Source organism: Nicotiana sylvestris, chromosome 4 (assembly GCF_000393655.2).
Source record: "Nicotiana sylvestris chromosome 4, ASM39365v2, whole genome shotgun sequence".
Taxonomy (NCBI): domain Eukaryota; kingdom Viridiplantae; phylum Streptophyta; class Magnoliopsida; order Solanales; family Solanaceae; genus Nicotiana; species Nicotiana sylvestris.
The window spans coordinates 62,819,684-62,891,772 of NC_091060.1; the positions used below are offsets into that span (position 1 = coordinate 62,819,684).

Here is a 72,089-nt window from a genome sequence, read left to right on the forward strand (position 1 = left end):
AAAGTTCAGTTTAGGGTTTAAAACCTTAATGCTGACTAAAAGGAAAATTCAGTTTAGGGTTTAAAACCCTAATGCTGATTGCACGAAAAAGCTCAGTTTAGAGTTTAAAACTCTAATGCTGGCTGGAAGGAAAAGTTCAGTTTAGGGTTTAAAACCCTAATGCTGACTAAAAAGGAAAATTCAGTTTAGGGTTTAAAACCCTAATGTTGATTGCATGAAAAGCTCAGTTTAGAGTTTAAAACTCTAATGCTGGCTGAAAGCAAAAAGTTCAGTTTAGGGTTTAAACCCCTAATGCTGACTAAAAGAAAAATTCAGTTTAGGGTTTAAAACCCTAATGCTGATTGCATGAAAAGCTCAGTTTAGAGTTTAAAACTCTAATGCTGGCTGAAAGGAAAAAGTTCAGTTTAGAGTTTAAAACCTTAATGCTGACTAAAAGGAAAATTCAGTTTAGGGTTTAAAACCCTAATGCTGATTGCACGAAAAAGCTCAGTTTAGAGTTTAAAACTCTAATGCTGGCTGGAAGGAAAAGTTCAGTTTAGGGTTTAAAACCCTAATGCTGACTAAAAAGGAAAATTCAGTTTAGGGTTTTAAACCCTAATGCTGATTGCATGAAAAGCTCAGTTTAGAGTTTAAAACTCTAATGCTGGCTGGAAGGAAAATTCAGTTTAGGGTTTAAAACCCTATTGCTGACTAAAAAGAAAATTCAGTTTAGGGTTTAAAACCCTAATGCTGATTGCATGGAAAAAAGCTCAGTTTAGGGTTTAAAACACTAATGCTGGCTGAAAGGAAAAGTTCAGTTTAGGGTTTAAAACCCTAATGCTGACTAAAAAGGAAAATTCAGTTTAGGGTTTAAAACCCTAATGCTGATTGCATGAAAAAGCTCAGTTTAGAGTTTAAAACTCTAATGCTGGCTGGAAGGAAAATTCAGTTTAGGGTTTAAAACCCTAATGCTGACTAAAAGAAAATTCAGTTTAGGGTTTAAAACCCTAATGCTGATTGCATGGAAAAAGCTCAGTTTAGGGTTTAAAACCCTAATGCTGGCTGAAAGGAAAATTCAGTTTAGGGTTTAAAACCCTAATGCTGACTAAAAAGAAAATTCTGTTTAGGGTTTAAACCCTAATGCTGATTGCATGGAAAAAGCTCAGTTTAGGGTTTAAAACTCTAATGCTGGCTGAAAGGAAAATTCAGTTTAGGGTTTAAAACCCTAATGCTGACTAAAAAGGAAAATTCAGTTTAGGGTTTAAAACCCTAATGCTGATTGCATGAAAAAGCTCAGTTTAGAGTTTAAAACTCTAATGCTGGCTGGAAGGAAAATTCAGTTTAGGGTTTAAAACCCTAATGCTGACTAAAAAGAAAATTCAGTTTAGGGTTTAAAACCCTAATGCTGATTGCATGGAAAAAGCTCAGTTTAGGGTTTAAAACCCTAATGCTGGCTGAAAGGAAAATTCAGTTTAGGGTTTAAAACCCTAATGCTGACTAAAAAGAAAATTCAGTTTAGGGTTTAAACCCTAATGCTGATTGCATGGAAAAAGCTCAGTTTAGAGTTTAAAACCCTAATGCTGGCTGAAAGGAAAAGTTCAGTTTAGGGTTTAAAACCCTAATGCTGACTAAAAAGGAAAATTCAGTTTAGGGTTTAAAACCCTAATGCTGATTGCATGAAAAAGCTCAGTTTAGAGTTTAAAACTCTAATGCTGGCTGGAAGGAAAAAGTTCAATTTAGGGTTTAAAACCCTAATGCTAACTAAAAAGGAAAATTCAGTTTAGGGTTTAAAACCCTAATGCTGATTGGCTGGGGATAAAGCTCGAGAATACTACACGATCTATTTTTGAGTTTTCTTGTTTTAATAGAGGATAAAAGGGAGTTTTGCGGGAACTTACCTTTTGAGTGAATTCCTTATTGCCAAAATGTTTCTTGTACCCGTGTACCTTCTTCTTTGGGCGACACCCGCTTCTTGCATGGTCGTCTTGGATTATTCCTGTTTCAACTTTTCTGACAAAGAACAATTGTTAGTTCGGAAACGACGGTCGGTTTGGTGACCTTGATCGTTCCCAATTGCTTTGTTGCGTCTTTATTTCTGTTGTGAAGTTCCGCCATTGATTTGATTCGAATGGCGAAACCTTTCCAGACTGTTCAGGCTTGTGTTTCCAGATTCTGCGATGATTTGCCTCGTAAGGCCTCTTTTTTTCTTTTTGTCCCGTTTTGATTGGAGGTTCTCAACGGGGATTTTATTGGGGGTGTTCTGTGGGGATTTGTACAAAAGGAAGCTCTGTGGGGGAATATTTACAAAGTGGATTCTTTGTGCGGATTCTGTACAATGGGGTATGCTGGGTTTTTTGTTTCAAAACGAGTTTCCCAGGGTTTGTTGGGGTAAGCTTGTTGGGGAATATTTACAAAAGGACTCGCTGGGGATGTGCTGATGAAATTCCAACGGGGATTTTTTCTTCTTCTTTTTTTTCTTTTTTTTTCCTTTTTTTTTTTTTGATTGTACTGGGGAGACTTTGTGGGAGATTGTACAAAAGGAGAAACTCTGCGGGGATTTGTACAGGGGGAGACTCTGTGGGGATTTGTCCGAAGGCGGACTTGCTGGGGAAGATTTCAAGATTACTCTCTTTCCTCTGTACTCTGAAACAACATCAAACGTCATGATTCATCAGGCTTGGGCAATCGTACCAACGAGATGAGGCGCTTTCCTTCATGAGACGGGATTCCGTGCAAACAAACCTGCCACCTGTCCTTTCCGGTGTATCCTGGACTTGGGATTAAAACACAAACGGGATTGAAGGAAACAAAGAAAGGAGAAAACAAATCAGAAATAGAGTGTCCTTTTCAGGACGAGAAAGACTCATCTGAGGAAGATAATGCTGGCTTTAAATGACATGACATGCTCTTTGGACTGGACGTCTGACCTCGAAGAGCTTGCGTTTTCCTGAACCAGAACGGATCTTTGTGATTCCAAACCGGTGGCACTCTGCCGAAACTTTCTTGGGGTGGCGTCATTCTTTTCGGCCAACAGCGCCCTTTGCGGGTTTTCGCTGGCTGACCTCTCTCATTTCTCTTCCTGTCATCGCTTGATAGCACTCTTTGCGAGTTTTTACTAAACAAGCTCTCTCATTTTGGTTTCTCTACTCCCGTCGCCTCGTGGTGCCCGAAGGTTTTCACCGCCGAGACTCTCTCATTTTATCTCTCTCAATTCAGAGTGTGCTGGTCTCCATTTGTGACGCTTATTGGTTCCCCACCATATTTGGTAATTGATTTGAAGGCTTGTGCTTGGTAAAGAGAGGTAGTGATACTAACTTCTCAACTGCTCGACGTGCCCCGGTTTTCAATTTCAGGGTGAATGGGATTTTATTGTTGGTGTGACTGAACCTCAGGGAGAGGCTGCCTACGTATCCTTTCGGAATCAAGTCAAACGTAGTTCAGGCCTCAATCAATGTTTTGTTTTGTTTTCTTTTCTCTTTTTTTTTTTGTTTTTTTTTTGTTTTTTGTTTTTTTTTTTTGTTTTGTAAACGGCTTGAAAGTTGGCAGAGAGAATTGGGTAGTGTTTGGGAAGTAGTGGGGAATAAAACCTTCGCCATTTTCAAACGTGTCAGGACCACTGGAGTATGATTTAGACGTAGTACCTCTTGACTGCATCTGCATTTACTGCTGTGTCGGGGTCATTTCCTTCGATATCACCTAGATACAATGCTCCTCTTGGCAATATCTTCCTTACGATGTATGGGCCTTTCCAATTTGGGGCAAACTTTCCTTTTGCTTCTTCATGATGCGGTAGAATACGCCTCAGTACCAGCTGACCTACTTCGAAATTCCGGGGTCGGACTTTCTTGTTGTAAGCACGGGCCATCCTTCATTGGTATAACTGTCCGTGACAAACTGCAGCCATCCGCTTTTCATCAATCAACGTCAATTGCTCTAACCGAGTCTTAACCCACTCGCTGTCCTCGATTTCTGCTTCGACAATGATTCGAAGCGAAGGAATTTCTACCTCTGCCGGTATTACAGCCTCGGTCCCATAAACCAAAAGATAAGGAGTCGCTCCCACCGATGTGCGTACCGTAGTGCGGTACCCCAATAATGCAAAAGGTAACTGCTCATGCCACTGTCGGGAACTTTGGATCGTTTTCCTCAAAATCTTCTTGATGTTTTTGTTTGCCGCTTCCACGGCACCATTGGCCTTTGGCCGATAAGGCGTGGAATTCCTATGTGTTATCTTGAATTGCTCGCATACATCTCCTATCAAGTGACTGTTCAAGTTTGCTACGTTATCTGTAATGATAGTCGCAGGAACACCGAAGCGACAGATAAGATTTGAGTGTACGAAATCCACCACAGCTTTCTTAGTGACCGACTTGAGAGTGACAGCCTCTACCCATTTCGTGAAGTAGTCTATGGCAACCAGTATAAACCTGTGTCCGTTCGAGGCCTTTGGTTCAATTGGTCCAATGACGTCCATGCCCCAGGCGACAAATGGCCAAGGGGCAGACATGGGATGCAGTTCCGTGGGAGGTGCATGAATCAAATCACCGTGTACCTGACACTGATGACACTTCCGGACAAAGCTAAAGCAATCCTTTTCCATGGTCATCCAATAATAACCTGCTCGGAGGATTTTCTTCGCTAAGACATACCCGTTCATGTGAGGTCCGCACACACCTGCGTGTACTTCGTGCATGATCTTTCTCGATTCCTCGATATCGACACATCTTAGGAGATTGAGGTCCGGGGTCCTCTTATATAACAATTCACCGCTTAGAAAGAAACCACTTGCATGTCGCCTAATGGTCCTCTTCTGATCTCCAGTAGCATGCTCTGGGTATTCTTGCATCTTCAGGAATTTCTTGATGTCATGGTACCAAGGCTGCGTACTTGATCCTGCCTCGATTACACTGCAGTAACCGTGTCTTTCCTTGATTTGGATTTCCAAAGGATCGACGTGGGCGTTGCCCGGGTAGGGCAGCATTGAAGCCAAAGTAGCAAGTGCATCTGCCAGTTCATTGTGACACCTCGGAATGTACCTGAATTCTATTGATGTGAAGCGCTTGCTGAGGTCCTCCACATGTTGTCGGTACGGGATAAGTTTGACATCCCGAGTTTCCCACTCGCCTTGAGCTTGCCAGATGATCAGGTCAGAATCTCCCTTAATCAGTAAGTTTTCGACATCCTGATCGATTGCCATATGCATGCCCATGATGCAGGCTTCATACTCAGCTGTATTGTTTGTGCAAAAGAAACGAAGTCTAGCTGTGGCGGGATAATGCTGACCGGAAGGCGAGATCAAAATTGCCCCAATCCCTACACCCTTGGCGTTCACGGCTCCGTCAAAGAACATCTTCCAAACATGTGCTTCCTCCGAGATCACTTCTGCGGTGTTTACCTCTTCATCTGGAAAGTAGGTATCCAATGGCTGGTATTCCTCATCGACCGGATTTTCGGCCAAATGATCTGCTAACGCCTGGGCTTTCATGGCCGTGCGAGTGACATAAACTATGTCGAATTCCGTAAGCAAGATTTGCCATTTAGCTAGTCTCTCAGTAGGCATTGGTTTCTGAAATATATACTTCAAAGGATCCAACCTGCTTATGAGGAACGTAGTGTGGGCTTGGAGATAATGTCTCAGCTTTTGAGCAACCCATGTGAGAGCGCAGCATGTCCTTTCCAGCAGAGTGTATTTGGCCTCGTAGCCGGTGAATTTCTTGCTCAAGTAGTAGATTGCTTGCTCCTTCTTTCCGGTTACGTCGTGTTGCCCGAGGACGCAACCGAAAGAGTTCTCCAAGACTGTCAGATACAAGAAAAGTGGCCTCCCTGGTTCTGGAGGGACCAAGACTGGGGGATTCGAAAGGTATTCTTTGACTTTATCAAAGGCTTCTTGACACTCAGTTGTCCATTTGATCGCCGCATCTTTCCTTAACAGCTTGAATATGGGCTCACACGTGCTTGTCAGCTGGGCAATAAACCGACTGATGTAGTTCAACCTGCCCAACAGACTCATCACGTCTTTCTTTGTTCTTGGGGGAGGTAGATCTCTGATGGATTTTATCTTAGTTGGATCTAGCTCAATTCCTCTCCTGCTTACGATGAAGCCCAAAAGTTTGCCCGACGGAACTCCGAAAGCGCATTTGGCTGGGTTTAGCTTCAAGTCATACTTCCTTAGCCTCTCGAAGAATTTCCTCAAGTCTTGGATGTGATTATCCTGCGTCCTGGACTTGACTATCACATCGTCCACGTACACCTCTATTTCCTGGTGCATCATGTCATGGAAAATGGCAGTCATGGCCCTCATGTAAGTAGCCCCAGCATTCTTCAGACCAAATGGCATGACCCGGTAACAGTAGGTGCCCCAAGGCGTGGTGAAGGCAGTTTTCTCGGCGTCCTCTTCATCCATCAGTACCTGATGATACCCAGCATAACAATCTACAAAAGACTGTATCTCGTGTTTGGCACAATTATCAACGAGGATGTGGATGTTGGGCAGCGGGAAATTATCTTTAGGACTTGCTCTGTTCAGATCTCGGTAATCTACACATACCCGAGTTTTCCCGTCCTTTTTCGGTATTGGAACCACATTCGCCAACCATGTTGTATATTGGACTACCCGGATCACTCCCGTTTTCAGTTGTTTGGTGATCTCCTCCTTAATCTTGTCACTGACCTCCGTTTTGAACTTTCGTTGCTTTTGTTGAACTGGAGGACAATCAGGATGAATCGGCAATTTATGAACCACTAGATCAACACCTAATCCCGGCATGTCATCATATGACCAAGCAAACACGTCTTTGAATTCAAAAAGAAGTTGAATTATCGCCTCTCGCGTTTTCTTGTCCGTGTGAATGCTTATCTTGGTCTCCCGGATTTCTTCCGGGGTTCCTAAATTTACCGGTTCAGTGTCATTCAGATTTGGCTTAGGTTTATTCTCGAAATATTCCAACTCTCAGTTTATCTCCCTAAAAGCCTCTTCCGCATCATATTCTGGTTCTGGGTTCATTAATTCGCAGTTAAATAACTCATTGTGATCTGGGCGTGAAGTCCGCAAGCATGTCATATTTAAAGCCGCATTATTAGGACTGAAAAGAAAGATAAAAGGAAAAATAACAAAAAATTAGAACAAAAGAAAGAATGGGAAAGCAATGACGATTTTTTTTTATTTTCTTTGGAAAGTTGGAAGACAACAATGTTTACAACTAGGGATTCAAAACAACAACAAAGAAAAGAAGAAAACGTTCAAGTTATGTCCCGGAGATAACTTGTGACACAGGAAAGGTGGCAGGACAGGTCTACCCGGACTTCCGTCTAGTCGGGAATGGCGTAGCCTCCCAGTTTTGGAGTTGGGCGCTCGGCCCCATGTACAGCATCTCAGCAGTGCTCGTTCCTTCACCTGGCTGAACCATGTGGATCTCGTAGAGCATCTCTCTCATTGCCCCACATATCTCCTCGATTTCCTCAGCTGCGAAGACCTCATCATCTTCTTCAACGTACCTTGGCCTGACGAAAGTCGCATATAAATCCGGCAGTGGTTGAGGTAACTTCCAACCCTCATTTCTCCTTTTCTTTGCCCATTCTTCGTCTGCTGGAGTAGGTTTGAAACCTAGTCCAAAAGGTTTCTTGATGACTGGCAAAGTAATGGGTTCTGTTATTCCCTGAAGGGTTCGTCCAAGTCCCTTCCCTGGCCTAAATCCGTGCCGAATCATCTCTTTGGCCACCATAACCGAGGCGTTAGACAAGAAAGGCTGGGGCAGGGTATTCCCTCTTCGCGCTGCTCTGCCAGTACAACCTCGAAAGCTTGATAGACCGTATGTTCGCTTCCTTCTCTTGGTTCAAGGTACGGGATGGATGGATCCCGATAAATGGCATGCTCATCTTCCCCGTGGACCACGATCTCTCGGTCTTCGTACTCGAACTTCACCATCTGGTGAAGAGTGGAAGGAACGGCTCCTGCCGCATGGATCCAAGGTCTGCCAAGGAGAAAATTGTAGGATGTGTCCATGTCGATCACCTGGAAGGTTACTCGAAATTCGACTGGTCCTATGACCAACAACAGGTCTATTTCTCCCATGGTATCTCTCTTGATGCCGTCGAAAGCTCTTACGCAGACATTGTTGGGTCGGATTCTTCCGGTCCCAATTTCCATTCTTTGTAGCGTGGAGAGCGGGCAAATGTCAACGCCTGAGCCTCCATCCAACATTACCCGCTTGACATAATAGTCTTCGCATTTAACTGTTAGATGCAAAGCCTTGTTGTGTGCTGCTCCTTCCGGGGGTAAATCATTCTTGCTGAAAGAGATTTGGTTGACGGCGAAGAATCTTTCTGTCATCCGCTCTAGTTGCTCCACCGAGGTTTCAACTGGTACATATGCTTCATTCAGGGTTTTCAGCAGGATCTTTTGATGCTCGGTTGACCTCATTAATAATGACAGCATGGATACTTGCTCAGGGTGCTTGCGCAGCTGATCTATCACTTCGTAATCCGGCATCTTCATTTGTTGGAAGAACACTTCCGCTTCTTCAACACTCACGGGCTTCTTTGGAGGGAAGCGCCTTTGCGTGGCGTTGTTCAGTTCTTGGGTATTTGAGTACCCTCTAACGAAAGTATTTTCTGGAAGTTCTTCCATGACCTCCTTACCTTTGTACATTACCAAAGTCTTTTGATAATTCCACGGCACTGTGGACGGGTTGGTCATTGGCTTTTGTGGCACGCGTCCGATAACCACTGGCTCATTCAGCCGAGGTGGTTGAATCGTCCCCCGGACCACATAGGCCCCTTTTGGCACGTACATAGGTTTTGTCTTTTTGATCCCGGATTTCTGCGTCTTCTCAGCTTGACCTCGTGGTATGTAAAGAACTCCCCCTTTTGCTGGGACCACTTTCTTCTCCACCTTCTTCTCAAGCAACGTCTTTATAGCTTTGGCCTCTTCCCCCTTTTCTGGTTTCTGGTCCATTTCGGGCCTCTTCCCTGTGTCGACAATGGCAATTATGGCTTTCAAGGCAGGGTCGAACTCTTTGTCTTCACAAATCATGCCGATCAGCGGCCCATTATTGTGAGCGGGCAATGGATTGTTAGTTACATTTGGGATCTCTTCGTCCCTTAGCACTATCTTCCCCTGCTCTATCAAATTTTCGACCACTCTTTTCAATGACCAGCAGTCGTTTGTATCATGTCCTTCGGCCCCTGAATGATAGGCGCATCTGACTCCGGCTTTGTAAGAAGGAGATGTCGGGTTTTGCCTCGTTTGGGGAATTGGTTGCAAGAAACCCAACTGGACTAGCTTAGGGAACAATGTAGAGTATTGTTCACCGATGGGCGTGAAAGTCCGCCGTCGAGGTGGCTCCTGGGGGCGGTAGTTATTCTGCGGGGGTTGTGGGTTATAGTGGTTGCGGTAAGGAGGCTGATTTCTGGGAGGTGGAGCTGGGCCTCGGTTGGCTTGTTGTGGTGGGTGGTTATAAGGTTGGGCATTCATGACCATATAAGGTTGATGAGCATATGCCAAATTTGAGTGGGGGTAGTAGTGATGTGGGGCTCTTTCCGGAAAATGGGGCCTGGGATAACGATAATCCCTTGCTTCGGAGGCTGCCATAGTCGTTTCTTCCTTCTTCTTCCCCCTTGTCGTTCCTCCAGATCCGCTTTGAACGGCCTGGGAAGTTGCCCTTATGGCTGCTTGACTCAGAATCCTACCTGTTTTCAAACCGTTTTCCACCATCTCTCCAATCTTGATTGCTTCCGCGAATGGCTTACCCATGGCTGACATCATGTTTTGGAAATAGTCAGACTCTTGAGCCTGGAGAAAGGTAGTGACCATTTCCACTTCATCCATGGGAGGCTTCACTCTCGACGCCTGTTCACGCCACTTAATAGCATACTCTCTAAAGCTTTCCGAAGGCTTCTTCTTCAAATTCGACAGAGAGTTTCGGTCTGGCGCAATGTCGATGTTATACTGGAATTGTTTTACAAAATCTCTGGCGAGATCATCCCATATATGCCATCGGGACATTTCCTGATCCATATACCATTCCGAAGCTATCCCTACTAGGCTTTCCCCAAAATATGCCATTAGCAGTTCTTCTTTTCCGCCGGCTCCCCGCAATTGGTTGCAGTATTTCTTAAGATGTGCAATGGGGTCACCGTGCCCATCGTATTTCTCAAACTTGGGGGTCTTGAAACCCGTTGGCAGGTGCACGTGAGGGAACATGCACAGGTCGGCGTAAGAGACGCTCTTTTGTCCGCTCAATCCTTGCATATTCTTCAAACTTTGTTCAAGGCTTCTCATTCTCTTGGCAATCTCATTTTGTTCTGCAATTCTGGGGTTCTGATCCTGCCCGGGTGCAAGCTCGCACTGAGGCGGTAGAGGATTAGTACTGGTAGCGAACCTAGTTGGTTCCATTGAGAATGATGGGGCTTGGAATGTAAAAGAGGATGAGTCAAAGCTTGGCTTGTACGTGGTAGGCTGTGCCGTAACCGGACAAGGCGATGCAGTAAAGATGTTCATGCTTGCATCAGTGGATGACATTCGGGGATGAGGCTCAGAAGGCGATCCAGCGGAGAAGGCTGAGGTGGTTGGGTACCCAAATGGGGTAGCAGGATAATTTATGGGGACATTAGACGTTCCACTTGACCTGGAGAATAATTCCGGGAATCCGGGGACGACACTTGGCGGCTCTTTCCCATTGTTCCAGTCGTCCAGCATTTCCAACATGCGGAGCCGTAGGATTCTATTTTCCTCTGCAGTTGCGGATTCGGGTGTGAGGATGGCTGAGATTGAGCTTTCCTCCGAAACAGGGGTCGTTTGCAATGGAATTTCTGAAGACATTTCCACACTTTCTTTTGACCTGGTGAAGTAAGTGTGAGTACTGCTTCTGGCCCTAACAACAGGTAGTTGAACACTTCTCCTTGACCTCGTGAAATATGAGTGTGAGGCCAGACTTTCACCAAACCAACCGTCCTTTCAAAAACCCTGGAGAAATGCTCAATGACAAACGCACGGTTAATTTGTAGCAAATAACAGATAGTTAATCTCACGTTGGGCATGATGCACCTATACAGTTAAGTGGATTACTATATGTTTGCTACGAGAGCATGCGTCATTCCGGCATTCTTATTAGTTTCTTCCCTTTTTTTTTCTTTTTCTCTTTTGTTTTTCTTTTATTTATTTTATTTATTTTGCAGTAAAAGAAATGCGACCGGATCCGATGAGGATTGCCTACGTATCACGATGCCTACGTGAATCAAATCATTACGTAGTTCGAATAACACAAATGAGCGTAAAAGAAACAACTTCTTTATTGTTGAAATGTTCTATTACAAGCTACATTTGCAAAAGAAAAAGCGAACTTTGAAAACAAAACTAGATTCGAAATAGACTAAAAATCACCCTGATGGGAAAACAAACAGAAGATGCAAAAATACAGATTTGACTTATGAACGCATTATGGTTTTGAAAATTGGTGTCCGCGGGGCATCGTTCGGCCTCACCGCGGTCCTAGGCGTGAGATCCCTCTCAAGTTGCTCCAGCTCGTGCATAGTCTGCTTGACATAACCCATTACTACCGAGAGGACGGTAACGCTGGACATGTTCTCACATCGTAGGCATCGTCTGGTGATGGCATGGGCAATGGCCTTGATCCTATCTCTGGTTCGCTTCTTCTCTATGAGCAGGCGTTTTATCTGATCGCTGCATATCTTGAAAACTTGAACATCTTGTACATGCTGATGCTTCAGTCGCCGTACTTCCAACTTCATCTGGGCTATTGAGTCATACCAGTATCTGCTCTCAATTTGGAAATCCTTGGCCTGATTAGCTGCTTTGATCTCAAGTGCAGCCATCTCTCTCTTTGTTTTAGCAACAGTTTTCTCGTGGTCGTCTTCCAATTGATTCAGGTATCGACGATGCTTATCTGCTTTTGTATCCCACTGTGCTTTGAGCTCTGCTATGACGTTTTCAGCCTTTTTATCAGGTGCTCGTCTGATCGACGCCTTGGCTGTTTATCTGCATCCAACCTTATCTGTTTGATCTGGGCTCTGAGCATTTCATTTTCTTGAATTAACCTGTTCCGCTCTCCCAGATCGGTAGCAATTTGCACGTTGTGCTCGTATTTCATGCCTTCTACTTGTTGCTTTAACCTGCTGATTTCGGCACAATAGCCTCTTTCCTTTGCTAACCAATCCCAATGCCTTTGCGATGACTCGGTGAAATTCCGGATGTGGGGTCTCTTAGCTGGCCTTTCATGCTCAAGTTCCCTTCTGTACCATGCAAGGTAACCTGGCGCCGTTTCTCCTTTGGCTCGATCCCGCACGCAAGTATCTGATTTCAAATATTGACCCTCATTCCAGATTTGGCGAATCTTTGCTTCTGGGAACTGTCCGTTAGGACTTATCTCAACTGCTTGAGTGCTTAGATCTTCCTCATGAGGTACTGTCTGGCATCTTCCGAACTGTCTTAAAACTCGGCAGGGTGCGTAAGGTTGAATGCTCTTAAGCCCCATCAGCAAGAAATGAGTTTTAGCCGCTGACATATATAAGACCTCATCAACGGGCAACCATCCCAACTTCCATTGTATTTGGCTGGCAGTAAGAGCTTGAAAGAACGAGGTCCAAGCCAGGACTCCTTCGGGCAAACTGATCTCTTTGGCTCTCGCGTAAGATTCTTCTATGCGGGTCTTTTCCGGGGAACCATGGCTCAAAATCTCGGAATGATGGCAAAGGTGCTCGGTCATCCATATCTGCAGGAGCAAGTTACAACCTTCGAAGAAATTTCCCCCAGCTTTACAAGCTGTGAGAGCTCGAAAGATGTCGGATACCACCATAGGCGCGAGAGTACTGACATTTTGCGTGAGTAAAGTGCTGACGACCCCAGATATCTTCAAATCAATGTTTCCATCTTTCTTTGGAAATACCAGAAGGCCCAGGAACATCATCATGAATGCTACCCGTCTGTGCTTGTCCCACTTCTGACGAAACCCTTTGCTGCACAGTTTGTTGATTGGATTATTGAATCCCCCCTCATGACCGTACCTATCATATATGAAGCATGGAGTACAGAATCCGGCTACTAGATCCGGGTTGTGGACTGTTCTAGGTATTTTCAATGAATCTAGGAACCGATGTACCGTGACGACTCTTGGGGCGACCAAGTATTTTTCCCTCAAGGGAAGCTCAGTATTCCCGATGTATCCGGCCATTTCTTCCAAAGTCGGGGTGAGTTCAAAATCAGAGAAATGGAAAACATTGTGCGTCGGGTCCCAATAGGTAACCAAAGCTCTTATGATATCTCCCCGAGGCTGGATTTCCAACAAACCCACAAGACCTTTCAGATATTTCTTAACCTCATTTTGTCCTTCAACGCCTAGATCATTCCACCATAGCCGTAACTTGACAGGGATTTTGGTCATTATTGAAAATGTTCATTTTGCATTGTGCTCATCCTGCACATTTATTAAGGTGATTTCAACAAAAATGACTTTGACTCAAAATATTTTACAGAGGGGATCAAGTTTTGAACACGGCCTTTAAACACTTCGGGGATGAAGATTTTAAGGCTGTATGGGTCTACTGGACAAAATGCTAAACAAGACCCAAAAGTGGCTATTTATGCAAAGTCAGCCTTCCGGCGTCCCTTGCGGGAACATTCGGCTATTTATGACAAAACAGCGTCACCCGATTTATTTACGACTCTTTTTTTTAAAATTTTGACACATTTTTATTTATTTATTGATTTTGGCTATTTTAGCAAAAATGGGGGTTGAGCCCGACGAGGGTTGCCTACGTATCTCACATCCGGTGAGAATCAAACCGGCGTAGTTCGGGCCTATCGTAAAAATAGGAAAAATCGAATAAACCTAGAAATCAGGAATACGTATTTTTATATTTTTTGAAAAGAGATAAAGATTAAAGAAACTATTTATTTTTTATTATTTTTTTTTAGGAAAAATTTGGACTATTAGTCTGAATTCATAAAAGGGGTACTACGAAAGAAACAACACATTTTTTGAATCATGAATTTTCGAATTTTTTTTTTTTTTTTTACTTTTAAAATAAATACCTTTTCTCTTTTTTTTTGATTTTGAAAGTGATAAAAGAAAATTTTTATATTTACTCTTAATAAAAAAGACAGTTTTTTTTTAGAAAAATTCCGGCGAGGTTTTGACACTACTTGGACATTGGTTTTATTTTCCAAAGATAAGTAATTGTCTCCCCTACGCTGCTATTTTCCCCCTTTTTTTTTAGGAACCGGTCGACATGCGGAACCGAAGCAAATAAATGCACAACACAGATAGGAATGCAGCATGATGGTCTTTTCCATTTCAGGTTGCCTGTCCTAGACGGACCCAACCCCTGTGTTGAGTCCCCTAAGTCAAATGCAATATGATGCAAATAAGCGTTCCTACTAGGGATCCGGCATGAAGTTTCGTTATACTAGGTTTAAACCTTGGTATTTGTTCTAGACTGTGTGCCCGAGCGGACAACTCGAGTCGAGGAGGGGGCTACGTACCGGGGACCCGCGAGATCGTCCGGCTTTGTAACTTGTCCGACCTCTTTCTTATTTCAGGTATTGACACTAACAGAATAGGGAGTCTCGACCAGCGAGCTTCTCCCCGGAGGTAAGAAAAGAAGGGTTTCGGCACAGTTTATATACAGTTCAGATAATATCAAAAGCGGTAAAAGACAACATTTAGCACTTTTATGCAAAACATGTAATAAAGATCAGATAATAAAGCCAAATATAACAATTATTCTAAGCTCGAATTCTTGGACCCTGAACCAGTGGTTCTGGGTCACAACATCCCCAGCAGAGTCGCCAGAGCTGTCACACCTCCTTTTTGCGCGCCCGCCCCGAGGGGTTAAATGCGCGGGTGGAGTTTTTCCAATTTAAGTGACAATATTCGAAATGGGATTATTTATTTAATTCAGAGTCGCCACTTGGGAAAGGTTTGGTTTTTGGTGTCCCAAGTCACCGGTTTATCTTGAATCCCAAATCGAGGAAATTTTCGACTTTTCCAAATGAAGTCTGCGAACCAGAAATTCTAAGTAAGGAATTCTGTTGACCCGAGGGAAGGTGTTAGGCACCCTCGAATCCCGTGGTTCTAGCACGGTCGCTTAAATTGTTATAATGGCTAAATATCTGATTTAAATACATGTTGTGACTTATGTGCTTCTTATTAGATTTAAACCGTTTTTATTATTATCATTTATTTTTTATAGAATTGCAACGTCGTGAAAATGCGTCTCAAACCACGTCACAATCAATGCACCCGTAGTTGTTAACACATTTTGACTCCGTTGAGATTTGGATTTGGGTCACATCAATGTGCACCCGAATTTAAGAACATAATTTACTTAAACCGTGCCTGAAGAGTCTAGCGCGTTATTATTTTTGAGAAGGCCATGAGATTCACTAAATGGCCTAACCCGAATTCTTAATATTATGATAAGTTGTTGAGGGCCCCGCAATTTGTATTTTTTATTTGGCGAGGCTCGTCTCATTATTTTTAGAAGGGTATCCTACAGTGACTACATTTCTATTATTTTTATTTCCAGAGATAGAAGAAAGAAAATGTATGCTAATTGAAGTATATACTTCGGCCTAAACCAAACTCCTATCAATTTCTGATTAATTACTTTTAAAGTAAAAAGACGTCATGCCTTACGAAAATGCTTTGGTCGAACAAAAAGATTACATATGAGATAGATGAAATGCAATACTTAATCCGAACATTTCTTAATTTGAACTTAACTGAACTTATTTGGACTAGATTAAAGGATAACTGGCGAAGTAAAATGCTTTAATTTGACAAGGAATCATATACGAGCTAACGAAATACAATGCTTAATCTGAGCATTTCTTGTGTTGAACTTAACTAAACTTATGTGGACTAGTCTTACTAAAAAAAAGACTAAATGAAACAGAAAATAGTGTTGTGTAAAGTTGAAATACACATGCTTATACTAACAGACAAACTACCGAGCTCAAATACAAAAGGGGTAAACTCAGTCGACTATCAATACATTCTTTCGAACTGTTGAACCATAAACTAATCAGTTTCCACAGGCCTGTTAATGTACTATGAATATCACAACAAATACTTGAACATCTTCTCCCTTTTTCATTTCATGCTTTCAAACTGTTTCAATTACATCAATATGGGACTTGAAATGTGTACCTGGAAATGCTGAAAATGCAAAGGAGAAGAAGAAGAAGAAGATGTGGAAATCAGCAGCCAAAAGAAACAAGACTAGCAGTAGCAGCAGGACAGAAATGCAGCAGCAATAGTGAGCAAAATAGCAGCAGCAATCAGAACAGCACAACAGAAAGGATTCTGTTGCGAGGTGGAACTAGAGTTGAAGATGAAACAGCCAAATGAAACAGCACACAGTGTGATGGCAACAATACTCCAGACAATCCAATTCCGGAATATACCAAATGCAACAAAACACTAACAATAATCTCGATTGAAATTTAGAAGAAGGAACACTGCCTAACGTATTGACAATAGATGAACTTCAGACAAACAAGACCAAGTTCCTGATTTCTTAATCTGTTTTATCTCTTTCTTGCTCTCTTTCTATTCCTGCCAACTCCTTCTTTTTCTTTTCTATCCTCACGATGTATGTATTTCAAGCTTTCTCTTTCAAAATTCCTCACAGTGTATTTTCCCCTCTCCCTGTATTTTTAACCCCTCTGATTCTGTCTATCTCCCTATTTCTCAGATGTCCTCTCCTCTTTGTAAGACTCAACACCACCCCTTTTAACAGCCTGTTTTAGAATATCACAGTACCCTCCCATGTGCCTTCCATTTTCAATTCCAACTTTAGCTAGTATTAAACTCCATCAACATTCCCTGGCAGATTTAACTTTTAAAAGGTTTAATACTTCTTTAAACTAAAGCAAAGTATGGGCAGTAGAATGTATTGCTGTCAAACCATTTTAAAATTACAAGCCCTTTTATGCAGGAAAACAGGCTGTGCACATGCCACCAACTCAGATTTCAGTTACAGACCAAGCCTTAGGTTTCTGAAATCATATTAACGACTATAAGTAACAGGACTTGGTTCTTAATTGATTCAGGCAAATGTTCAACAGAAGCAAGTTGATTTATTGTTCGGACAGTTGAAACTAATTGACGACACATGTCGACTCGACTATATTAGCATTAACATACACAATCGTAGCCAAAAATCAGACATTTAAACAGTATCAATACATGGTTTGAATTATACTGACTAAACAGAAATGCACTCGAGGAGTCAACTAGTCAGTCCAAACTCGAAATACAACCAATACACATGCCTTATCAGAATAGGAGGGGGGATTCAGACAAACACAGAGGTTCAAGTAAAGTGGACAAACAAAAATTGATAAAATTAAAACAAATATGAACAGACTTTTAAAACAAATCACACGGACTAAAGCAAATAAAGGAAAGAAAGCAGACTCACCTTAAAACTTGAAAAGTTAAAAGTTTGAACTCGGATTTGGACAGACCTTTCTTAAGGCTGAACGGACTTTAATCGAAGTGTTTCTCAAATGAGAAACACTTCGATTAAGGTCCATTAGACCTTAATCTCTTTGGCTGGGATTCATGCTTCCCCGATCAGATTCGGACCAAACCAAGTATGGTTTGGTCACGAGGAGGGTCTGGGGAGTGTCTGGTGTGAAGCTGGGGTTGGTTGGTGTAAACCGAGTTTTGACTCGAATCTTCAAATGAAGATTCGAGGACCTAGGGGGTGATTCGAACTAAGCGGTCAACAGGTCTATGTTCAGGGTGGTGAGGGGGTTCTATGGTGTTAAGGGGAAGGTCACCGACGTCCATGCCGCCGGCTTTCATGGCGAAAGTATACAGGGGCGGCTAGGGTTTAGGGTTGTTTGTTTGGGGAGACGAAGGCTGGGGTTCGGATAGGGGGGCAGGGTAGGATTATGGGCTTATATAGTTAGTGGGTGGACGGATCTCGACCGTTAGATCAATTTAGATCTACGGTCTGGATCTGATGGTTAAGTGGAACGGTGTCGTTTCAAGTGTTGAGGGTTTGGGTTCGGTCCGGGTGTAAACGGGTCGGGTTCCTCAGTGGGTTGTGGGGAAGTGATCTTGGCCGTTGATCAATCTGAGATCAACGGCCCAGATCACACTGGATTGAAACGACGTCGTTTGGACTCTCTAGGCATCAGCTGGACTTGGACCGGGCAGGCCTGGTTTGGACGTTGTTTGTTTTGGGCCAATTTTAACAAATTGGCCCAATCCGGAAGATGATTATTTCTTTTTCTTTTTCTTCTTTTTTCTTCTTTTTTTTTTTTATTTTAAAAACAAAACTAAGCAAAAAAAATCAAATTAAATACACGCTCAATACAATTATTCACACACACTACAATATTTCAAAACAGGTAAAATCAAACAAATCAAAATCACGGACAAAGATGCCTAATTATGATTTTCTTTTTTTTTAACGACCGGATTACGGTTCGAATTGCGCCTGACACACACATTTTGTATTTTAAATAAATAAATAAGAAAAAATAAAAATGGGCAAAAGTCACAAATAAATCAACAAAGTGCCGCACAGAAATCCGAAAATTGTACAGCAGGGCCAATTATTATTTTTTTTATTTCTTTTTGGAGCGATTGTCGTGCGAAACAAAAATCACGTGCTCACAATTATAACTGTTAATCCTCCATCGACTACCCTCGGCGGATATCGAACTCGGCCCCGAATAAGTAAGCTCGAGGCCGCGATTGACAGCTATTCGGTTTGGTTAACATCTTGTTTTTAGGCTCTTATCTTGATTCCAAGTACCTCACCTAGCATTTATTGCTTAACAACTAGCATAAAAATAGATCACGTATTTTTAGAACCTCATAATCAAATTTAGTTGTTATTACCATTTTATGGTAAACAGTTTGGCGCCCACCGTGGGGCTAAAAATAATAGTGATTATTTTCTTGCTGGTTTAACTACATAACGCAGGTTACATTTCACACTTTTTCTTGTCCAAGATCTTTGATTTCAGGTCAAAATGCCTAAACCAGTAAATGTACTTAAAAATAACAGCCTCAAAAACTATGGAAAGGGCGGTATGGTTATTCCAGGTATGGGTGTGCCACCGCAGAGCACTGGGAGTACACCGGAACTGATTCCCAAGGGTACGACCTCGTGTGATGCACAATACGTTAACGTCGGTCCTCACAGTAACAAGGGAGCACGCCGAGAGATTTAGCGAGAAATTCGAAAAAATCCAACCTGGGCAAGAAGAGAGATTCCTCGGCATGTCGTTCATATGATTATCGAGGGGACCGACATTCCCCAAGGACCCGTGATCAAACGGATAAAAGTATCCGCTGCAACAGAAGGGTTGATTCGAGACCGCATGACCGAAGACACCCTTGCATTTAGCGAGGATGATCTCGAGACCTTGACAGAACCAAACAACGACGCACTAGTAATTTCATTTTTTTAAAGTAATATTCGGATTAAACGTGTGCTCGTGGATCCAGGCAGCTCGGTCAACGTAATCAAGTCAAGGGTAGTAGAATAGCTTGGGTTGCTCGATCAGATAATCAGCTCGCCCCGCACCCGCACCGCCCGCACCGTTTGCCATTCCTAACAATAATATTCTTTTTAACAGTTTATTACAAGTTTACAACCAACAGTTTATTACAACCAACCAAGCAATAATATTCTTCATAAAGCAAGAAAAAAAATTTCATAACTCAACGTATGATCATAAACTCCATCGTCATGGTATTGTAGAAGCAATCTGGAAAATGATACTAATATTGAAGCAAATTAAATACACTCCACAAATTTTTGGAGCCACTATCACATAAGAAGCAAAGAAGAAAGCATGTTCCTGTGGAAATAATAATAAACTATACTACTCAATTTAGAGTTGAGACTTTCATTACACATTTAGATTATTACTACTCAATACACAGTTAGTTCCTAAAGTAGCTTATATATATATTGTGGAACAAACGTGCACATCACTAAGTAAAGGATATGCACGCCAAGATTGAAATATATTCTTAATAGTATTTTCACCCCCACATTCTAATGCAAATTCTAATGCAACTGAAGAAAAACTAATGGAATAGAGAGTTGCATGGTAAGAAGGCTCTCTAAATCTTGACTTTTGGTGTATTCCATGAGTTTTTTTCATCCCAAAAAAACTTATATATAAATAACAATAACAACCAACCAAGCTTAATCCCATACGTGGGGTCTGGGAGGTAGTGTGTATGCAGCATTACCCTTGCCCTATAAAGGCAGAGATGACTCTCGGCAACCATCTATTTTATGTATCCTTGTTTTATCCTTCATTAGATTTTGGAAGTCTATCATATCATACTTGCCGTGGACCGTAACGTAATTCCAACCTGAAGTATAAGGTGTTAATTTTAAATTATAGTCAAAGTAGACGTATAATTTTGGACATTTACCGAAAGTATTTCGAAGCGTGCTATCCACACAGTTCAAGATGGAGCTAGTTAAAGTCAAGGGACAGTCTGCTAACGCAGGTATGAATGCCTCCAAAATAAAAGGGATGGCAAAGATTAAAATTATTTTTCTACAGAAGAGGTATAAATTTGTACCTTTATCCTACTTAAAATAAATAAATTTCAAATGCACTATCTCGATCAATTTAAGCTTTTCAGTTGAGTCGATTCATACATAACAACATGATATTAGAGCTAAACAAGAATTAGTACGTGAATTAGGACATGTTAGAATCAGTGAATAAAATGCCAAATATTTGAGTAACTCTTTATATATAAATAACTCAAACAATTAGTTTAGGCAGATAATTCAAAATAAAAATAAGAGGGCTTACGATCTAGCGATGAGGGAAAGAAGGGAGTCATCATTGGGATGGCCATCAAGTGAAGTGAGAAAAGGGAAGAAATAGAGGTCACAGCAGCTCCACCATCAGCTTTAGCGATGAGAGATTGAAGGCCAGGAACACCACATTGAGGATCGCTGCTGCATCTACCATCAAAAGGGTCCAAAAAAACTGATATTTCCAAAATAAGATTATCAAAGGATTCTGCACAATCCTTTAACTAAACAAATCGCAAAACTATCAACTAAATAAGCAATGAATTTCAGAAAAACTTCGAAGAAGCCATTAAAGAAAAAAAAAGGAATTGTAGAAATTTCAGACAAGCCAAATCGCAAAGTAATTAAACTGAAACCAAAAATTTCAGGGAAATCTTACACAAGCTTTTGAAAAATGGAGATCAACAATGACTGTAAGCCCAAAAATCAAAATCCCCAATTGCAACTGATGGCCGAAGAAGCCAGACGAAAAGAGTGCTTTGATTTTTTAGAAGAGAATCTAGAAGAGATGTAGCGCCTCCATCAGAGATTTCCATAAAACCCACACTGGTTTGCTTCCTAGTTAGAAGAAGAGCCAAATTTTAGAGAAGATGAAGAATGGGATTCTATTGTAGAGTGGGTAAAACTTGAAAAGAGCGGGATATTTTAGGGCATAATAATTCGGCCAAATTTTAGGGGGAAATCTGAGCGGGAATTTTCAGGGGACTTTAGACGTTGCTTTTATTAATATAAACAAGCACGCCCAAAAGTGTTGCATTACATGTGAATAAGTGTTGTTAATTATTTTATGATTTGACATTAGTTGAAAAGCGTAATCTATACAATTAAAAGGAACACTTTTTAAGCGTTGCCTAAAACCCGTGGCCAAAAGTGTTAGACAATGGCCACTTCTTAAAAAGTGTTGCCAAAGATATTTTCAGCAATATTTTTCAAGTGTTGTCTATAATTGGTGTGGCCTTAGGCCAAATTTGTTGTAGTGGGAACTCTTAAGGCAATGTCATGGTTCTCGCTCCCTAACATATTGCTTACCTACTTCGTTCAAGAGTGCTTGTTTTCACTTGCTTCAGTTGTTGGTAAACCATTGTCATACCCTTTTTTACCTGTAACGACCCGACTAGTCGTTTTGCTTTCTAGAACCATGTTTCCCTAAATAAGACTTCCCGTACTTGCTTTTGAGGATTTACGACTTGCAGGAATGGGTGGTTCGGGATTTGGAAGAGTTTGGGTTGAAATCGGAACACTTGGTTCCTTTAGGTTAGCTTAAAAGGCCAATTTTGACTTCGGTCAACATTTTGAGTAAACGACCTCAGAATCGAGATTTGAAGGTTCTAACATGTCTGTATGATGATTTCGGACTTGGGCGTATGTTCGGATCGGATTTTGAATGACCCGGGAGCGTTTTGGCACCTAATAGTGAAAGTTGATACCTTAAGGATTTTTGAAGTTCTTTAAATTTGGTTTGGAGAGGGTTTTTGTGATATCGAGGTCCGAACGGAATTTTGAGATTGCGAATAGTCCCATCATGTTATTTAAGACTTGCATGCAAAATTTGGTATTATTCCGAGTAGTATAAGTACGTTTTGGTACATTGGAAGTAAATTAAAGAACATGAAGTTCATAAGTTTGAATCAATTGGTTTTAGGGTGTGATTCCTAGTTTTAATATTTTTTCCAGCAATCCGAGGGTTTGAGCGAGTCCGTTTTATCATTTCAAACTTGTCGGTATGTTCGGGCGGGGCCCCGGGGGGCCCGAGTGTCAATCGGACGAGGCTCAAGTTAAGTTGAAAATGTGAGAAGGAGTTGAAGCTCCAGATTTCTGTCATAACCGCAACTACGGTTGGCCAGCCACAGATGCGAGCCCGCAGAAGTGGCTAAGCCATCGCAGATGCGGCCATGGGTGGCCAGCCCAGTTACCGCAGAAGCGGCCCCCTCTCCGCAGAAGCGGAACCGTAGATACGGTGGGCCTTCCATAGAAGCGGCCCCAGTTGGCCCATCCCATTTCTGCAGAAGCGGTCACTTGCCACATAAGCGAGACCACAGATGCGGTCCCCTCACCGCAGATGTGGAAATCACTGAAGGCAGTGGCCTTCATTTAATACGGGAGTTTGTCATTTTTGACACATTTTACTCCATTCTTGGGCGATTTGGGAGCTTCAAAAGGGGAGATTCCAACCTAACTTTGTGAGGTAAGTTATTTCTACTTAATATAAGTTTAATACCTAGATTATGGGTAGATTACAACATGTAAATTAGTGAAAATTATGGGTTTAGAGTAAAACATAGGATTTTGATAAAAACAAGATTTAACCACGAAATTTGTTATGGAATGTAGTAGAAATTATATATTCTTGATCCATAGGTTATGGGTAACAACTTTCTTCGAAAATTTTCGGAATCCGGGCACGTGGGCCCGGGGGTAAATTTTTGGAACCTTGCATTTAGGGTTGGAAAATTACTTTAATAGTAAGAATATGAACTCTTGCATATATTGACTAGTGAGGGAATTATCTCCATAGGAAAAATAATTGAATATGTGCCACTAATTGCGGGGGCTATGTACGCACGAGGTGACGAGAGTCCATGCGTAGCTACTATTATGCTTAAGTCCGGGTAGTCTAGGACCTAAAAGAATGCTTTACTTGCCGTTGTAACTTTATTGTCAATTTAAATTGCGTAAATCATATCGAACTTGGTAAATGAATTTCTAAAAAGTTAAACATTATTTTCTCGACCGTTAAAGAGAAGTTAACATTACTTTGGGCAATTGTTTTCCTGATGAATTTTGATTGACTGTTTGATGTGCTTATTTGTATTTGACCGCGTCACATGTATGATTCGCGAGCGGGGTAATAGATGCATCTATGGTTCGCGTCGTTCGACCCTCCGGCAGTGCACATTTTATTATTTTGTTGGATTGGTTCATATGACCTCGGCATGATTTGTGCATGCTATTTGCTTGGTACCTTCTGTGATTTGAACTACTTTAAATGCCTTGAAATATAGACTGTTAATTGAAATGTCGAAAACTGAAATATTATTTATGAAAGAGCCTGTAACTTTCTGTTATTAACTGTTAATAATTCATGACATTCATGCTTAGCGTAACACCTAAATTATATTATTATTGACCCTAGTAAGTGTCAAGTCGACCCCTCGTCACTACTTCTTCGAGGTTAGACTGGATACTTACTGGGTACATATTGTTTATGTACTCATACTACGCTTATGTACTTAATTGTACAGGATCTGAGGCAGGTGCATCTAGCTACCCGTCTGGCATGTGTTCCTGATACTTGACCGAGATTCGGAGGTGAGCTGCCCCTTCTGAGCCATTCAACAGCATGCCGGAGTCTCTCCTTTTGTTTTTACTGTCTATTCTATTTTAGGCAGTAGGATAGTTGTATTTTGTACATTTTACTAGTTGCCCTCGTACTTGTGACACTAGTTCCTGGCACACACATTAGTAGACTATTCTTTTGGGTTGTATTTCTATCATTATGTATTTGTTAATTATCTACAGTTTTAAATTTAAGTTAAGTAAATATTGGGATTGTTTATTAAAATAAATGAGAACTCCCTAGTTGATTAGGGTTGTCTTGCCTAACAATGGTGTTGGACGCCATCACGACCTATAATGGAACTTGGGTTGTGACAACATGGTATTAGAGTACTAGGTTCATGTAGGTCACATAAGTCATGGGCAAACCTAATAGAGTCTTGCGGATCGGTACGGAGTCGTCTGTACTTATCTTTGAGAGGCTATAGGGTGTTTGAAAACTACTCTTTATTCATCTTCTATCGTACATTTGATGGTATACTAAATTTCCTTCTTCTATTCTCTCACAGCTGGTGAGGATGCGCACGACAGACGTTCCAGACCCGGGAGGAGCTGCTCCCCCTGTTGCTAGAGGCCACCAGCCCGAGGTAGGGGACAAGGTATTCCCCGAGCTACCCCAGTTGCACCACTGGCAGATCCTTCGGGGGATCCTATCATTGAAGAGCAGGGCGAGGTGCCCGCAGCAGAGCTGTCACGACCATAAATCCGGACCCGGTGATGACACCTATTGTGAAACAAGGCCAGCCGACACAACACCCAATTCATTTTAATAATTATAATAATTCAATTTAATTCATTAACATACTATAAATCCCAAATTAAAATTAGATAAAACATTTGCGGAAATAAACACAGCTCGACATCGGGGTGTCACCAGTCATGAGCATCTAACATAAATCTAAGAGTATGGAGAAGGGACTGCACAGTTTATTACAGAATCCAGTACAAGGGAAAATAAAGATAAGAGGGAGAAACACTGGGCTGCGAACGCCGAGCATCTACCTAGTGAACTTTAAAATAGCTCGCTAGAAGCAGCCAACCCTCGCTAGCAGGACCCAAGGCTCCTGTATATACACAGAGGGTGCATGGAGTAATGTGAGTGCGCCAACTCAGTGAGTAATAAAAGTAAAGGCAATTGAGCGATAAAGAAACACAACAAAATGCTACAGGGAGGTAGTATAAACTCAATACAATGCAATAGAACAATGAAAACTTGTAAAACACCTCAGTTCAGTAAAGTCCTCTTTAAAACATCTTTTAACGGTTAAACACATAAAATTAGCCCATCGGGCACAATATCAACAGAAGTAGGCCCCTCGGGCAATAACATGGAACAACATCATCCCCTCGGGCTATATCACATATCACACTGGGTACCCGTGCTCATTAGGGGTGTACAAACTCCGGGAGGGGCCCCTTACGGCCCAAGCGCAATATCAAGTCATCCCGTGGCATAATCAATAGGCTTTCCGCCTCATATCAAGCCACCTTGTGGCGTACAACTCAGGCCCACAACCTTATAATCATGAATCAGCTCAATACCGCTGCGGCGCGCAGCCCTGTCCCATAATAACCTCACAACACAGGCCCTCGGCCCTACTCAGTCATAAATCTCTAAAAACCATTCGGGCAAAGTACAATATGATGCTCAGCTCAAAATATCATTTAAGATGTCAAAACAGAGTAAACATGGATGAGTTATAAAAACAGTAGACTATAGCATGATTGAGAACAAGTATAAAGTCAAAACAGTGAGGAATAGTAGTAAAAATTCCCTAAGGGTCCAAAACAGTTGGCACAAGGCCCAAATATGGCATTCAGCCTAAATCATGATGATAGCAAACAGTTGTCAATCAAATGCGCAATAAAACAGTCATTCAGGATGGGCTAAGTCACAATCCCCAATGGTGCACGACCCCATGCTCGTCATCTAGCATGTGTATTACCTCAACATAGCACAACGATGTGAAATTCGGGGTTTCATACCCTCAGGACAACATTTACAATCAATACTCACCTCAATCCGGTCCAAACACTAGCCCGCGATGCCTTTGCCTCTCGACTCGGCCTCCGAGCGCTCCAAATCTAGCCAAAAGCAGATTCATACCATCAAAATATGCTAAGGGAACAAGGCCCACTCAAAAATATCCAATTTATACCAGAAAATCTCAAAATTGAACAAACCCGACCCCCCGGGCCCACGTCTCGGAATCCGGTAGAAATCAAGTCAATAGAATTCGTACACTCTCACGAGTTCGTACATATCAAATATATCAAAATCGGACCTCAAATGGCCCCTCAAATCCCCGATTTACACTCTCCAAATTCAAGCCCTAATTCCCCAATGTTAGGCTTTAAATTCCACACATTTCATGTTTTAACAAGTAAGAATCAACATAGAATCGAGTATTGAGTTCAAAAATCTTACCTCCAAGTGTTCCCCTTTGATTACCTCTTCAATCCTTCTCAAAAAGCTCCAAAATCGCTCAAAAACGGTGAAAGATAGACCAAAAATCGCGAACATAGCTATTTAAACATTCTGCCCAGGCCAAATATTCCTTCTTCGCGAACGCGGTCAAAGCCTCGCGTTCGCGAAGCACAAATAATTCACAGCTCAAATTTCCTCTTACATGAACGCAAACACTACCCTCTCAAACGTGATACCTTACTCAGCTTAGCCTACGCGAACGCATTTCCTCAATCGCGAACCCGATGCTTTAGGACCTGGTGCCCAAGTCTGCTTCACCATTCTATGCGAACGCGAACAATGCCACGCGTTCACGATGCACAATCAAACTCAACCTTCACGAATGCGGGGCCAACATCGCGAACGCGAAGGGTAACTGGCCTGCCTCACTAAACATCTCTTCGCGAACGCAAAAGCCCTCTCGTGAACGCGGAGAGCAAAACTCTGCAACACTGAACTGAAGAAATTTGCAACTTTCAAAACAAGAATTTGATCCGTTTAACCATCCAAAACTCACCCGAGGCCCTCGAGACCTCAACCAAACATGCCAACATGTCTCATATCATCATTCAAACTTGTTCCAACCTTCGGAACGCTCAAAACAACATCAAAACACCATGATCACATCAGATTCAAGCCTAAGAATTCCAAAAACTTCCAAATTCAGCTTTCGATCAAAAAGTCTATCATACCTCATCCAAATGACCTGAAATTTTACACACACATCAAAAATGACACAATGGACCTACTCCAACTTCCGGAATTCCATTCCGATCCCTATATCAAAATCACACCTATTAATCGGAAAATGCCAAAATCTCAATTTTGCCAATTCAAGCCTAAACCTTCCACGACCTCCAAAATACATTCCGATCACGCTCCTAAGTCCCAAATTACCTAACTGAGCTAACCAAATCATAAAAATTCCAATCCGAGATCATATACTAACAAGTCAAAACTTGGTCAAACCTTTCAAATTTTAAGCTTCAAACTGAGAAATGTTCTTCCAAATTCATTCTGATTACCCTGAAAACCAAACCGACAATTTACATAAGTCATAATACATCACACGGGGCTAGTCATGCTTGAGAACTGTCAAGCGACGTGAAAAATCTCAAAACGACCGGTCGGGTCATTACATCCTCCCCCACTTAAACATACGTTCGTCCTCGAATGTGCCCAGAGTTGTTCCGAAAACCATCAAATTGCTGTGAAACCTTACCATGCACATACTGGGGGTGATTCCACGTCATCCAATCTCATATAGGTCTGATAAAACAATGCAACTGAAATTTCACGACCCAACCTAGCCTATAAACCTTAGAACCACAGTTCCATTTCTAAATTCATCCACAAGATCAAAATCTCACATCTATACTCTGAATAAGCCCGAACAAGCTGTAACAAACCATACCCGCAGACTCAAATGCCATTACGTGATATACCACATACTCCAACACTCGTAACAATAGCTTCTAATCACAGCAGTTGCCCAAAACAACTGAATACCGATAATACCTCCTATCAAATAAATCCTCATTCCAACACTTCCATATACTGTCAATGATAACTGAAACATGCATTAGTCATACCTATTTCTCAGATCAACCATTCATGAATTCACTTCTCCTTTGGGAAGGACCATAGCAAATTTCTGAGCTGAACCTCGATATTATCCTTCTAACATGCTGAAATCGAATCCGTTTGTATTCATTATAGATCTCAATGATCTCATCTAATCCAACACAATCACTCTGGTGACATGACACATCAATACAAACTAAAGCCACAACTCGTGCAATCCGCACACCAATAAGCAACAATCTGAACATAGTCGAATCATGAGAATGACTCAAATGAAAGAGTTGTACCGCAAGCTCACCAGTGCCAGCACACACAATACTGAGAACCCATCCCACATCGTAGAACTAGAACACACGAATCTATCCCGCAGGATCATACCTCCACATAGCTTCGCTCCAATGCTCGACCTCATCCAAACACTGGTCCAACATGAAACACCTCAAGTCACTATGCTCAAATTGACAACCACGTGCAATTAGATGTCTAGAGCCAAAGCAATCATCATAAGCACTGCGAAGCAATTAACATAACATTACACAAACCCAAAAGGACACAACCGATACGCCATCTACCGAGCAATACCCAATACTCCTCCCGCTCGAATTCCACTGAGAGACCCCAATAAAATTGCACCACATGTGCCTATAACCAACAAATCCCAACGCCTCGCAACACGGAAAGGTAGCTCATAGAACTCTCCAAATCACTAATAAGCTCAATAACAATCGAATCAACACATCCCTCCGCAATACAATTCGGAGTCAACCAAGCCGACTCGAGTTAGAACACATATCCATATTGGCCTACCAATGAACCCCTTATCAAGAAGTCCCTGAAACTGCTTCTTCAACTCCTCTAACTCCACCGGTGCCATACGATATGGTGCCCGGCACCAAATCAATACCGAGATCAACAACCCTGTCCGGCAACATGCCCGGTAGCAGGAAACATATCTGAAAAATCCCTCACCACCAGAACTGAATGAAGGGTAGGAGTCTCTGCATCCATCACGAAGGCCACATAAGAAAGATAACTCTCCCCAGCCATCCGTTGGGGTTTCAAAAGGAAACCATCATACTGGGAACATAATCCGTCGAACCTCGCCACTCAATCCGTAGCATTCCTGGCATGGCCAACATCGCCGTCTCAGTGCAACAGCCCAGAATAACACAACACGGAGTCAACCAGTCTATACCCAATATCACACCACACTTTAGCATACTAAGGAACAAGGATCCACTCGGGTCTCCAAACCTCAAATAGTTACCACTCAAGACTGGTGTACGCAATCCACAACCACGACCTAACCTGTTTATGAGAACTCCCAGTCTCCAAATCCATACAACACGTGAATCACCATATCCCATACCAACTCTACCGTCCGAATATACAACACACCTCTAATACCCAATCATCCCACGAGAGGTACTCCTAAAATTCTTCTGTTCCACCAAGGACACTCGAATATTAGCAGTCGATCCAACAAGAGAGTGCCACAATACTAACGAAGTATCATCAACTCAATTGCATTGCCCTTTTCTGAAACCTATACCCTCATCAAGCCACACTTATTAGTAATATCATTTTCCTAATCATCTGAAGCTGCCCGTGCTGCCTAAGAATTTTATGACCTTCCTTTCAGAACGGAATCGTGACCTTACACATGCAAATCTCAATCCTACACAACATGCCGCATATACCATACCATCCTAGGATGAACATGAGAACTTCATATCTCTTTCGAGCCACATGCAACTACGTACTCAACTAGCCAAGAATTTTCCTTTGATCCCATCCAGAAGAAAATCACTATACATCCCATGCTCCTCATGCCAGTAGAAATATACACCACCAAACCGTGGGAGAAATCATCAAGAACTCTCCGAGTTCCCTTTGCACAAAACCAAGCCTGTCAGGACTGAATCCTTCTAACTCAAGCAAGCTATGCAGGCCACTAAAACCCAAGAGCATTGTCATGAAACACTTGTATAAACTCATTACCTCATAAGTATCTAAAGAACTAATCATACTCTTACCATGCCGATCCGGCCTACTATCAAGCTATCCCATCTATCCGAGTTTCCTTCTGATTTACCTTCAACTTGATACTCCTTCTTGCTATAACACCACAATTCCTCAACCCAGACTCACCACACGAGACCCAAGAATAAAACCACACCGTTTAAGGCTCATAAGCCGCTGAATACTCTTTTAAATATTCTCAAAAGTACCACATTCAAAATATCTACCCTGAAAGGACTTCTTACGAATCCAAAGTCGTTACCTTTACCTTCCTGATATTGACATATAGAATCTCATAATTAGTATAGAAATGCCACAAGTCTTGACACCTTCCAATGCAAACCTCAGTTTCTAGCCAAACATACAACCTAAAAATCTTCAATTATTACATGTAAAATCTTGAACCCACTACAATCATTCTCGAGAGTCATCCTCTCTACTCAAATCGCAATTATACCGATCAAACGAACCAAACAACCCGTGCTCCATTAGCACTCCGACACCACAGAACGAAATCTAACTTTAATATAACCAAGCAACTTCTTGTTTTATGCACCGTACACCTTTTACTCATAACAACTCAAGTCATTCTGTGATTCATATATACCCATAAAGCATAACATAACCTTTATTGAAATTTCTTTTACTCGAGCCCTCGGTCTCAACCTCCATAAGCCATAACTAATTCACCAGTACGCCTCAAACTGGAACCAACATAGCACATAACCGTACAATCAACTAATCAATAGCAGACTCCCCACTTAGCTCAAAGCCATAGATCAAAACACATAATAACTCATAATGCATATACTCTATTACTGCCATAATACCATAGTGAGATTAAACTAAATCCTTCATAAGCTCGTGAAACACAGATCATCTAGTACTTCAAATCTCCTGCAAATCTCGAGTTCACCCTCGTAACAGTCAAGCCCACTCTTTTAAGCAACCCAAATTTAAATTGCAACACATGTATTTTATTGGTAAAGAAGATCTTCCAACAACAACATAAGGACCACACAAACTTCAGAACACTCCGCAGGAGATAACCCACCTGCTTCGCCTCAAACTAACATCTCTTTATACCCTTCCACTGTCATAAACATTACGCAGTCACTTAAGCTTCCTGAGTCCGAACTCATCTCACAACATGAAATCTATTTTACCTCCCAACTAGGAAACATGAAAAGATCCTTCAACACGCCCACAACTCGGGCCATACGTCAAATCACGATGGAAATCAAGCGCCGGATAGTTCTTACTACCCCAAGCAGACCCTTCTATCTCATTCAAATCATATGAACCCATATTGCAGTCAGATCATACTCATCACATAGCTATCCATACATCACTCTCACTAATCGTGACACTATCGGACATACAAATCCAAAAGCACATGCTCACACAATCAATGCCTCAGTGCTCAAGCTATAGGCGAAACCCGGCCTCAAGCCCTCCATACTGGCCCAATATTAACACACAAAGATTACATCTCGCCCCTCGATCAGGGAATCACAAGCCATCGATGCATATCTGATACTGAGCGCTCATGCGCGCATACGAACACATGGAAGGAATTCAAAGAGTTATATTTCAAGCTGAATCAAGGACGCACGATAAGAGTTCAAGAATGTAATGTGTTTCCTAAAGGTTCTATAGCCTCCCGAGGATAAGTACAGACGTCTTTGTACCGATCCGCGAAACTCTACTAAACCTACTCATGACTCGTGAGACCTATGTAACCTAGGCTCTGATACCAACTTGTCACGACCCTAAATCTAGACCCAGTCGTGATAGCGCCTATCGTAAAACAAGGCCAACCGACACAACACCCAATTCATTTTTAACAATTATAATAATTCAATTTAAGTCATTAACATACTATAAATCCCAAAATAAAAGTGAGATAGAACATTTGCGGAAATAAACATAGCCCGACATCGGGGTATCACCAGTCATGAGCATCTAACATAAGTCTAAGAGTATGGAGAAGGGACTACACAGTCTATTACAGAATCTAATACAAGGGAAAATAAAGATAAGAGGGAGAAACACTGGGCTGCGAACACCGAGCAACTACCTAGTAAACTCCAAAATAGCCCGCTGGAAGCAGTCGGCCCTCGCTAGTAGGACCCGAGGCTCCTGTATCTGTACACAAGGTGTAAGGAGTAGTGTGAGTACGCCAACTCAGTGAGTAATAAAAGTAAAGGCAGCTGAGTGATAAGGAAACACATAAAACATAGCAAAATGCTACAAAGAGGCAGTATAAACTCAATACAATGCAATAGAACAATGAAAACTTGTAAAACACCTCAGTTTAGTAAAGTCCTCTTTAAAACATCTTTTAACAGTTAAACAAGTGAATGAAAAGCAACGAGAAAATATAAACATATAAAATCATCCCCTCGTTCACAATATCAACAGAATCAGCCCCCTCGGGCAATAACATAGAACAACATCAGCCCCTCGGGCTATATTACATATCACATTGGGTACCCGCGCTCACTGGGGGTGTACAGACACTGGGAGGGGCCTCTTATAGCCCAAGCGTAATATCAAGCCATCTCGTGGCATAATAAATAGACTCTCGGCCTCATATCAAGCCACCTTGTGGCGTACAACTCAGGCCCACGGCCTCATAATCATGAATCAGCTCAATACCGCTGCGACACGCAACCCGATCCCACAATAACCTCACAACACAGGCCCTCAACCCTACTCAGTCAGAATTCTCTAAAAACCACTCGAGCACATTAAAATATGATGCTCAGCTCAAAATATCATTTAAGATGTCAAAACAGAGTAAACATGGCTGAGTTATAAAAATAGTAAAATATAGCATGACTGAGAACAAGTATAAAGTCAAAACAGTGAGGAAAAGTAGTAAAAATCCCCTAAGGGTCCAAAACAGTTGGCACGAGACCCAATTATGGCATTCAGCCCAAAGCATGATGATAGCAAACAGTTTTCAATCAAATACGCAGTAAAACAGTCATTCAGGATGGACTAAGTCACAATCCCCAATGGTGCACGACCCCACGCTCGTCATCTAGCGTGTGCATCACCTCAACATAGCATAACGATGTGAAATCCGGGGTTTCATACACTTAGGAAAACATTTACAATCATTACTATCACGCCTTTGCCTCTCGACCCAGCCTCTGAACGCTCCAAATCTAGCCAAAAGCAGATTTATACCATCAAAATATGCTAAGGGAACAAGGCCCACTCGAAAATATTCAATTTATACCAAAAATCCCGAAATTGACCAATCAATAGAATCCTTACACTGTCACTAGTTCGTACATATCAAATACATCAAAATTGGACCTCAAATGACCCCTCAAATCCTCGATTTACACTCTCCAAATTCAAGCCCTAATTCCCCAATTTTAGGCTTTAAATTCCACACATTTCATGTTTAAACAAGTAAGAATCAACATAGGATCGAGTATTGAGTTCAGAAATCTTACCTCCAAGTGTTCCCTTTTGATTTCCTCTTCAATCCTTCTCAAAAAGCTCCAAAATCGCTCAAAAATGGTGAAAGATAGGCAAAAAATCGCGAACATGGCTATTTAAACATTCTGCCCAAGCCAAAAATTCCTTCTTCGCGAACGCGGTCAAAGAGCACAAATAATTCACAGCTCAAATTTCCTCTTATGCAAACGCGAACACAACCCTCGCAAACGCGATGCCTTACTCAGCTTAGCCTACGCGAACGCATTTCCTCAGTCGCAAACGCGATTCTTTAGGACCTGGTACCCAAGTATGTTTCACCCTTCTACGCGAACACGAACAATGCCACGCATTCACAATGCACAATCAAACTCAACCTTCGTGAACGCGGGACCAACATTGTGAATGCGAAGGGTAACTAGCCTGCCTCACTAAACATCCCTTCGCGAATGCGAAGGCCCTCTCACAAACGCGAAGAGCAAAACTCTGCAACACTAAACTAAAGAAATCTGCAACTTTCAAAATAAGAATTTGATCCGTTTAACCACCCAAAACTCACTCGAGGCCCTCGAGACCTCAACCAAACATGCCAACACATCCCATATCATCATTCAAACTTGTTCCAACCTTCGGAATGCTCAAAACAACATCAAAACACCAAGATCACATCGGATTCAAGCCTAAGAATTCCAAAAACTTCCAAATTTCGCTTTCGATCAAAAAGTTTATCAAACCTTGTCCGAATGACCTAAAATTTTCACACATATCACAAATGACAGAATAGACCTCCTCTAACTTCTGGAATTCCATTCCGACCCCTATATCAAAATCTCACCTATCAACCAGAAAATGCCAAAATCCCAATTTTGCCAATTCAAGCCTAAACCTTCCACGGACCTCCAAAATAAATTCCGATCATGATCCTAAGTCCCAAATCACCTAACGGAGCTAACCAAATCATAAAAATTCCAATCCGAGATCATATACTAACAAGTCAAAACTTGGTCAAACCTTTCAAAGCTTAAGCTTCAAACTGAGAACTGTTCTTCCAAATTCATTCCGACCCTAAAAACCAAAACCGATGATTTACATAAGTCATAATACACCACACAGGTCTAATCATGCCCAAGAACTAGCGAGCGAAGTGCAAAAGCTCAAAACGACCGCTCATGTCATTACAAGAGCCTACCCGGCGGACTTCATGACAGCATCGGGATTTTAGGAGGTCATGGGTTATATGCTGCAGTTCGTGGATTCTATTACTCAAGCTTGTTTATTTCCAACAGACCCAGCCATATCTCAAGCGGGAGGGGGAATAGAGTCCCCTACTGCTCAGGCTCCTGTTTATGCAGCTACAGTGTATCAGACTCCAGGTGCACTACCCGCGGATGGGGCCCAACCAGTTGCCGTAGTGGTACCCAAGCCCAGACCAGTTGCGGACGGCGATCCACATAAGTTATTGGACAGATGGACTAGGATACACCCTCCTATCTTCCGAGATGAGTGTCATGAGGATGCCCAAAATTTCATTGATAGGTGTAGGGATATACTGCACAACATGAGGATATTGGAGTCTCATGGGGTTGACTTCACTACTTTCCAGCTTGAGGGCAGGGCCTGTAAATGGTGGCAGTCTTATGTTCTTGGCAGGCCTGCGGGTTCTCCGCCCATTACTTGGGGTCAGTTCACACAACTTTTCTTGGATAGGTATATTCCACCCTCTAAAAGGGAAGAGTTGCGGTATCATTTTGAGCAGCTTGAGCAGGGTCAGATGTCAGTGACCGACTATGAGGGTTATGTTTTGGGGTTGTCTCGCCATGCACTGATGATACTTCCTACTGATACAAAGAGAGTGCAGAGGTTTGTTGCATGGTTGCATTCTGGTATTAGGTCCAATATGGCCCGAGAGGTCGAGATGAGGACTCTTTATCAGCTAGTAGTGGAGATTGCTCAGAAGATTAAGGGCTACCATCTGAGGGGTAGAGAGCAGATGCAGCAGGACAAGAGGGCTCGATTCTCAGGAGTGTTTAGAGGTGCCCCGGCTCGGGGTAGAGGTCAATTTGGGAGGGTCAGCCCAGTAGGCCCCTATATTTAGCACCACCCACCTCCTCGAGGTGCTCCAGCGCGCCCCTATTTTAGTGCCATACCAGAGAGTTCTTACCACCCGCCAGCCATCTAAGGTCCTTCAAGTGGGTATTCAGGTCCCCAAGGTTCTTCCAGCTCTTACTTTAGTGCTAAACCGGAGAGTTTATACTGCCTACCAGCCATTCAAGGTTCCTCTAGTGGGTATCCAGGCCATCAGGGCCATACTTCAGGGCAACAGTCTATGGTGCCGAGAGGTTGTTATGAGTGTGAAGATCCGGGTCACATGAAAAGGACTTGCCCTAGACTTCAGGGCAAGCCAGTGCAGCAGGGCCAACAGCCCATGATTATAATACCAGCTATTCGGCCACCCAGAGGAGGAGGGCATACTGGTAGGGGTCGTCCTAGAGGTAGAGGCGTGACATATGGAGGTTAGCCAGCTACTGTTCAGTCAGGTGGAGGCTAACCAGCCGGCGCTCAAGCCAGGTTCTATGATTTTCCGGCCATACTAGATGCATTGGATTGAGATGCCATTATCACAGGTATTATTCCCATCTGCGGTAGGGATGCTTCAGTACTATTTGATCCAGGGTCTAACTATTCATATGTATCATCTCTATTTGCTTTTTTCCTGGATATTCCTCGTGAGTCCTTGGGTACTCCTATTCATGTGTCCACTCGTGGGGGCGATTCTATGGTTGTGGATAGGATCTATCGGTCATGTGTGGTCACATTCTATGGTTTTGAGACAAGAGCAAATCTCTCGTTGCCTGACATAACTGACTTTGAGGTCATCCTAGGCATGGATTGGTTATCTCCATATCACGCCGTCCTAGATTGCCATGCCAAGACTGTTACTTTAGCGATGCCAGAGTTGCCAAGGTTGGAGTGGAAGGGTTCCTTAGTTAGTACATCTAGTCAGGCTATTTCTTTTCTGAAGGCTCGATATATGGTCGAGAAGGGTTGTTTGGGTTATCTAGCTTATGTTCGGGACACCACCGTAGAGTTTCCGATGATTGATTCAGTTCCAATATTTTGGGAGTTTACCGATGTGTTCCTTTATGACCTTCCAGGCATGCTACCGGATCGTGATATTAATTTCTGTATTGATTTGGCTCCAAGTACCCAACCTAAATCTATCCCACCGTACCGTATGGCTCCGAAAGAGTTGAAGGAGCAGCTTGAGGAGTCATTAGCAGAGGTGTTTATGAGACCGAATGTGTCACCTTGGAGTGCACCAGTGTTGTTTGTGAAGAAGAAGGATGGGACTATATGTATGTGCATTGATTATCGCCAGTTGAAAAAGGCTACCATCAAGAACAAGTACCCGTTTCCGCGCATTGATGATTTGTTTGACCAGTTGCAGGGTGCTAGGGTGTTCTCTAAGATCGACTTGAGATCAGGGTATCATCAGCTAAAGATTCGGGACTCAGATGTTTCGAAGACTGCTTTTCATACTAGATATGGCCATTATGAGTTTCTAGTAATGTCTTTTGGCTTGATTAATGCCCCAGCGATGTGTATGGATTTGATGAACAGGGTGTTCAAGCCTTATATTGATTCCTTTGTTATTGTTTTCATTGATGACATCCTGATCTACTCACGTAGCCTAGGGGAGCACGAGCAGCATTTGAGAGTAGTGCTCCAGACATTGCGAAAGCAGAAGCTATATGCTAAGTTCTCCGAGTGTGAATTTTGACTTGAGTCAGTAGCATTCTTGGGACATGTTGTATCAAGAGAGGGTATTAAGGTGGATCCTAAGAAGATTAAGGCAGTTCAGAATTGGCCACGTCCTACTTTAGTGGCTAAATCAGGAGTTTCCTGGGGTTAGCAGGTTGTTATCGCCGATTTGTGCACGAATTTTCATCCATTGCATCACATTTGACTAGATTGACCCAGAAGGGTACTCCTTTTCGATGGTCCAATGATTGTCAGGCGGGCTTTCAGAAGCTCAAGATAGCTTTGACTATATCACCAGTTCTAGTACTACCTTCCGGAGCAGGGATGTATACGGTATATTGCGATACTTCATGCGTTGGCTTGGGTTGTGTATTGATTCAGGGGGCGAGTTATTGCATATGCTTCACGTCAGCTGAAGATTCATGAGAAGAATTACCCCGTGCATGATCTAAAGTTAGTAGCAATCGTTCATGCTCTTAAGATATAGAGGCATTATCTGTATGGAGTGTCATGTATGGTTTATACTGATTATCGCAACTTACAGCATTTGTTCAAGCAGAGGGATCTCAATTTGAGGCAGCATAGGTGGCTTGAGTTATTAAAGGATTATGTCATCACCATTTTTTATCATCGGGGCAAGGAAAATGTGGTCGCGAATGCCTTAAGCAGGAAGGCAGAGAGTATGGGTAGCTTGGCATTCATTTCCGCGGAGGAGAGGCCACTAGCCTTGGACATTCAGTCCTTGGCAAACAGACTTGTGAAGTTGGATATTTCAAAGCCCACCCGAGTCCTCGCGTGTGTTGTTGCTCAGTCTTCATTATTGGGACAGATCAAGGCTCGGCAATTTGACATCAGTCCAAGGAAAAGATTATTTGGGGATTATAAGGATTATGCTATTTCACAAGTGATTAGTAAATTCATGAAGGTTAAAGGGGGAGCAAGTCTAAGAAAATGAATTTTGACAAAGTGTGGCATTTTGGGATAAAATACGACCTGACCTAAAATACCTGGTATTTATGGACTAGTGCCATACAAGGCACTACATGGCCATGATAGTAAGGTGTACAAGGTATGTTAAAGGAGAGTAGTATTTAATTAAGTTGAGATAATTTTTAAATTATACGGGTAATTGATTAATTACCAGGTAACATGACATTTCCTAGTTAACTAATAAATGGATAATTTTTTGGATAATTAAGCATGATGTGGCAGCCACATAAAGCCCACATGATGACTATTTACTTATATACCATGTGGCATGTGTAGAGGAGTTGGTGGCTTACAAGGATAATTATGTAAACCAAGAGAAAAGTGTTTAAATTTGTCACAAAAGCTTACGGATAAAACCTTGGCACTCAAATATTTTCGAAATTAGAAGTGAAAGGGACGTTAGCCATTAATTGGTTAACAAAGGCAATGTACTGGAAGTCCTTTCAATTACCATGGTCATGGGAACTTTTGGCCAACTACATGGTGTATTTGGGTGGAAATTACCTACCTGGGAAGTGTACCTTTGCAAGGATCACTCAAGTTATAAAGATGGTCCAACGTGATATGCTAATTCAAAGAAATCCCGATAAAATCTTTCTCAAGAATATCATACAGATTTTCTCTACTCCAGGTATGTTAAGGCTATCCATTCTTTCTTTTGGCATGATCCATAGGATACGAACGAAACGTGTAAATGCACAAATTCCATGAATGAATCTATTCATAGAAGTATTAGAGATATCTATGTTCTTCAATTTCCGTGTGTCATAATATTTTATCATCTGTTCATAGGTCTCAGAAAAATACGAAAGTTGAAAAGAGTTTACTTTATGATATTACTCAAAGGCAAAATGGTTTTATGAAGCTCCAAAAGATTTTATTAACGTACTTTTCATGCATTGCATTGATGTGCATTGACCCATGACTAGATGGCATTATATACATGTATATATGTATGTATATATATATGTATATGGGATATGGAAAGGTTATGGCATTATATACGCATCACACATGATCAGCTGGTACATGATGATGATGATGCCCATAATGGCTGAAATATGATTCAAACGGCGTTATATACGCATATATATGTATGTATATGTATGTATATGGGATACGGGAAAGGTTATGGCATTATATACGCACCCCCACTTGATCAGCTGGTATACGATGATGATTTTGCCTATAGTGGCCGATATGATATGATGGGATGCCCTCAGAGGCTGATGATGATGTTATGAAACATGTACCTATGCATGGTATGACATTCATACGAATATGCATGACGCTAAAAGTAAGTTATGATTTACAAAGTTATTCAGACTTACAGGTTGAGTCATGTACTCTATATTTCTTCCATGTCTCTTATATATTTATTTATGTTCCTTACATACTCGGTACATTATTCGTACTGACGTCCCTTTTGCCTGGGGACGCTGCATTTCATGCCTGCAAGTCCCGATAGACATGTCAAGAGCCCTCCAAGTAGGCTATCAGCTCAGTGGAAGATGTTGGTACGCTCCATTTGCTTCAGAGTTTCTTATTTGGTTAGTATGATTTAGACGTGTATTGTTTGGTATGGCGGGACTCTGTCTCGACCTTTATGATATTTATGTATTCTTTGAGGCTTATAGACATATGTTATGTACGTAAAAGATTGTACGGCCTTGTCGGCCTATGTTTTGAGTTTATAAATGATTATTTTGGCCTATTAGGCCCGTATGTCACGTGTATATGATGATGTAATAAGAAAGATACGTCATGTTGGTACTCGGTTGAGTAAGATACCGGGTGCCCATCGGCCCATCGGTTTGGGTCGTGATATATTGTGACCTAAGGCAGCATTATTGGTGGCATCGGATGTAGACAAACATAGTTGAATATGTGGCTAGGTGCTTGAATTGCTGGCAGGTTAAGTATGAGCACCAGAGGCCAGGTGACCTACTTCAGCAGATGCATATACTTGAGTGGAAATGGGAGTGCATTACTATGGACTTTGTAGTTAGGTTGCCGTGGACCTTGCGGAAGTTTGATGCAGTTTGGGTCATTGTCGATAGGTTGAACAAGTCGGCACATTTCATCCCGGTTGCGACTACCTATATTTCAGAGAGGTTGGATTAGATTTACATTCGGGAGATAGTTCGGTTGCATGGTGTGCATGTTTATATCATATCAGATAGAGGCACTCAATTCACTTCCCATTTCTTAAGAGTCGTACAGAGTGAGTTGTGACCCATGTAGAGCTCAGCAAAGCATTTCACCTGCAGACTAACGGGTAGGCAGAGCGGACAGTTCAGATTCTGGAGGACATGCTTAGAGCATGTGTGATTGACTTTGGAGGGCAATGGGATTAGTTCTTGCCTTTGACCGAGTTTGCTTACAATAATAGTTATCATTCCAGCATCGAGATGGCTCCATTTGAGTCTTTATATGGTCGGCGATGTCGATCTCCTATCGGGTGGTTTGAGCCAGGTAAGGCTAAATTATATGGTACAGATTTGGTGAAAGATGCCTTACAAAAGGTAAAGTTAATCCAGGAGCGGCTTCGCATAGCACAGTCCAGACAGAAGAGTTATGCAGATCAGAAGGCGCGAGATGAATCATTCATGGTCAACGAGAAAGTTCTCTTGAAAGTCTCGTCGATGAAGGGTATTATGAGATTTGGAAAAAAGAGCAAGTTGAGCCCCATGTTTATAGGCCCATTTGAGGTGTTGAGGCGAGTTAGAGAGGTTGCTTATGAGCTTGCTTTACCCCCATCTTATCGGGAGTTCATCCGATTTTTCACGTGTCTATGCTCCGGAGGTATCATGCCGACCTGTCGCATGTGTTAGACTTCAGCACTATTCAGCTAGATGGGAGCTTGGGGTATGAGTAGGAGCCAATTGCTATTGTTGATAGACAGGATTGCTAGTTGAGATCCACGATGATTTCCGCGGTAAAGGTTCAGTGGAGGGGCCAACCAGTCGAGGAGGTGGCCTGAGAGTTCGAGGAGGACATGCAGAGCAGATATCTACGCTTATTTAGCACTTCAGGTATGAATCTAAACCCGTTCGAGGACGAACGTTTGTTTAAGAGGTGGAGAAACTAACGACCCGACTGGTCGTGTTGCTTTTTAGAATCTTGTTCCCCTAAATAAGACTTCCCGTACTTGCTTTTACTGATTTACGACTTGCGGGGATGGGTGGTTCGGGATTTGGAAGAGTTTGGGTTGAAATCAGAACATTTGATACCTTAAGGTTGGCTTAAAAGGCCAAGTTTGACTTTAGTCAACATTTTGAGTAAACGACCTCGGAATCGGGATTTGAAGGTTCCAATAGGTCCGCATGATGATTTCAGACTTGGGCTTATGTCCAGATCGGGTTTTGGATGACCCAGGAGCGTTTGGGCGCCTAATAGTAAAAGTTGATACCTTAAGGATTTTTGAAGTTCTTTAAATTTGGTTTGGAGCGTGTTTTTTTGATATCGGGTTCGAACGGAATTCCGAGACTGGGAATAGTTCCATCATGTTATTTAAGACTTGCACGCAAAATTTGGTATCATTCCGAGAAGTATAAGTACATTTTGGCACATTGGAAGTAAATTGAAGAACTTGAAGTTCATAAGTTTGAATCAATTGGTTTTAGGGTATGATTCCTAGTTTTAATGTTGTTTCCGGCGTTCCGAGGGTTCGAGCGAGTCTGTTTTATTATTTTAAACTTGTCAGTGTGTTCGGGCGGGGCCCCGGGTGCCTCGAGCGTCAATCAGACGAGGCTTGAGCTAAGTTAAAAATGTGAGAAGGAGCTGAAGCTCCAAATTTATGTCGCATGTGCGAGCCCGCAGAAGCGGCTAAGCCATCGCAGATGCGGCCATGGGCCTAGGGATGAATTTTAGGAACCTTGTATTTAGGATTGAGAAATTACTTTAATATTAAGAATATGAACTCTTGAGCATATATTGACTAGTTCTTACCCTATTTGAAGTTTTGGATCGTTTGGCTCCGATTTTGAGGGTTTAAGCGCATTCTTGAATTTGGAAGTAAGCTTTGGGGCAAGGTAAGCCCCCTTTCTAACTTTGTAAGAGGGAATTATTCCCATAGAAGAAATAATTGAATATGTGCCACTAATTGCGGGGGCTACGTACGCACGAGGTGACGAGAGTCCATGCGTAGATACTATTATGCTTAAGTTCAGGTAGTCTAGGACCCAAAAGCATGCTTTGCTTGCCGTACTTGTAACTTTATTGTCAATTTAAATTGTGTAAATCATATCGAACTTGGCAAATGAATTTCAAAAAAGTTAAACATCATATTCTTAACCGTTAAAGAGAAGTTATACATTACTTTGGGTAATTGCTTTCCTGATGAATTTTGATTGACTGTTTGATGTGTTTATTTGTATTTGACCGCATTGCATGTATGATTCGCGAGCGGAGTAATAGATGCATCTATGCTTCGCGCCATTCGACCCTCCGGCAGTGCACACTTTATTATTTTATTGGATCGGGCCGTACGACATCGGCATGATTTTTGCATGCTATTTGCTTGGTACCTTATGTGATTTGAACTGCTTTAAATGCCTTGAAATATAGACTGTTAACTAAAATGTCGGAAACTGAAATATTATTTATGAAAGAGCATGTCACTTCCTGTTATTAACTGTTAATAATTCATGACATCCATGCTTAGCGTAACGCCTAAATTATATTATTATTGACCGTAGTATGCGTCAACTCGACCCCTAGTCACTACTTCTTCGAGGTTAGACTGGATACTTACGGGGTACATATTATTTATGTACTCATACTACGCTTCTGTACTTAATTATACAGGATCTGAGGCAGGTGCATCTAGCTACCCATCTGGCTAGCGTTCCTGATACTTGACCGAGATTCGGAGGTGAGCTACCTCTTCTGAGCCGTTCAGCAGCATGCCAGAGTTTCTCATTTTGTTTTTACTGTCTATTCTATTTCAGGCAATGGATAATTGTATTTTGTACATTCTACTAGTTGCCCTCGTACTTGTGACACTAGTTCCTCGCACACACATTAGTAGACTATTCTTTTGGGTTGTATTTGTCACACCTCCTTTTTCCGCCCCCCCGAATTCCGTGGTTCTAGCACGGTCGCTCAACTGTTGTGTTTGGCTTGATTATTTTGATTTGTTAAATACATTTTTATTGCATGATTTTATTGTTACCGCTTCTATTTAGATTTAAAGACCCTTCTTTGAATCGAATCACGCGTACGTATATTCGTGTTATAAATTATATTTTTTAAAACATGCGGAGTTGTGTCACGCGCACGTGTACACAATGATATTGATAATATAATTATTATTATTTTCGATTTTTTTTTTATTATTATAAAAATAGACTTAAGTTCGAAATTGTGCTTAAATAAAATTAAGAACGTCTGTCGCTCTTGTATGATTAAATAGTGAACTGCACATCTCGGGTTATATGAAATTAATATTGATGATCTCCGAAGAACCCTTTTTTATTAAAAATTTGCTCGAAGTTGCGCGAACGCATAATCCGAATCGCCTTTAGAAGTATAATCAAGTCACGCGAACGCATCCTTAATTATGCAAATATTCTTGACAGTAATATAAATTCTCTACAAATGTTTATTGCATCCATCTATTTTTAAATGTAAGAGTCATGAGAAATCACTATTTGAGATGCCTCTAAATTCCTTGAAAAGAATTCACAATTCATTAAGTGTTGACCGCAAATTATATTTTTACGTGTGAATTATATTCCTCAAAAACCATGAGTTTAAAGAGTAAAATAAAAATAAAATAAAAATAAACAACGTGTGATTAATACTACCATTTTTATGGTAAATACAATATTTATCTACCCAAAAAGCGAATTGCGTATAAAACTTAGGAAAACAATTGATTTAATAAATGAAGTAATATTTTTTGAAGAATTTTCATTGTTATATTTGGAGCAAACGCTATTTACACATTTTTTGACTTAAAATGTTACAATCTATAAATCTCATCCTTCTTTTACACCACTTGTTTTTAGTCCGAGGTTATAATTGTTTGGTTAATTTTGCTTACGAAGATTGGGTTTGAGATAAATAAACCAATTCTTATATTCTGCCTATGCGAATATTTGCAAACACTAACTCTATATTTTGTAAAAAATCATTGACATTATTTCATATATTAAAAGAAATGAGTTGATCGCGTTCCTAAAATAACTAAGCCATTTGTTATTAAGAAAGAGAACTAATCTACCAATTGATTTAATACTATATTAACCAACTAAAACAAAACTGAAACTTAAACTAATAAAATTTAAATGAGTAGAAGACATCCTTATAATTCCAAACTTCATTTACTTGCCATGTTGAAGCTCTTCACAACATGAGTTTAAAAGATATGTACTTGATATTGGAAGCAAAAGAAAATGAAGATGAAAATCAGCAACAGTAATAACAGTGTAACAGCAACAACTGCCCAGCAACAGTAACAACCCAGTAACAGACCGGTGGAGTAGTAATCCCAAAAAACAAAAGCTTTAAGCTTTGAATGAAACAACAACCATTGATACTAATTTCAAACAAAGAAAAAAAAACAGAAGATTTTTTAGTTTTTATTTTTATTTTGAAAGCTTAAATATTTTTCGGAATTTTTCTTTCTCTTAAATGTTCAGCCTTTTTTTTCTCTCTATCTGTATCTGTGTATTTTTCTCTATCTCTCTCTGTATTCTTTCTGTATATCTTGTCTTGTGTTCAAGACTTCATATATATAATCTCATCCCATAAATCTTTTAATCAATTAAATCAATACTTTTTCTCTACCCAACCCATTATCTTTCCACTCATCCCCATTACATTAAATAAACATATCACACCACCCCATTATATTTTGTCCCCCATGCTTCATTTAAAATAATGCAAGATTCCCCCTTTAAATTAAATCTTGTCCCCCCTTTATATTAAACAACTATATCACAACCCACCCCATTTCATTTTGTCCCCCATGCTTCAAATAAACAATTTCAAAATGTACAATTCCTAAACTACCCCTCACGACCTTACTGAAATTACCAAACTACCCCTGAACGTACTACAAATTTACCAAACTACCCATCAGCTATAACACATCAATTAATCAAACTTAACCAAAATATAGACAATATGATCAATTTCTAACAATGTTCAAACAACAATATGAACACGGATGAACATCATAACAACAATATCACATGAACACGATTTTAACAACATTTCAACAACAAATCACATGAACACAAATTGAACAACAAAGAACAACTAAAATTTGATTGAACAATATTTTAGCAACAAACAATCCTATTTTCGGATTCAACAACAACAAACAAAGTATGAAGATTTCTAAATTCAATCATATTGAACTTAAAATCAATTCTAACAACATTACAACCAACAATTCCTATATTAAACTTTATGAGACAAATTCAAGAAATAATCACAAATGGTAAACAAGAAATCAAGCTATACAAATTTCGGATTCAAGAACAATCAAACAAAGTATGAACATGAATTAAATCTATTTTAAACAACAAACATGATGGATTTAAACGATTAAACCAACATATTTCTCTAACACAACTAAATTCTTTAAACAAATAACAAGATCGACGAAGAAACAATTATGAACTTAAACTTGAACTTAACAATATTAACAATTTCTAACAATACATAAACACATGAAACAAATTGAAGAAATAGTTAATTAAATTTCAATTTGAATCTAACAAACATCAAACTAACAAATACTTACTTAAACAATAATACAAACATGAAATAAACATGAAAACAACTAATTAAACTTCTATTTTGAAATCTGAAAATTAATTTAACAAACAACATGAACACACTAGAAAATTATTTCAAAGATGAACAACGAACAAAACAAGGATTAAATCATTTAACGATTTTGGATCCGGAAAATATCAAACAAAATATGAACAAAAATAAAACTCAAAAACAACTAACCGGAGATGAATCAACGACGAACTTTGATTGTAAACAAATCTGTCCAAGCCTCGACCAAAGCTCGAACGAAGGACGACGAAGACGAAGAAGAAGTAGAAGCAGCGGCGGAGGAAGGAGGAGCAGCGGCAGCGTCGCGGACAGCCACAGCAGCAACTCGACCTCGTCGTGACTGGGAGGAGAAAATGAACAGCATCACGGCAGCAGCAACATCGTGGCAGCAGCAGCGGCGACCAGAAGGAGTAGAAGAAGAAGCCGCGACAGTAGCGGCGTGGCGCAGGCAGGTTGTTTGGTCGCCGTTGGTGCTCGCGACTGTGGTCGGAGCTCGTGACTATGGTCGCGCTGGCTGGGGTTCGATGACGAGGAACGCAGCCATGGCTGCTAGAGAAGCAGTGGTCGTCCATGGATGTCGAGCTCAAGCTTGAGCTCGACGAAGAAGATGAAAGCAAACGCGGGCAGCCATGGCGCAAAAACAAAAACGACAATGGTGAAGCTTGAGGGCAGCCATGGTTATGTGGTGAAGGGGTGATTGTGGTGGAGATGGTGAAGTAGCCATTGATGGAGCTTGCCTTTCTTGAGGAAGAAGAAGAAGAAGAAAGATAAGAAAGGGGGGGGGGGGTAGTTTAGTGTTTAGGTTAGGGTTTTCTTGATTTTATTTTTGTTTTGTTTTTTGTAAAATGTAAGACAAAGGGGTTTGGGTATTTTGGGTTATGGACTGGGTCGACCCAGTTCGAAATGGACTGGGTCGTAAGGAAGATTGGGCCATTTTTTGGGCCTGTGGTTTGAAATTGAAGAAGAGGTCCAATTCCGACTTTCTTTATATTTTCGCTCTCTTTTCTTCTTTTATTTTTCTAAAACTAAATTATAAAAATACTTAAACTATTATTAAGAACTAAATTAAGTTATAAAAGTGCAAATTAACTCCCAATAACAATTAACGCACAATTAAGTATTAATTAAGCATAAAATTGTATATTTGGACATTAAATGCTAAAAATGCAAACGATGCCTATTTTTTGTAATTTTTAATTTTTGTAAAACAAATTCAATTACTAACAATTGTAGAATTAAATCCTACATGCAAAATGCAACATATTTTTGTATTTTTTATTAATTTAGCAAATAAACATGCACAGACAAATACAAATAATTATTCAAAATATCACAAAAATTGCACACCAAAGAAAAATCATTTTATTTTTTGAATTTTTCTGGGAGTAATTCTCATATTGGGCAAAAATCACGTGCTTACAGTATTTCTATCATTATGAATTTGTTAATTATCGGCTATTTTAAATTTAAGTTAAGTAAATATTGGGATTGGTTATTAAAATAAATAAGAACTCCCTAGTTGATTAGGGTTAGCTTGTCTAACAACGGTGTTGGGCACCATCACGACCTATAATGGAACTTGGGTTGTGATATTACCCAATCCTCTAAAAAGAATAAACATATTTATAAGAGCAAAAGGGTTTTCAATTCTATAGTGACAAAAATAATGTTTCAAAAGGATTTGTCAGATTCACCGCTTGACATTTGATCTTGGTGTGCCAAGTCACAATTTTTAAAACTAATTTTCTCTTCAAAACATGTTTGACTCCAAAAACTGATTTGCACTAAAGATTCCAAGTAAGGAGATTTTTTACTCGAGGAGAAGGTATTAGGCGTTCCTCAAGTCCCATGAAAGTCACGGTTGCATACATGATCTAATTGTCTTTTAAAAATTCTCAAATCGAGGCAAAACACAAAAAAAAAACACAAAACGAGGTTTGAGGTTGTCCCTACGTAAATAAGGAAAAATAAGAGAAAAAATAAAAATGCTAAAGGTTCTATACTACGCTTCCTCAACGTCATACTTCTCTGGATAAAAATATTTACAAGCTTCTCGGGGTATTCTCCAGATAAAATAATAAACGGAGGGACAATCTTTAACCTCATAATAATGGAAAATCCTAAAGTTTGCCCACCCAAGTGTGATCGGCCTAGATATACTCTCACGGTGTAAACAAGCAAATAAATAAAAGCAGCAAAATCAACACATGCCTAAATATTCAATCCTATCAATAGCAACCATTCTTTAATTTGCTTACCGAACAACCCACGGCCCATTTAGATTAAAGGTTATCAACTCTTATTCTCTTTTGTTTCAACAAACTCTGAAACTCATGAACGGATGTCAAGTCCAGGTACTACTATTAGAAGCACACAATTAAGAAAACAAATAGAATCGTTCAAGCATCAAACAAAGTAACCAACACATGATATGTGCCCATTTGAAAACCATCGCCTACGAACACCACCAAGAAGAGCTTCAAAGACTATTTCCCCCTTTATAAATAGAAAGAAGACAACTTTGTCTACCTAGAATTTGTTCCAAGAGTGTTCAAATTTAAAAGAGGTGAAAAAAATTCCCGACAAAGGGTGTTCATTATGTATTATATACATCTAAAATATAATATTTTACCTATGTACATAGTGTAATTTTTCGACGAACTACCCTTGTGGCCATGTGAATTTGCCATTGTTTGTCTACCAATTTAAATTCACTCTTTATTCTATAATGTATTTTTCTTAAAATGCAAATAAATTACAATTGGAGTGAAAAACGACATTTGTTTGCAAAACGAAAACTTGGCTGGACGTTTTCCATGTTAAAGACTCACATCCCAAAAATCCGAAATTTGATTATGCTCTTTTAGTCTTTTAAAAATAACTCAAACTTGGGAAACTTAGACCAAAGAAATCAACCCAGCAAACAGTAACAAAAAATTCCAACTCTACAACAATTATCAAACATTCAAGCTAATCACAATATTTAGCCAATTAAATCATACAGTTCCAACAATCACATATTAGATTAATGAAGAATATAATAACAGAGAAGGGATTAGAATTAGGGGTGGGCATAATACGAAAAAACCAACCGAATCGTAAACTTTGGTTTATTCGGTTTCGGTTTTTCAGCTTATTCGATCGGTTTGCGATTTATGTTTTTTATAATTTTGGTGTTCGGTTCGGTGCTCGGTTTTACAACTTCGATTTTCGGTTAAATCGAAAAACCGAAGTTTTCATAGTGGGTAAGACTCCACTCATAACACACACACAAAAATAGATAGAATTATGAAGTACTTGTCAAAGGCAAATCGGAATACATAATAACAACATGTTTGTCTAAGGCAAACCAGAATATTCCATATATAATAATTTTTATGCAGTCAGGGTTAAAGGACATAGTCTTCTCGAGCATGTCTGTCTGCTTTCAAATAAATGTAGTAATATTCTGAAAGGTCTACTAAGACCTTTAGATGAAAACTCACTCAGTATTCGTCATTGAATCATTGCACACTAGAATAAACTAAGTTGAGATAGTTTACTTCAAAATATATATTGTAATAAAATAACAGAAAGCTGCTGAACATTTATCGCTTCAATTTCCTAACGGCAATCACAATTGACCTCGCTATGTCCTGCACAATGCTGGCCCCCTAAATACATGTCACGCCTAAGATTTTCCTTAAAAAAATTCCAGAGTTAATACACCTGATAGTAAGCTATAATTATGTACTTTAGCTATCACTTACGCTCTAACTTTGCTGCACTTTATTGATATTTGAATGTTAAATGATAACAAATTATTCTAATTAAGAACTTTATACTTTGGAGGAGCAATTTCGGGTTATGAGGACGTTAAAGAATGATTTGGAGTAAATACGGAGCATTGAAGGCAAATAGGAGGTTAGCGCGTGTAAAAAGAAGAAAGAAAAACGAAGGCAGAAACTCCTCCAGGTGCGCGGTCAATGCACGACCGCGCACGTTAGGCAGAACACTGGGCAAAATGCGTGGTCAATCCGCGGCCGCGCACGGGCTTCCGAGAAAAAATAGCCCAAGGCCAATTTTGTAATTCCAAAGGCGACTAACCTTGATCTATATGAAGCCTAACTCGCCCAAAAAGAGGATAAATTTATTTTTAGAAGAACGTTGGAGGCAAGAACACAAAAAGGAGCAAGACGCAGAATCATCTACGAGTTTTTCATCATCTTCTTCTTAATTTCATTGTTGGTTATGACTTTTTATATTGTAATCTTGTCTAGTAGTATGAATAGCTAAGCCCGTCATCTAGGGTTGATGGAACCAATTATTGGATGAAGTCTTGATTATGTTTTAATATAATTGATCCGCTTTTACTCTATATTTGTTCAACTATATATGTGTTGTCTTGTGATTAATTGAAAGGGCCTTTGATTAATCGTGTCTAGTTATCTTGTGTTGCTTGAGAAAGAACACTTAATTAGGTTGTTGAACAACGCCACTTTCGGGTAAGTTAAGAGATTATTTACTTAAATTTAAAAGCGGGGTTAGAGATAACGAAGCTTTAGTGTGACATTTGATTTTTGTGTGCCAAGTCACCATTTTTAAAACTAATTTTCCCTTTAAAACACGTTTAACTCCAAAAACTGATGTGCACCAAAGATTCCAAGTAAGAGGATTTTTGACTTGGAGAGAAGGTATTAGGCATTCCTCAAGTCCCATAAAAGTCACGATTGCATACATGATCTAGTTGGCTTTTAAAAATACTCAAATCGAGGCAAAACATACAAAAAAAATAAACACAAAACGAGGTTCGAGGTTATCCCTACCTAAATAAAAAAAAAATAAGAGAAGAAATAAAAATAAAAATGCTAAGGGTTCTATACTACGCTTCCTCAACATCATACTTCGGGACATTCTCCGGATAAAAATATTTACAAGCTTCTCGGGGTATTCTCCAGATAAAATAATAAACAAAGGGATAATCTTTAACCTCAAAATAAACAGAAAGTCCTAAATTTTGTCTACCCAAGTGTGATCGGCCTAAACACGCTCTCAGTGGTGTAAACAAGTAATAAATAAAAGCAGCAAAAATTAACCATGCCTAAATATTCAATCCTATCTATAGCAACCATTCTTTAATTTGCTTACCGAACAACCCACGGCCCATTTAGATTAAAGGTTATCAACTCTTATTCTCTTTTGTTTCAACAAACTCATGAACGGATGTCAAGTCCAGGTAATACTATTAGAAGCACACAATTAAGAAAACAAATAGAATCGTTCAAGCATTCAAACAAAGTAACCAAGACATGATATGTGCCCATTTGAAAACCATCGCCTACGAACACCACCAAGAGGAGCTTCAAAGACTATTTCCCCAAGATAGAAAGAAGACAACTTTGTCTACGGCGGCGAAACTAGAAATTTTTTCAAGAGTATTCAAATTTAAAAGAAGTAAAAAAAAATTCTGACAAAGGGTGTTCATTATGTATTATATACCTCTAAAATGTAATCTTTTATCTATGTATATAATGTAATTTTTCGACAAAAAATAGTCAATTGACTACCCTTGTGACCACGTGGCTTTACCACTGTTTATTTACCAATTTAAATTCACTCTTTCATTCTAAAATGTATTTTTCTTAAAATCAAAATAAGTTACAATTGGAGTGAAAGTGACATTTGTTTGCAAAACGAAAACTTGGCCGGACATTTTCCATGTAAAAGACTCACATCCCAAAAGCCGTAAAATTTGATTATGCTCTTTTGGTCTTTAAAAATAACTCAAACTTGGAAAACTTAGACCAAAGAAATCAACCCAGCAAACAGTAACCAAAAATTCCAACTCTACAGCAATTATCAAACATTCAAGTTAATCACAATATTTCGTTAATTAAATCATATAGCTCCAACAATCACATATTAGATTAATGAAGAATATAATAACAGAGAAGGGATTAGATCGAATAGACCTCCAACAGCTACAGTTTCCTCGGGTGTAGTAAAATAGAATTCAATTTGTCGACCAAAACATGACCACGAACAGGGCCGTTGACCAGAACTCCGAACGGTACCTCAAACCGGCTCTCGATTTCTCCAAACTCAATGCATGATTTAAAACCTCAATTGATTTTAAGGAAGAAAAGAAAAAGGAGTCAAAAATGGGTGGAGATGGAGTTTTTGGGTGGTTTTGGTTAATGACAGCAATATGGAGATCAGATTGTTGATGAATGGAGGAGGAAAAATATTGGGTGTTATGGAGAAAGATTAGGAAAAAATTGAGCTTTGGGGATTGAGCCGGTGAATGCCGGCCCAATCGTCGGTGAACGGGGGCAGATTCATCCGTTTCATTTGAAAACTTGACACGAATTTCCTAAGGATCTCGTTATTTCTTTGTTTTACCTTGAAAAGGTCTAACTTTCTGGTCTCGACCTTGATGGCCCCGACATGTGCTTTTACAAAGGCATCTGCAAGCATAACAAACGAGTCAATATAATTAGGGGGTAAGTTGTGATACCATATTATAGCTCCTTTTGACAAGGTCTCTCCGAACTCTTTCGGCATAACGAATTCGATTTCATCATCCTCCAAGTCGTTCCCCTTGATGACGCACATGCAAGAGGTCACATGTTCATTTGGATCAGTCGTTCCAATATAGTTCGGAAGTTCGGGCATACTGAACTTCTTAGGGATTGGCATCGGAGCTGCAATGGGGGACTTTGGACAATCTTCTTGGAATCCAGGCCTTTCAGTACCGGTGGTGCTCCTGTGATCTGATCGACCCTGGAGTTATATGTCTCCATCTCGGGGTTGATCCCAAATTCATCTTCACTCGGCCTTTCTATGACTAGTTCATTTCTGCGAGCATTTTCTCGGGATGGTTCAGGCTTAACTTTGCTGAGGGTGCACCTTTGGTTCTGTAACTGGGCTATTACCGCCTGTTGAGCCTATAAAATTTCGAAGATCACCCACAAGTTGATTCCATCGCCTTCACTGCCGTGCGTATCCCTGGCCACCGACTTGCCTACCCGCGAACGCTGTTCTCTAGATTGGTGGGCAAGTTAGCATCGATGGCCACATGGGAACTGGCATCGATTTTGCAATTTTGCGGATTTTGTGACATTTTCTGTTAATTGTTTGCATTTTTTTCTGGGCATTTTAATTAATGAAAATACAAAAATATATGTGCATTTGCTTTTAGGATTTAATTTAGCATTTTAGGATTAATTGAGTAATTAGGTTATTTTAAAAAAGGAAAATTACAAAAGTAGTCATTTTGCACCTTTTAATTTTAATTTGTGATTTTTGAGTTAGTTCTTCTTTAATTTATTAATTGTGATAATTATCATTAAGTTTAATTATTATTTTTAGGTTAATTAGGTCCTAGGAATTATTTTAGATTTTGTTTAATTTGAGAAAAAATAAAAAGAAAAGGAAAAGGCACTAAAAGAATTATTGGAAATGAAGAAAAGGAACTTGGGCCAAATTAATCGAATCATCTCCAAGCCCAAACCCCTGCACCCCTGAAACCCGTCCAAATTGCCCCAATACCCGGCCCAAAACCACCCTGACCCGGTCCACCTTCTCCCCTCACCATCCAAACGACCTCGTTTCGTTTAAGGGAGATCAGGACCGTCGAGGTCTTCCTCATCCAACGGTTGGGAAGCCGGGTCTCCCATGTATAAAAGTGTCCAAACGCACCCCCTACCCCCCTCATCGTCTCTTTCACAAAGACTCTAACTTGCAAACCCTAACGCCGCCGCCTCCATTTTCACCGCCTCAAGGTGGCAGCACCACTACCAAACAACCCCAAATTAACACCCTAAAGCCCCCATGACCTCCTCTCTCCAAATCTTTAACCCATACCCTTCGAATCCTTCCCGACTCCATCGAATCTTGAATCTAGGGATAGAGTTTAGAGCCCCAAAAGTTCAAAGTGTTCCAATCTTGGATTCTATGGCTTGCATGGTTACCAGCTCCAGTATTCAAGTGTCAGGCTGCCGATTTTTCTACAAAATAACATTAGTCGCCCGTTCTTGATAAAGAACAAGCGATTGGTATTATATTGTGGCTCTAATCGGAGACGCAGTCATGAGTGCAAGCAGAGTCGGTGAGTTTCTTTCTTTTCTTTGGTTCGTTCTCCTATTCTTCTTTTCTCCGAATAATTCAATTGAAAGACGAGCAAAATTCTGGCCAAGATAAAACTTGTTTTTTTTTTATATAGTTTGATCTTTTCCAGGTTTTACCCTTGATGTCGTTTGGTATTGCTTGATGAATTCTGTGTTTGTCCTCGTTAGTTAATCATTTAGTTTAATCTAACTAGACTGAGGGTTTAATTTAGTTCAATTTCGCGTTAATTAGTATTTTAGCTCGGGTTTTAAATTGTGAGAAAATTGTTCATTTGTTTCTTCGCCATTCGCCTTAATTTGATTTGGGTTGGGGTCATTATGACATTTGGGCTTTGAATCATTTCAGAATCCATTCTCGGAGCTCGAATGAATTTTTTGGGCCCATGTTTGTGCAACCATTGGGCCGGTTAACCCATGCCTAGTTGTGTTTGGATTGAAAGCTCATAATGAAGTGTTTCTTGATATAAGAGAAAGAAATTATCTAACCAATTAAGAAATTAAATAATAATTTGCATTGTCATTTACCTAAATATTGGAAGATATATTGTGTTATATTGAAAATATTATTATCATAACTTACATGATTCAGTTTTAAAGATCAGCTGTAAATAAATAAAAGAGGAAAAAAATAGGACATATAACATGCTTACTTAAGAAAAAGTAGATAAAAATTATTAGACTTTAATTTTTACGGTAGCGTAAATAGGAAAATTGGGAAAAGGCCAAAAAAGGAGGATAAGATAAATACAATGCCTAACATTTGAGACATGGAGCCCGTTTGACTTAGCTAATTTAGAGTAGCTGACAAACATTGGGCATTGAAAAGTACTTTTAAGTGCTGAATCTGATTTAAAAAATAAGCAGTTACGTGTTTGGATGAAAGTGCTGAAATTAATAATAAACAGTTGAAGAACTGGGTATACGAAGAGTTTTGTTTTAAAAAGAAGTATTTTAGGGATAGAATAATAAATATTTTGGTCAAACCTAAAGTGCTTATAAGCTGAAATTTGATAAGTTGGGGTAGACCAACTTATGACTTTTGGCGTATTTTTGACTTATAAACACTTTTAATTTTACCAAACGCGTAGATAAGCCAAAAAGTGCTTATAAACCAGTTTGACCAGCTTATAACCTTAGCCAAACACCCTCATAGTAAATATTCTGCAATCAGAATTCATGAAACTCATATTAATTTGGTTATCTCTGCCGTCATTTGACACCATGTCATACAAGTGCATCCAACCCCCCTGCAATTGTGTCTGCCATTCCTGCGTATTACACCATCAGTGTTCATTATAACACTGATATCTACATAAAATAACATCATTTCGGTAAAACTTAATGCATGATTTATAAAATTGCAGAAAGACTTAAAAAAGATAGCATACGATTTGTCTAAATTGAGAACTTAGAATATACGCATGCAATCATCTTCTCTAGCGCCGCATACCTTCCTTGGACAAAGCATCAAACTAAGCCTCCACATTAAAATGCACAGCGTCGGAAACCAATGTTACAATTCAACTAAATTGCTAGTGCATGTGTAACGGCCGTACCATTATATTGTTTAAGCTAAAACAAACTCCATTAACTGTTGAATAGACAACAGTTTTACCAATAAATCATGATTTAGGCTTTCTAATGTACCTAGTAAACTTATAGGCATATACGGGGAATACAAAAGAATGCCATAAAATCACTCATTAAATAGTATTTAGGACTTGGGAGTTATCAACATAATCACATATTAAAGGATGTAGCAACGGAATATAAGGGAGGGGAAAAGTTTGAAAGAGCAGGTAAATAGATATTAAGCTATCCAATTAAAGATACAATTATGGGGAGGGGAAAAGTTGACTAATTGTATTTAAAGACTTTTTTTTTTTGGCTTATAAAAATAAGATAAATAGAGAAATGAGGGGGAAAAGCCAAAAAAAGGAGAAAAATAGATAAATGAGTTTCTTGGCCAAAGAGAGGTGCCAAGTCTTCAATTCTCTCTTATATATATATATATATATATATATATATATATATATATATATATATATATATATATATATATATATATATATATATATACCGGGACCCCGTTGGGGTAAGCAGGGTGAACCTTGTTGTTGGGCACTATATTGTTGTTCTTGCCGTGGTGCCAGATTCAGCATTAATATTTAGGTGAGCAATTTGAGAGTTTGACATCTTTAAGTTTGCCTGAAATTAAGATTTCAAAGAACTGTAAAATGTAGTGTGTTGTGGAAATTTATACCAAATAGCCACTATTATCCTTAGCCCCACGGTGGGCGCTAAACTGTTTACCCTCAAAAGTAGATAATAATTAAATTTATAAGTGGTTTTAAGAATATGCAGATTAATTCAATACAAATGATAAATTTCATTAGATTATACAAATAAAAGACGTGTTAAAGTGTCAAACTAATTGTGGGGGGGAAGGGGGGGGGGGATGAATCCGGACTCAAAAACAGCCTTAATGAAATGCCTGCCTTCATCCCGGACTCACAATAACAAAGCACTAATGAACAAAAGTAAGAACTTTGAATAATAGAGAAAATTGAAAGTATATTGCTTTGATGTGCGTGTTACAATGACCCTAATGAATAGTCAGATTCCCCTTTATATAGTAGGAGAGTTTTCCCTGAGTACAATTATATAAAAGGTAAAAGTATTTCATTTTACTAATCACTCATCCTCTGCCGACACATGCCAAAATTTACGTTGTGACACCCGGCTGGGTGCATGCAGATATCACATTCCTTAGTTGGTCGTGCTCGATTATTCAATAACGTCTTCCAAATTTCAGGGATTTGAATCGGTCCTGGGGGCGTGGCTCCGATTACTCTTAGGACGGGTGTTTGCCCAGACCTCGACTCGGGGAACTTCTTGCCTCGATTCCGATTCCTCACATTTACATTTCAGCTCCGTTTACTTAATCGAGAACCGAGAAATCCAAAGGGCGCGATTTTCACCCGTATACAAACATGATGAGACTGGGGAAATAAGGACTAAATGGGTGAAGATTCAACATGACTATCTTCCCAAGTATTGCAAGGCATATAGAATCAATAATAAAATCTGCATCTTTTGAAATTGAGAATGGGGAGAAGGTGGTAAAAGAGAAGCTAGCTTGTGAAGGAAACACATTAATAAATCTCTAATCCTAAACCTATTACTTTCGGGAAAGACCTAAATCATGTGGCACTAGTTTGAGTACAAATTCTAATAGAGTTGGGATGTCTGGAACTAAGGATCCGAATGGGAAGAATTTTAATAAGGAGCTTGCAGCTAAGAACAAGAATACATAGCCACGACTAATCAATTCAACCAACAATTGCCTTAAAAAACTGTAACTACTGGGAATGTGGAATTGGGAAAAGGTACCAATGATAATGTCAGCGCAAACTTCCTTACCTTTCTTGGTGAAATTTCACTTCCCTTTTTCATAGCTATTATGGAGGAACCATTGCCCTCAATCAATTTTAATCTCGAAATCTTTACCCGTTCAGAAAATGCTTGTCTTATATGGCACTATAGGTCTGAGTTTCGTTTCCTATATGCGCTCTCGTTCCATCCGATGTGGAGTGATGAGGTTGAAAATATTGAGGAGGGGGAGATTATAAATAATAATGTCAACAACATAGGTAAGAGAGTTGGAAAAGGAGAAGAACTAGCTTCAGCTAATGCAACAATAAACCCTAACCCAAGCACCGATCAAAGTTCTGAAGTTGTGGATGAAATTGAAGTTATGAATGGAGGAATACTGATTGTGGGGATACATGTGGAGGCAGGCTGGAAGATATAAATGTTGAGTAAGATCCAGAAGATGCAGATACATGCACTGAGGATGAGAACAAAAAAAAAAAACCTCACCGAAGTGCCAATCAAATCAGGTATCTACTCCTCCAGCATAGGAAAAAGAACTAGCATTAATAGCTACTTTAGCTTCTAATAAGCAATAAAAGACAGTATCATCAGGTAACAAGGAGAGGACGATGAACTAACAACTTGTGGTTAAACTATTTGATCTTATTCTTTTATCAATAATATATTGGCAAAATACCTTAAAACCTCCCTAAACTTGATACAGATAATTAGTTACAGCCTTAAACTATTCGTGGTCTTAATTACCCCCCTCAACTTGGCCTTTTGAGAGTCATTACCCCCCTGGACGTTGAAGTGACAAAGAGTATGAGTGCACTCGCCTACCACGTGGATTTTTCCTGTATATGTGGTATTTTTTTGAAAAATAAAATATATTTTTACCTTTTTAAGTATGTTAATTCTTTAGAAAAAACTTTTCGAATATAATTTATGATAAAACTTGGATAGAACTACATTATTTAGGCTAAATTTTTTTATTTGGCTAAAAATAATAAAGTTCTAGTTAATCTTTTTTTGAATTTGACCTGAAAATAAAAATTTATACAATTGAAATACATAGTCAAGACATCTAAAAAGTTATAAAAAATACATAGTTTGAAATTAATTATTTTGGCTATAATTTTTTATATATCTTTAAATTATGGTGCTCTAAAAATATTTTTTTATAGATTTTACTTGAAAAAGTAAAAATACACAGTTGATATAAATAGTCATTGCATCAAAAGAAGAAATAAAAAGAGTACACTCTTTTTATAGTTGAAGAGATTGTACAAAATTGAAGAAATTGTACACTCTTTTTATTTCTTCTTTTGATGCAATGACAATTTATTTCAACTGTGTGTTTTTACCTTCTCAGGTAAACTCTGTAAAAAATATATTTTTAGAGCACCATAATTTAGAACTATATAAAAAATTATAGTCAAAATAATTAATTTCAAACTATGTATTTTTTTTTATAACTCTTTAGATGCCTTGCCTATTTATTTCAATTGTATAAATCTTATTTTTAGGTCAAATTCAAAAATATATTAACTAAAACTTTATTATTTTTAGCCAAATAAAAGAATTTAGCATAAATAATATAGTTCTATCCAAGTTTTATTATAAATTGTATTCGAAAAAAATTATCTAAAGAAGAAACATACTTAAAAAGGTAAAAATATATTTTATTTTTCAAAAAAATGCCACATACAGGAAAAATCCACGTGACAGGCGAGTGCACCCACATTCTTTGCCACATTAGTATCCAGGGGGTAATGACTCTCAAAAGGTCAAGTTAAGGGGGATAATTAAGATCACGAATAGTTTAAGGCTGTAACTAATAATCTGTGTCAAGTTTAAGAAAAGTTTAAGGTATTTTGCCATAATATATTCAAATGTTCAAAAAGCAGACATAGTTAAAATAGGGGATCGATGATATGGAGACAAACTATGAATCTATGAATCAAAACCTCAAACATGCAATGGGAGAAGCAGATATATCACCAAGGCCAATATGAAGAGGAAGAAAACAAGGTAACCATTTAGGGGTCGTTTGGTAGGAGGTATTAGAAAAAATAATGCAAGCATTAGTTCTATGTATTACTAATATCTTGTTTGGTACATTTTTTCAATTTGTGCATAACTAATACTTGTATTAGTTATACATCATACTTCGCATTATCCTATGCATAAGTAATGCATAGAAAATTATGGCATTAGGAATACCAAGGCTTTAATGCATGCATTAGCCTGGTTAAACACACAATTATTTTTAAAGTCCCTTAAATCTAGAGAATATGGAGGGCATTTTTGTAAGCAACTATTTTTCTTAAAAATTATGCAATGCATTATAATTTTAATACACCACACCAAACAATAGATAAGAAATAATATTTGCATAACTAATGCTTGCATTACTAACCCATACATTACTAATCCATACATTACTAATACACCTTATTCCGCGCTATTCTTATACACCCTACCAAACGACCCCTTAAGGGATAGGAGTGTAACAAGGAGGACATTATCTAAATAATAATTTCTAATGAATAACTCTCTTACATGGAATATAATATAAGATCTATCAATGCTTAGCAGGCCTTTGAGCAGGTAACTTTGTTGAATATCCTCAATGTTCCGGCTATTCACGGAACGTGAGAAGCAGATGATTAATAATCTGTTTCAGAAGAAATCGAAGAATTTCTTGGGAAACCTACAAGATCCGTTTGTTCTTTTTTCTCTAATAGATGGTCAAAATTATTGAAGAAACAACAAGATCTTTCTTTTGTCCCTTCCAAGCGATCGAAAAATAAAGAAATAGTCAAGATAATTACGTATTTACAAAACACTTTTCATTCATTGCTTTGATGGAACCTTTTTAACATTATAGGAATATTGACAGATACTCCCTCCGGTTTACAATAAGTGACCAATTTGCTTTTTTATTTTGGTTCAAAATAAGTGTCCATTTATATAATCAAGAAAAAATTCAATTTTTTTTTTCAAAATTACCCTTATTTATGTATCCTTAAAAAGTCATTTACTACTCACATTTGAGAAGAGAAATAAGTGCTACTATAACTATGGTGCAATATTTAATGACTGGTAGTTTAGTCACACTAACAATTTTCGTCTATAATTTAGTATTTCCTTAATGAATGCGCTCAAAGCAAATTGGTCATTTATTATGGACCGGAGGGAGTACAACTTTTGTTTGGATTGGGAACTTCATGGTACAATATCAATGGGACGATATGGGTATTTATTGATGAGGAGTTTCAGGCAGAGATGGAGTATGACATTGAGCAACTTCTTTCCCTAAGGCTAACACATATTCATGGTACATAGGAGTTTGTTGCTACTTTGCTTTATGCTAGCACAGATAGAATAACATGGATTGGGTTATGGGATGCTTTGTATGCAATGACTAATCATATGGAGTGTCCTTGGCTTGTGAGAGGATATTTTAATGTGATTTTGATGAGATAGAGAAATATGGAGGCCTTCTAATTCCATTCCAAAAAATTGAAGATTTTATCTACTGCATAAATACTTGTCAATTGATTGACTTGGGCTTAAAAGACAGCATGCAAGCTTGGTGGAATGTTAGATGGGATGATGCTTGTATTTTTAAGTGACTTGATAAATGCATTGTAATCAAGCTTTTCAGAACCTCATTCCAAATTTTAAAGTGGAGCACTTAATTAAGCAAGGGTCTGATCACTCACCTCTTCTATTATCTTGCAAGCTGGATAGTAAGATGGTGAAAAAATCTTTTAGATTTTTCAAATTCTAGGTGGATAATGATACTTTTCGAGAGGTTGTGAAGGAGAATTGGAGTGACTATTTTGGTTTAGACCCCTTTTATATATTTCGTGGACAATTAAAACTTGTTGCGACCAAACACACACGCAAGTATACGCGGTCGTCAAGTAATAAAGTGACTAAAAGTCGGATGTCGATCCCACGAGGACTTGTGATTAACTATTAACTAAATTAGACTATCCTAATTATTTATACAAGAATTAAACCTAGAAGTATTTGATTCTAAACTAATTAAAATAAAAAGAAAATAAATAATGAACTCTGAGCCAAAGGATAACAGATTTTTATGATATCAATGTAATGAAAACGATCTAGGGTTATGGGCTATCTAACAATCCTATTGTATTCTTCTATTGAATTGACTAACTAATTTATCTATTTTATTGGTTGACAGGGTTAATATTGCTCATAAGAATCTGTCAAGTTCTTACTCGCCTATTCAAGCTAACCTAACGCCTATATGTCTATGGAGTTAGAATCAACAAGAACGTATTTATAATTCCTGTAAATCAACCAAGCAAGGCAATTAGGTATATGTCTATCCTAACCGCGAATCCGTTCCCCGATGCCCAGGTTCAAGAACTTGCTCTATTCAATCCTATATGCAATCTAGAATTCCCACTTTCGAGTTCAATTCAAGATTCGTAGATAGTATTCAATTGGTGATCAATCAATCAAATAATTAAGTGCACGATTGAATAAATAAACCAATATTATAAACTAAGAAATCAAACTCAATATCCGAATAACAATAGTCATGAAAGAACCACAACCCTAGAACGTGAAGTTTAGCTCCACATAGACATGGTAGCAAAACAACAACTCATACAAAGAAACATAAAAATTACTAAGTTTGGAGGAAGAAAGATGAAACCCGATGAATTCCGGCCTCCAAGGCGGTTTCCTCTCAAAAACTTCCTCCCCCTCTTGCCTCTCTATTTCTTGCACTAAACTATGAAAAACCTTCTTTTTTAACCTTGGGCGAGCTTGATTTTATATAGGTTAAGTGGGTTTCCCTCCAGATTTCCAATTTTACCCCTAAGCAATGTTTTCCCGGACCGGACACGCGCGAACTACTGCGCGACTTCGCGCGTGATTCTGCCTCAGTTCTTCTTTCGCGCGAACTACTGCGCTAAGTCGCGCGTTTCTTCGCGCGTCTGCTGCTCAATATATTTTTCCAATTTGATTCTTGTCTTGTCAGTGCTAGTTGCCTAACTTTTCATTCCACGATTCATGCAACTCAAAACCAAAGACGTTGCCATTCCAGGAAATCAACCAAAGTTCTCATCTTCTTTTTCGTTAATTTCTCCTTTGCACAGCTTATCTCTGTTCGCCAATTTCTTTGTGCCCTTTGCTCCAAGTTTTATCTCAAAGTACCTACATTATGCATTAACATCTAAATAAGTGTAAAACTCCATAATTAAGTTAAATTGGATATATTCACTATCAAATATAATCAAAGAGCTGTAAAAATACGAGTAAAGTGATGTCGAAACATATGAAAATATGCCCAACATCACCACCCCACACTTAAACTTTTGTTCGTCCTCGAACAAACAACTATACTCTCTAGAGAATCCTTCACTCAACCATTTCCCTTAACGCGTTACACCTAGAACAATGTACATGTATTACGCCTAGAAGTGAACAATCCTAGCCTCAAAGTCGACTCTCAAGTGCCATGCAATATTCACACTTCCTCAAAGTACTCTACACAGAATTCAAGACTTGCTTTTCTGTCACGAATCATATGCCCTCACAATTACATCAACAAAAAAAAACTGAGTTCAATCCACCACATTCAATTCATATACTCACATATATTAAGAAAATCACTCACTCTCACAAAAGAGGTCACATGCATGCAATTGGTACCATAAGCTTGCCCTTAATGTAAATCTCTACTAATGTAGGCTAGCTCGATCCAAAATTAATTAGAACTTTTCATAGTTGTAATGTGGGCTAAGGGATGGGTAAGATGTATTTAGGAATAGTGACTCAACTCCTAAGCACATTAACACATCACATGAGCAATTTTCAGCGCAAATTCTTCACCCCACTTCTCATTCACACACAATATCATCCCACAAATACTCCCTTATTCTTTAAGCACTTTATTAATTCATTCCCACTAGCAAGAGCAAGACACAATGTAATCATCTCTCCTTTTTTTTAAATAAGTTTATTCTTCTTGTCACTCAAATTCTGCTAGTGGTGTATTCGTTTACAACATAAGTGCACCTTTTCATCCTTTTATTGGTTCCACTCAAAAGTCACCCCACACTTATTTCCTTCTTACTTCTTTTAGTGCTATTCTCACAATTAAGTGCTTTAAGAGGTAAAATGATCAAAACAATGTCAATTAAGAACAAAAGGGTATAGGCTTGTAATGCGGGTGCCAAACAAAAGTCTAAGGCTCAAAAAGGGTTAACTAGGGACAAATTTTATTTGTGATAAACAATTAAGCTCAAAAAAGTCAAAGAAAGCCTAACATCATTTTTCAAACCGAGCATCACCTAAAATTTCACTTCAACTCACATACCGGGCAAGTTCTAGACGCAAGTACAATACATGGACTACACAAATACTCACCACACATGGTATATGACTCATTCAGATCAGCTCATCAAGACACTCCATTACGAGCATTCAATTCAGTACAAACATACAATTTAAGGCACTTTCAATGAGATTCAACAATTAGGACTAAGCGTTACACTCTAGGGTCTATTGTGTTCAGGTGCGTCAACGCTATGGGTTCTCTTTCAATTTTTATAGATCGTAGCCCATTACCCTAATCTACAAACTAGAAAGAAAACAAAAATAAAAACTACCCATGCCCGGTTCAAGCTAAACCCTTGGAAAAGAAATGCGACTTAAAGAAAAACCAAGGGGGAATTGCTACACTACCTAAGAAAAATAAAATAATTTTTTTTTGTTGTTTTCTCTAGACTCACTTTTCCTCAAGAAAATCGTCTAAAAGATCCGTCATTAGGAAGAGCCTATAATTTTTTCAATTTTTTTTTCTCGACTCAGTCCCTCAAGAAAACTGTCTAAGAGATCCATCGTTGGGAAAAGTCTAATTTTTCTACCCTTTTCAATTTTTTTTTGATTTTTCTTGTTTTCCACATAAAAAAAAATTAATCTACTAAAATACTACACAACTACGAAGAAAAGAAATAATAAGCTAAACTACTAAAAAGCAAAGTATCCAAAGGAATTCTCCCACCCCACACTTAAAAGAGTGCAATGTCCCCAATGCACAACTAAAGCAAAAATAACAAGGGTGGACAAGAAACTCTCTGAAAGGCCAAAGGCCGAAGCACTAGCAACTCACGGGGTACTCAGACTTCTCCCAAGGATGGTCCTTTGTGCTGGTACCTCACACTAGTTCCAACCAGCTGGCTCGTATTTGCACACTTTCAGTGGCTTTTCTTCTATGCTCATAATCCTACAAAAAATTCTACAAAGATAGAAAACTAAAATAAATAAAAATAAATAAAAATAAAAGAAAGCAGTAAAGCTGGGTTGCCTCCCAACAAACGCCTAGTTTAACATCGCGGCACGACGTGAACCACTTTTTGCCTCCACCTCGAACTTATAAATGAGCCCCCAATTTGGCTTCAAGCTTTTTGCTATGCTCTAGGGGCGGTGAGACAAATTTAACAGGGCCAAGCAACCAATATCGTGTTCTACACTTTTTGGCTTTCAAATAAGGTATGTAATTATGTCTCTCTGGCATGATAAATTCCAGGATATAAGCACCCAGGTCCTCGTACATTGGCTCCCCCAAAGGCTCAGATGACTCGATTTCCATGTCATCATCCAAACACAATGTTGAAAAATGTATGGAATGAGGAGCAGTACGCCCCAACTCTAGAATTGTATCACTAGTTACATCCTCATATGTACACACACTAGAGTCTTCAAATATAACATTATCTACTTCCTCCCATGACTCTAGAGTGCTTTCCTAAACATGGACATCATTAATAAAAGTACGCTCGAATGATTGACTCTCCAATTTTAGCTCCTCGAATGGGCGTATAAGCTCCTTTTCAGTTTCACACAACTCAGAACTATTTTGTTGGGCATTAGACGCATCAACTTTTGCAATCAATTGAGCTCCCAAGTCATGAATAGCAGTGCCAAATTTTTCGATCTCTTGTCCTATTTTAGCTCTTCCTTCTCTTAGGTCATGTATCCCATCTGTAATTTTCTCACATTGAACCTCATATATCTCCAATCTTTTAGCTTGTTCCACCAGCCAAGTTTGACTCAAAATCTCCTCTTTTTCAAAATTTTCCTCTTGCTGGTACTCACTATCTTCATTCAATTCTTCTCTATTGGCCTTCATTCTTGTGATTGTTGCCCTTATTCTTTTCATATCTTTTTTGAGTTCATCCTGTTGCTCTACTACTTGCTTTAAAATATCCCTAATATATGCATCAGGTTCCATATCTTGTACTTCATTGCCCCTATCAAACTCACAAACATTATTAGAATGATCATAATAAGGGCTCATAGAAGGATGAAAAGAATTAGGACAACCATCCCAGTGGCCATCTTGACCACCACACATATTACAAATATTCCACTCAAAGGATTGAGATTGTGCGCACAACTCGTTTCCGGGAATATTCTGACAATTTTTCCACCAGTGCGGTCCTCCACAATATGGACAAGGATCATCAAAATAAGAATAACCATCATTCGAATAACTTTCATTCCAAGATTCCATGTTAAAATAAAAAAAAATATTAACTAAACTAAAACAAAAAAAAAATGAATAAAGAAAAAAAATTCAATGTCTAATCTAGAAGAATAGTTAATTTCTAAGTCCCCGGCAATGGCGCCAAAAACTTGTTGCGACCAAACACACACGCAAGTATACGCGGTCGTCAAGTAATAAAGTGACTAAAAGTCGGATGTCGATCCCACGAGGACTTGTGATTAACTATTAACTAAATTAGACTATCCTAATTATCTATACAAGAATTAAACCTAGAAGTATTTGATTCTAAACTAATTAAAATAAAAAATAAATAAATAATGAACTCTGAGCCAAAGGATAGGAGATTTTTATGATATCAATGTAATGAAAACGATCTAGGGTTATGGGCTATCTAACAATCCTATTGTATTCTTCTATTGAATTGACTAACTAATTTATCTAATTTATTGGTTGACAGGGTTAATATTGCTCATAAGAATCTGTCGAGTTCTTACTCGCCTATTCAAGCTAACCTAACGCCTATATGTCTATGGAGTTAGAATCAACAAGAACGCATTTATAATTCCTGTAAATCAACCAAGCAAGACAATTAGGTATATGTCTATCCTAACCGCGAATCCGTTCCCCGATGCCCAGGTTCAAGAACTTGCTCTATTCAATCCTATATGCAATCTAGAATTCCCACTTTCGAGTTCAATTCAAGATTCGTAGATAGTATTCAATTGGTGATCAAGCAATCAAATAATTAAGTGCATGATTGAATAAATAAACCAATATTATAAACTAAGAAATCAAACTCAATATCCGAATAACAATAGTCATGAAAGAACCACAACCCTAGAACGTGAAGTTTAGCTCCACATAGACATGGTAGCAAAACAACAACTCATACAAAGAAACATAAAAATTACTAAGTTTGGAGGAAGAAAGATGAAACCCGATGAATTCCGGCCTCCAAGGCGGCTCTATGCTTGTATTTTCCTCTCAAAAACTTCCTCCCCCTCTTGCCTCTCTATTTCTTGCACTAAACTATGAAAAACCTTCTTTTTTAACCTTGGGCGAGCTTGATTTTATATAGGTTAAGTGGGTTTCCCTCCAGATTTCCAATTTTACCCCTAAACAATGTTTTCCCGGACCGGACACGCGCGAACTACTGCGCGACTTTGCACGTGATTCTGCCTTAGTTCTTCTTTCGCGCGAACTACTGCGCTAAGTCGCGCGTTTCTTCGCGCGTCTGCTGCTCAATATATTTTTCCAATTTGATTCTTGTCTTGTCAGTGCTAGTTGCCTAACTTTTCATTCCACGATTCATGCAACTCAAAACCAAAGACGTTGCCATTCCAGGAAATCAACCAAAGTTCTCATCTTCTTTTTCGTTAATTTCTCCTTTGCACAGCTTATCTCTGTTCGCCAATTTCTTTGTGCCCTTTGCTCCAAGTTTTATCTCAAAGTACCTACATTATGCATTAACATCTAAATAAGTGTAAAACTCCATAATTAAGTTAAATTGGACATATTCACTATCAAATATAATCAAAGAGCTGTAAAAATACGAGTAAAGTGATGTCGAAACATATGAAAATATGCCCAACATCAAGCACTTAATTAAGCAAGGGTCTGATCACTTACCTCTTCTATTATCTTGCAAGCTGGATAGTAAGATGGTGAAAAAATCTTTTAGATTTTTCAAATTCTAGGTGGATAATGATACTTTTCGAGAGGCTGTGAAGGAGAATTGGAGTGACTATTTTGGTTTAGACCCCTTTTATATATTTCGTGATAAGTTAAAAAAGCTGAGCGAGACTTTATCCATATGGAGTAGGAAATATTTTGAGATATATTTATGCAAATTGAAACCCTTGAAGAAGTGGTGAAGGTACATGAATAAGAGTTTGAATTGCATCCTACTGCTCGTAATAGGGAGAAGCTTCAAAAGATGCAAGCTGAGTTGATGATATTTTATGCTTTGGAGGAGTATTTTTAGAAACAAAAAACTGGTATACAGTTGTTTAAATATGAGAATAGAAATACAAAGTTTTCCCATGCTCATATTAATGGTAAAAGAAAGGGACTTCAGTTGAAGAGAATTCAGAATGCTAGTAGAGTATGGTTTGAGAGAGAGAAAGACATGGTACATGAGGCAATTAGATTCTTTCAAGACTAGTTTATTGAGGAGAACTCATACCAATTTCAGTATTTTGGAACATATTTCACACATGATTATAATGGAGCAGAATGACGAGCTTGTTGCAATTCCAGAAGATGATGAGGTGAAAAAGGCAGTATTTAGGCTCAATGTCGATAATACTTGGTATCCTAATGATTTTACAGAGAAGTTCTTTCAACACTGTGGGGAAATTGTTGATAAGGATATGATTAGAAAGGTGCATGCTTTATTTTGTGGACATGAACTTCCAAGATACATCAATACTACAAATCTAATTTTGCTATCTAAAAGGAAAGAGGTTAATACATTCTCAGACATGAGACCAATCATTTTGAGTAATTTCATCAATAAGGTATTCTCTAGGGTTGTTCATGAGATGATGGTAAGGATATTTCTAGAGATTATTTCACCAAATCAAGCAGGATTTATATAGGCTAGGAGCATTGTGGAGAATATCCTGCTCGTGCAAGAGATTGTTCATGACATCAGGATAAGGGGGAATCCAGCCAATATAGTTATAAAACTAGATAGGGCTAAAGCTTATAATAAAGTTTTATGGTTCTTTTTTTACTAATGTTCTAGGAAAATGGGTTTTTGTGAAGGGCTAATTGATATAGTATACAAAGATGCTTGATAATAGCTGGTGTTCTGTACTTGTTTATTGTTAGACTCATGATTTCTTCAAGTCATCAAGTGGTGTGAAACAAGGGGATCCTTTATCACTTGCCTTATTTATCTTGGCAGCATAATGCATGTCTAGGGCCTTGATTGCACATCATTCTATTAAGGACTTTATATAGTTTTGAAAGCCAAAATGGAGCCTTCGCATGAACCATTTGGCCTATATTGATGATATTATTATATTTTTATCTCCTGATGAGAGATCATTGAAACTGATTATGGATACATTGGCAGTATATGAGGATGCAAGTGGTCAAAAGGTGAACAAAGAGATGAGTGCAGTTTATATGCATCATTTGGTTCCTCAGAATATTGTGGACAAGTATGATATTACAAAAATACCAAAAGGAGAATTCACTTTCACTTACCTTGCGGTACCTATATAGTATGTTTGGATGATGAACTGTTATTATAAGGAGCTGGTGGAGAAAGCTCAGAAAAGATTAAGTTCATGGACAGGTAAAATATTTTTAATATGAAGGTTGGATGTATTGATAACTCATGTAATTCAGAGTATGTTTATCCATCTTTTATTTGCTTATGATACGCCATAAGGGTTATAGCACAACTTCATAAAGTGTTTGCTAAGTTTTTTTAGAGAAAATCTATGGGGACTTAGTAGGAATTGGTCATGCCACGCACTATGTCATCCATATGCTGAAGGAGGATTTAGTTTTAGAAGTTTGGCAGATGTTTCAAAAGCCTCATTTGCAAAATTGTGGTGGAACTTTAGGACTAGCATTCATTATGGAGGACTATGGGTGGGCATTAGGTACTTCGATACAGTATTTGAAAATATGGTTCAGTTGTAAAGACCCAACCAATTTATTTGAGTATTATAGCCCCGTTCACTTATTTATTGCCTATTCTGTGTTTGTTTATTGTTACTTGACTTGCTGGGTGGGTATCACTACTAGAATTCCGGAAAAAAGCGACCAAACTTTAGCGACCAAAGTTGGTCTGCGGCAAAAAACGACCAAAGTTGGTCGCCAAACTAGCGAAAACAATAAAATAAATATTTGAAATAAATTGGCGACCAAGGTTGGTCGCTAATTGGTCGCTAATTTAGTCAAACTGTTGACTGGACTGGTCAGACTTGCTTGGTCAAAGGTATACTGAGATTAGCGACCAATGTTGGTCGCTAAAGTGGGACCCACCTACAAAATTTAAATAATTATATTATTATTTTAAAAAATTATAAAATATAAATATATATAATTTAAAATTGGCGACCAACGTTGGTCGCTAATTAAACGGTCAGCAGAAAACGACCAACTTTGGTTGCTAAAATGGGACCCAGTTATAAAATTTTAATAAATTTATTTTTATTTAAATTTTTTTATAAAATATAAATAAATATAATTCAAACTTAGCGACCAAAGTTAGTCGCTTAATGGAATAGAGACCAACTTTGGTCGCTAATCTGGGGCCCAGTTCAAATGTTTAACAATTATATTATTAATTTAAATATTATATAAAATATAAATAAATCTGATTTAAATTTAGCGACCAGCTTTGGTCGCTAAATTAAATTCATGTATAATTAGCGACCAAAGTTGGTCTCTATTCAGGTCAACAATGGTCAAAATTAAAAATCACTTTTGTATTTACTATCTAAATAATATAAATGTAAGCCGGTAATACTTTTGTAATACAAGGGATGAATAGTACTACGATTTGACTTGGAGCATTGCTGAACTTTTGGTGTGATCGCCCCTGCGGTGGGAGTGGCCGCGGGTGCAGCCTTATGAGCGCAGATGCGGAAGTGAGTGGGGGACGCTGGGACCGCAGAAGCATGATAGTCTCCGCAGAAGCGAAGTCGCTTCTGCGATGAAGGGACGCACAGGAGCGGGCATGGTCGCAGGTGCGATATTTCCTCTGCAGGCGCGCATGCGCAGGTGCGTGCGGGCATATTTTGCAGAAGCATAGGGGCTGGTCTTTAGTGGGATTAGCACGTGCGCTTCATTTTTCGCAGGAGCGATTCTACAGAATCGAACCTCCTGGTCGCGGAAGCGGAAATCTCTGGGGAGTTAAGGTGTGTCCGAGGGTTTGAATTCATTTTCATCTTTTGGACTTAGATAGCTCGGTTTGTGACACTTTTTCGAGGGATTTTCAAGAAAATTATCGGGGTAAGCAATTCTAACTCGGTTTTGGCTATTATACATGAATCCCTCGTTGTTTTTGTCATTTAATTACTGATTTGAGTTTGAAATTTGAGAAAAAATTATGAAACTTCGTAGACTGAATTTTGGGGATTTGAAAGGCAATTTGAGGTTTGATTTGAATAATTTTAGTATGGCTGGACTTTTTATTGAATGGTTGTTCAAATTTTGTAACTTTTGTTGGATTTCGAAATGTGGGCCCGAGGTTGACTTTTGGGTTGACTCTTTGACGTTAGTTAAAGATCTTAGCTTTATCATTTGGAGTCGATTCCTCTAGCTTTTATTGATAGTAGTACGTTATTTTTGGCTAGATTTGAGCCTTCCAAAGTTCGATACGCATGGGAAGGGCTCGCTAGCGGAGCTATTTGATTTGTTTGAGGTAAGTATCTTATTTAAACTCGGTTGAGACACTCATTACCGAATTGCTGTGATAACTACGTACTATTGGGTGTACACATTCGTAGGGATGAGCCCATGTGCGGACACCAGGGTTATTTAATAATGATTCGGGTTGTGTTTAGGCTTTCATAAGCCTAGAATTTGAATGTCAAACCTTAAACTATGAAGCTTCGCACATTTGTGAAATTGCTGCGAACTATTTGGGCCATGTTTGAGGCCACATAGGTGTTTGATCCCTGAATGAACTGATTAATGTTATTCTTTTGATAAAAATTGCCGGTTTGAGCTATGATACTACACTTGCACCTGCCTACACTTTAGCATGTCGTTTATGCCTGTCCAGGAGCATGCGATTTGTTATTAAATCATTTCATACATATATACTTGTTTATTTGCTCATGTA

General features: G+C 39.2%; 1 protein-coding gene and 1 long non-coding RNA gene across 2 annotated transcripts; one reads left to right on the forward strand and one right to left on the reverse strand.

The window, feature by feature from the left end:
* Positions 1-16,077: 16,077 nt before the first annotated feature.
* LOC138889007 (uncharacterized) lies at positions 16,078-21,439 on the reverse strand. Its single transcript, XR_011406550.1, has 3 exons — positions 21,191-21,439; positions 20,807-20,961; positions 16,078-16,154 (listed from the first exon to the last, which is right to left on the reverse strand). It is a non-coding gene; the product is annotated as an uncharacterized lncRNA (long non-coding RNA).
* A 13,465-nt stretch (positions 21,440-34,904) lies between these two features.
* LOC138889607 (uncharacterized) lies at positions 34,905-40,552 on the forward strand. The gene is made up of 6 exons (XM_070172938.1): positions 34,905-35,383; positions 35,567-35,709; positions 36,301-37,032; positions 37,593-37,771; positions 37,983-38,342; positions 40,343-40,552. The coding sequence occupies exons 1-6, from the start codon at positions 34,905-34,907 to the stop codon at positions 40,550-40,552; spliced, it is 2,103 nt and encodes a 700-aa protein (XP_070029039.1).
* Positions 40,553-72,089: the final 31,537 nt, after the last annotated feature.

Bases quoted from the DNA above. Each gene is read 5' to 3' on its own strand.
- LOC138889607 (XM_070172938.1), top strand. From the start codon at position 34,905: ATGGGTTATATGCTGCAGTTCGTGGATTCTATTACTCAAGCTTGTTTA. The intron at 35,710-36,300 runs GTGCCCCGGCTC...CCATTATCACAG, and splicing joins ATTCTCAGGAGTGTTTAGAG to GTATTATTCCCATCTGCGGT. The intron at 37,033-37,592 runs GTATGTGCATTG...TGGGGTTAGCAG, and splicing joins GAAGAAGGATGGGACTATAT to GTTGTTATCGCCGATTTGTG.